Source organism: Chenopodium quinoa, unplaced genomic scaffold, assembly GCF_001683475.1.
Source record: "Chenopodium quinoa cultivar QQ74 unplaced genomic scaffold, ASM168347v1, whole genome shotgun sequence".
Classification (NCBI taxonomy): Eukaryota; Viridiplantae; Streptophyta; class Magnoliopsida; order Caryophyllales; family Amaranthaceae; genus Chenopodium; species Chenopodium quinoa.
The window spans coordinates 4,406,365-4,470,812 of record NW_018743175.1 but is presented as its reverse complement, the minus strand read 5'-3'; the positions used below and the strand labels follow the sequence as shown (position 1 = coordinate 4,470,812).

Below are 64,448 nucleotides of genomic sequence, written 5' to 3'. Positions count from 1 at the left end.
ATGAAACTAAGAGTGTTGCAACTTGTCTACACCTAATTAAAACTAATTATTAGACCGTTTACTTTCTTTTGTTTGTATATTTGCAACGGTTGATTTTCAAGCTTATCAATGCGTATTTTCAAACTTCTAAAAAATTGAAAATTACATGTAGAAAAACAGTATGCATTGAGATTATTCAGATGAATCAAGTAGGATTCTCGTAACTTTGTTTTCTTGAATATAAATGATTAATAATAGTAAACATATATACTTTAAAGTATAGTGTATACCGCATAAATCCAAGTGTTACAACTAAAAAACCAAATGAAGTACTGTTACTTATTGATCTAATAATGTGTTATTTTCACCTAGTTCCCCTTAATTACTGTTAAGTACGGGTCTGGGCCGCACTCGCAAACCAAGAGAGAGAGTCCACTTCACAAGTTCAAATGCATTCCATCCCAAAACCATATGGCAATAAGAGGAGTAGCCCCTTAGCCTTATAAAGTGTTTAACTCTCTCTTACTTTCTCAATGTGGGACACTTACATGTGTTATTTGGTAGGATATACTTCAATAATTACAAAGTACTCCTTTTGTCCCTATATTTTTTTTTTGCCCTGTTTGACTTTTTCACAGTATCTAAGGCACGCTTTATAACGTACATAACTTCATTTTTATATGCGTAAAAATTATAAAAGTTTGATATTAATAAAATATACAATGAGACTAATCTAACAAGACCCCACATGACTATAAAATGGGACAAATCAGAGGGAGTATATTTTATCCGCATATTTGAATGTATGTATTAACACTTAGCTTAATTTAATTGAAAAGACTTATTTTGAACTATATAAACTTGTTATAGTTGTAACCCTATTTTCTTAAATCGTACCGATAATTATAATGCTTGTTATTTACGTAAGATTAATCCTTTACGCCATTGCTCTTTATGTCTCTCTGGATGTAAACCAAAATTAAAATTTGTGAGCAAATTTTATACCAGTATTCATTTGCATGATTACATCAATATATAACTATGAGTATGGATGAAGGGATTAGCCAAAGGAAAGTCATGGGAAGATTGTGAAAAAACACATTATAATCCCCAACTTAAGAACATGATTCAGTCAAAGGTAACGGTCAGTTGACCAAATTTCTTACAATATTGTCAATATAGTGCCGCTGTTTTCTTTTTTGCCAGATAGTACGTTTGTAATTAAGCTGTCATTAGTACTATTATTCTCACCATTAATTAAGATAATGTTACCCAATCAATGTAAAACTTAAGCAACTAAGGTGGTACTGCTACATGCATTTTATTTTTGGAGTCTAATATCACCACTTTCACTAGCTGGACAACGTTAGCTGTCTTGCCCTACTAATTAAGTAACGGAATCTGTTATTAAAAAAAATCCTAAGAACATTTTTTTTATATATATAATTAGTAAATTTTATCTACATTTTACTTTTACTCAAGATGTAACTTTTCCGTTTTCAATACATACAACAATTTGATTTTTGAGTAACATAAATCGCATATGCCATGGTACACGTTTTTTGACACTAGATCTGTGCGGGTGCACACTTATCTATTGGCAATGAGGGTGATGTGGTTCCAAGGCATCAGTATTGTTATTTTAATTATTTTTATGTTAACTTCAATTTTATTATTAGGTGACCGAATTTATTAGGATATTTTTGTTAGTTTAATTCGGTTAGTAGAAGATAAGCTTAACTTTAAAAATCACATTTGCAAAATATTATCTTTACAAGTTAGGGTTAGTTTTCTAGTTAGATTAGAATTTGTTCTACGCGATTTTTAGGCTAATTATTTAGCTTATAAATACGTGACGGTGTTTAACGAAAAGTATGATTGATTGATTTGAAATTTATAAAGTTTTACGTAAGCTTATGCTTGTGTATTTTTGGCCTAGTTTAGGTTTTAAGCTCGTGTTTCTTAGTGTTTCTTAACCGAGACTCAAGATTCCAAACCTAGTGCATGCAGAAAGAAGTTTGTGAGCATGAAGCAACACGATCGAGCGGCCGAGTGGGAGATGAGATTGATGGACACTTTTACCTATTGACGACAAGAGCGAAGTTTGAGGTTGATTGAGGCTTGTGACCACTAAGTAGGTCGAGACGGGCACAAGCGGATTCGATGAAAATTTTTATTTGTTTTGGGATCTCCTTGAATTTTATTTGTTTTGGAATGCTTTAAAACATGTGCTGCAACCGTGCAACAATATTTATAAAGGCTTACAAAAGTTACAACAACACACAAGTAATAAACTGATAAGCAAAAACGGGTTAGAGTTCGATGTGCTAGTGTGCTACTATCGTAAATTCATAACTTAATACTACGTCCTTATGCTATCAATTTAAATGCTCATTGATACTTTGAATCTTGCTTATCACTACATATAGTAAATGCTCATTTTGTATTATAATTTACTAACTTTTCTTATTACTCGTATCTATTATCCATCAATTAAACAAGTGGTGCATTATTATTTCTTCATATAACAATTCAAATCACTCGATAACACACTATTGCTTAGAGAAAATATTAGTTTTAGACAATCACATAGATACAAAGTGCATTTTTAAAAACTTGTACATAATAACTTTAGTTAAACAATTAGGAAAAGAAATCCAGAGCGTTAAACTAGTGATGTTTCACAACTCTCTTCACTTTACTCACATCATTCCACTTTAAGTCTAATTAAAGACAACATAATTACATGTTAAATCACAATGGAAATTATACAAAATTTTCTTGTTAAAGTAAACATATAGATTAAAATTGTTAGAAAATAAGAGGACACTTACAAACCTCATTATGCATGAAAGATAAGTTTTTCTCTTCAATTCTTTGCATCAAAGTAATTTGTACCAAAAAAGAAAAAGAATATAAATCTTTTATCAAAATAAAAAGTACACTTAAAGAATTATATGTTGTCAAAGTCGTAAAATCACACTTGAGAAATAGCACCCGCACGCTTAACATTATGATTGAAAAAGGAAGAAGAAAAAGGGACCCTCATCTTTTTACCCTATTAGAGTTATGTCTAACCAAACTCCGACACTTGGGATTTAAGCCTTAAAGTTTTTAACCAATTTTTTTTGGGTTTATTAAATTACAAAGTACCCTATAATTTATTTAATTGTCAAAAAAAAATGTCAAAAGTCTCGTCTCAATTAAACACTTAGGGTTGCTTCATATCTTGGTGCTTCGTGGGCCTTAGCATTAGCTTCATTGATGTAATAATGAGTTCTACCTCATTTATAATTTTGTTTGTTTTGGTGTATATTTGTTGGATAGGCTTAAACATTATGAAGATACATATATATGACCCATCTTATTTAAGTTTCATCTTTTGAGTTTTGACTTGTCACTTGAGAGGTCATGAACTCATGAATAATTGATATGCAATGTTTTTTGGTTGTATTTTTCTTCTTTTGGAATCTAAACATTGCATCTTCTTTGATTGTTTCTTTACCTATTAGTCATATACTTTATCGATCCTAATAATTATAGTATACAAATGTATTTTTCAACTTATTCTTATTTACCCAAAATATTTACAACTTGCATGTTTGTTGAACTTGTTTTATTTGAATGAGTCGAAAAAGTAAAAGATTTGAAAGAATAAATCATAATAATAATATGAACAAAATTGAATTGAAGCGACCTGACCTAAAAAAGAAATCCAAAAAAGCAAGACCTTAAGGGATCAAGTTGCGTCTTATTCTGTTCCAATATAATATTTTCAAACCTTTTTAAACCCGACCTTGTTATTAATTTGAGCTGTTTATATCTAATCTAAAACATTCTTCAACATTATTTTTCTGAATAAAAAAAAAATGTCACAAGCTCAATTAGGCTAACTCAAAAATTTCTACTTAAATCTAGACATTTTACAAGCCGATCTTATACTACATACAATCATAATTCTTTGCATTATACTTTTAGTTTTGTTTCTTCACTTTTCCCTTTCATATGGTGAATTGTGAAATTTCCATATCCCCAAACCAAAGTGATTGAGTACTCCGTAATTATATGAAGTTTGGAGTATAAAACAATCAACCAACCACATTAAAGGGCTTAAGCATGACTAAAAAGTTAATTCTCTTAACTAAGTTCAAGCTTAGTAAGGTTAAGATTCCAAGAGATATGTTGAATTCAAAAGTGTAAAAGGATTTCATACCTCGTGCATGTTAATATTATAATAATATAATCATCATTTTTGAATTTTTGAAGAAACAAATGTACAATCCCACAGACTACAGGAGGTCGAGGAACACTAAATTAAACATTGTTTTATTCATTTTATATTAGGTGCAAATGTCTTCTTGTTTATGTCTTTGTCTTCAGTAAGATTACTATGTGTCCGTTGTGTCTAGCTCTAGTTTTGGAATCCAACAATGATTAAAATAAACTAAAAAATATATACACAAATTAACATAGGTAGGGGTGTACAAAAATTGGCCCGGACCTGAAACCGGACCTGAACCGACCTGAACCGGACCGGACCTGACCCGGACCTGTTGATTCAGGTCCGGTCCCGATTCTTAAAAATCCAGGTTCCCGGTCCCGGTCCGGACCCGGTCCAAACCCGGGGTTTTCAGGTCCGGACCTGAAACCCGGGAAAATCGTAATTAAAAAAAAAAAAAAAAAAAAAAAAAAGAAAACCAAACTCTGAAAAATTGAAACTGAGTTTTCGTGGACTTATTTGTATTTTCGGTGGACTCATTTGTATTTTTGGTGTTTGAGAATCGGGACTTTATAGACTTTATGTAGTTTTGTAATTGATAATTTTGGTTTGTATGTAATTATTAAATTATGCAACAGGTCTAAAAATCACAAAACAGGTCCATATGCAGGTCCATATGCAGGTCCAACAGATTTTGTATTAAAAAAAAAAAAAAAAAACGAAAAAGACACAAAACAGGTCCATTCAGGTCCAAACCCGGACCGGACCTGATTTTTCAGGTCTGGCCCGGAACCGGACCTATTAATTCAGGTCCGGTCCCCGGTCCTCATAATTACCCAATTCAGGTCCCCGGTCCAAACAGGTCCGGTCCAGGTCCGGTCCGGTTTTGGACCGGTGTACACCCCTAAACATAGGAGTAGATAATTTCTTTGTTTGGCATTTAGGTCAGTTGCTAGCTTTTAGTTAGTCATATTAGTTGATTTGGCTAACTGCTATTCTAAGGAGTATCTCTTTTGTGGTTGTGAAAAAGTGTTTGGTAAATATAAGTAATTGTTACTGTGTAGTTATTTGCTAGTTGCTAAAGAGTACTCTATACTTTACAAGATAAAATCTCAATATGAGATTGTTAGATTTATTTTAATATGAGATATTGACTATAAAAATTAAAAAAAAAAAAAACACTCTATTATGAGACAAAAGTTCTATACGTAGTATAAGAATCCTTAAAATTACTTACAATGAGAAGGTTAAAAATAGAGAGGTATATACATAACTCTAAGAATCTCTATAACGTTTCTTGGATTACTCTTTCAAATTTTTATCGGTGTAATGTATTTATGTATTGGCGTAATGCAGATTGGTAGAGGGGGTTCTCAAATAGCAATTGGACGCAATACCCTAAAAAATTTAAGTTGCATTTGGTAGGCAGCCCACTTTCAAGCAAAGCCCAATTACATTATACTTATGTTTGTAATCCAATAGTTTTTTGGATCATTAAACTATGAAAATGTGGATAACAATCTTACTCCCACCGATTTTAAGCTTCGGCTCTGTTTGGCAAAATTACGATAGTGGATACATTTAATAGCTGTCAATTAGTAGTGGGTAAAGGTAGATTGAATACTAAAATAAAAGGAATCAAACTTTGATAAACGCTACTAGCTACCTTTGAAATCACAAAAAGGGCCATATAATAGAGTTCAGGCTAACTCGAATCACTTTCAAATCTACTACTCCCTCCGTCCCATAATATAGTTTTTGTTTTCCTATTTTGGAGACCCAAAATGTTGTTCACGTTTCTATTTTTGGATAGTATGTAAAGACTATTATACCCTCATTTTTTTTTACTTTATTCATTATACTTCCTACATTACCCTTGAATTTTGCACATGTCTTGTACTTTTTTCCACTTTCTCTCTCTAACTTTTGATTATAATTGTATTTTTCACTTTTATTAATGTACTTCATTCACTTTCTCCACCTATTTCTTAAATTCCGTAAAGAAACACAGACATGAACTATATATTAGGACGTAGGGAGTATATTCGATCATGCTTAAACTAAACTGAGCCAATTTCACTTCAGATCAAACTAAATTTATCAAGTTTCAAGTCGAATCATTTTGATCGGGTCAATTCTGCCTAATCTAGCCACGACCCACCAACACCACCTCCCCCAAGGCCCCTAACCTCATCTAGTCAACAACCAATACAGGTTCCTTTTCCTCCTCTTTTCCGGAAACAATTTTTTTGGCAAACCCATTAAAGAGAAAGTAAAAGAAAGCCCTCTAGAAACTTCATCCTATGTGTCAAAACAGATCTCTTGCAATGTCATTGGCTAGCTGATGTAAACGTCGAAAACACAATAAACAATTATCTTTAATTTCCCCCATTTTTAATTGAATTCAATTCAACTTTTATTACACAGAAAAAAAAAAAAAAAACCCAGGTTCCTCAGCCAAAAACCACCGTGAAATATTTCTCTTCGACGAACTCCAATCTTCTGCTTTTAATAATCAGTACGTTTTCTCTCTTTTCTCTGATTATTATTGTAAATTACCCTTTTTCTCGCTGTTTAAATGATTACCCAGATTCTTTATTTTGCTTAATTTTCTGGATTAGTTGAAGATTAGTTATGTGCCCATTAATCTTGTATGTTAATCTTACATAAAGTTGAATCTTGGTGTATTTTAGGTTTGTAATTTGTTTTTAAAGTCAATTTCTTGATGGGGATTGGCTGAATCGAGGGTTTATAAAATTTAATTTTGATGGGTTTTTATTTTTGTGGAATTGTTTGTTTGGTTAAAGTAGAAATGTAGTGAAATTTGTATGAAAGAACTTTGATTTGATGGAATTGGGAAGAACAAATTAGTGTGGTTAGGACTAGGGAAGCTTGATTGATAATGGGTGTTTATAGAAAACCTTCTATGAGCTCTATCTTTACAAATTAGGTTCAATTTTGAAATATGGTAGATAAGCTAGAGAAATTCTAGTAATTGCGTGTTTTTAATTTTGTGATTGGAAGTCTTTATGTGTAGATCAAGTACTTATTAGCCTGTTCCACGAGATGAATTTTTTTTGTGATTTCGATTGAATGGTTGAGTATATTTTGTATACGAGTTTGATTATGTGTTAATTAGGATTGGTAAGTTGGCTGACATCTGGAATCCTTGCATATGTTTTCCTCTAGATACCGCGCAGGATGAGGGTAGTTAGATTGAGCCTTATTTTGTCCATAGTAGTTGTAATATCAGCTGCGATGGCGTGGGCAAGTGATGGTCGGGTTAACAAGTCAGCTCTGGGGTTGTTTTGGTCAACTGGTAAAGAAGAAGGAGAATTGTTAAGGAATTCGCAACCTGCAGAACCTGAGGCATTGGATGACAATAATGAGCTTGATGGTGGTTTCTCTTCTCTTGATGGGATGTTACAGTGGGCAATAGGTATCACCCTTTTTCGTTCTTTATGTTTTGTTGAGTAGTATCTTTGGGTTGCTTTTCTTTTTATCAAAGTCACTTAATGTCATTATGATTGTCTTTTTTCTTATCTGGATATCAGCCTTGATTTGATTTGTAAAACCTTAATTTCAGTCACTAAGTACTTGTATATATTTCCTATCTACATTGTTGCATTAGACATATAGGTGTCACTGTATATTCTAGCATCATGACACTGCTACACTGCATATCTCTTAACTGTACTATATACTCTATATTAATATTGCTGACCCTGACTTGTCTTGTTTTTATTAGAATGTAAGGCTATACACTAGATGATATGGTGGATCATAAAATTTAGACTGCTATGTATGCAGTAAGTCACATAATGGTGGAGCACCCTGATTGGAATTAAGGATACACAGAGTCAAAATCTGGGTTTGTCACTTGGTGTTAGAGGGAGGGAGGCCTTGATATTTTTGCCAAGGCTTTTTACATTCCGGCATGTGTTCTATATAGTGTAGTTTGTAGTAGCCAGTGGGAGAATCCTAGATGTTGCCAGGTGTATTCAATTTGATTAGTCATTAGCTAGATAACTCTATGAGTAGTGTGCCATGAAGTGGCAGATAAAATTCCGGATATATGATTGTTAAATGCTTAGTGGTTTTGTCTTCAAAGGAGAGAGTAGTAGCTAGAACTCGCCTTCATTGTTCATATTAAGGGAATTCTTATCTATCTTTAATTTTTTTGAATTTTTCGTGTCAGATATCCCGTTGTGGCAGTGTAATCATATTTACTCACCTGTTTGAATCTCCATTGTCAAAGAGTTTATTCATGCATCCGCACTCAAAAAAAGGATATATCTTTTTATATATTCTTTTGGTGCACCTTTAGCTGCCAAGCATAATCCTTTTTCCGCACAGATTTTTAAGGAAATAATTTGACATATATTCCAGCAATCCAAATTACCATATGATTAGTGTTTACACAAGACTTCTCACTGAACGTAATATTCCAGGCATGCTGTGTGCAACATGTTTTTCTTGTGGAGTGACATCTCTATTTCTCCTTTTATTGATGTTACAGGACATTCTGATCCAGCAAAGTTAAAGGAAGGTGCAAAATCTGTGCAGCGCCTGTCTGATGACGACCTAAAGAGGCGCCAAATAGAAATTAAGGTGTTTATCTTTTAGTACTCAAAATGCTATAAACAAAACATAATGGTCTTTTCTATATCATTACTTTTGCCTTCTGGTTTTCTTGGGTGAGGAATTTATTTTTTTATGTAGCTTGCATTAAGCTACTTCTTGTTCAACTGTCTTACCTTGCTACTTCTACAGATCATTTTAAAAAGAACATTGTCTATAATTTAGCTAAAATCTTGTGTTTATGCTTGTTCCCAGCAACATATTTACTTATTTATACTGATAGTGACAAATTAAAGATGCGCTTAACATTAAAAGGTGCGAAGAAGTGTTTTACACATTTCCTTGACGAATTAAGATGTCACTGCTTTCACCACAAGTTTTATAACCTTCCCGCTAGTGCAACATGTTCCTGTTCACTCGAAATATCTTCTTTTAGTAGAATTCCTTCTGCTGTTCTTTCTTGTTATAAATTCCAATATTTGTTTTCTTGTGGCAATACACCTGAATTTTTGGCACTGCTATTAGATCTAACATGTTTATTATCTTGTGTCCAGGAATTAATGGAAAAGTTAAAAATGCCTTCAGATGCAGAGCTGATGAAAGTTGCAATAGATGACTTGAATAATTCTTCTCTCTCTTTGGAAGACCGCCTTCGTGCTCTGGAAGAGCTGTTGACACTTGTTGAGCCTATTGACAACGCCAATGGTATGTCCTATACTGCAATTTTAGGGTTTTAACTCTCTATTAGCCGATATTTATCCTGTTGCAATTTAGACCGTTAGAGTTCTTTGAAGTAATATTTTAGAACCTTGAAGACCAGAACATACTCAGCAATAGTGCTTTATATTCTCTGTATTCGACTGTGGAATTTGTTAAAGCTGCTTTGACATGTTTTTTGATGTTTAAATTCTCTAGCAAACTCTCCTCACCTTCCCACTCCCACCCCAATTTGGGGTCTTCTGGTTTTGTCTCATCTTGTATATCAATCAAGTCTCATACTACTACATCACTAGCTTTAATCTAACATTTTTTTTGATTACTTTATAATGGTGAAGTGGGAAAACCAGGAAGAACTTGGACGTAAGATTAACAAGCAATGGGGTTTGTGTTCTGAATTTACCCCCCCCCCCCCCCAAACAACAACAAAAATCCCATTTTAAGCTCCAACATTAGTCAGCATTGTTTTTATTGTGATAGTGTTATAGATGGTTAATACTTCTTTTGTCATTTTTCAACAGATTTGAACAAACTTGGGGGTCTTGTCGCTGTTATAAGACAGCTTGACAATGCTGAGCCAGATGTAAGGAAACTTGCTGCTTGGGTTCTTGGAAAAGCATGTCAGAACAATCCAGTTGTTCAGAAGCAGGTTAGTTTATCTGTTCTTTACAAGTAGTTCTGCATTTTTGCTGCAGGATACAGCTGTACGTGTTTACTATACATTAACAAAAATGCATTATGAACTGGGAACCCCACTAATGGTTATAAGATGTTTGTTCATGTTATGTGATAAGTTTACTTGTGGATTTCAGGTTTTGGATTTTGGTATACTGGCGAAGCTCTTGGAGATGGTGAAATCTGATGCTGTGGAAGAGGCCAACAAAGCACTATATGCAGTTTCAGCCTTAGTCAGAAACAATTTAAATGGCCAGGAAAATTTTTACGCGGAAGCTGGAGACTTGACACTTAAGGTAAATTAGGATAAATTCTGGTGGTATCTGGCTTATCCAACTTACACCTTATTTATCTGCTCATTCAATTCTAGTCTAGAAACAAAAAAATAAAGAAAAGATACTAAAGAAATGAAGGCCAAATTGATGGAAAAAATGGAACTAAAAGGGAATTGGATTTCCTTGGCCATTAGGGCATTTAATTTCAAGAGGGCTTGAAAGTTGCATTAATGCTCTCTTCTTTGCAGGATATACTTAGCAATTCTACCTTTGACATCAGACTACGCCGAAAATGTGTCTTTCTTATCGGTGATTTGGCAGAGTCCCAATTAGAGAATGCTGATCAGGCAGAGCTTCCCTTTTTCAGAGATCATGTTTTTCTGAAGGCAATAGTTAATTTAACATCATCAGATGACCTTGATCTCCAGGAAAAGGTACCCCTTTTAGTTTTGTTATTTGTGAATCTGAATCTGTAATGTGCTTGTTGAACATTCACACCCCAAATTTCTTTCTGTTTTTCGCTGTTCAGAAATTTCATTTCACCCAAGTACCCTTGTTGGATCCTTGGCATTTGGGCATTTCACTTCGACACCTCATTTTGGATTAAAAACAATAGAAAATCAATCTAAAGTAGGAGTGTCTAGTATCTGTGTCTGATATGAGTATCCGAGTGCATGTAACATAGCTGTTTGTTCTGTCTCCCTATATTGTTGAGTATAACTTGGATGTTGATGGTCCGTGAAAAAGTTATGAACATGTTTGTATTTATGCTGTTGATTGAACATCATGTTGTTTTCTCCTACAGGCACTTGCTGCAATTAAGAGTCTTCTACAACTTAGAACGATTGACGCTTCTGCTTTGAAGGACTTCTGTGCTTTGGACAAGGCATTGGAAAGAATGAGGCTGCAACTGCAGCAGTTAATGGAGGAGGAAGATCAAAGCGATTATGCAAAGGATGTGGAAATTCTTCGTCGAGAGGTGGAACTGATTTTTTACAAGAAGCTCAATAAAGTACGTCTCTTCTCTAACCGCTTGTTAGACAGCTGGTTATATTAAGCACAATACTTCATATTTGTTAAGAAACAAATGCTTAAGTTGGGCACAATATTTCCTTGTGTCTAACGAGTATTTGCTCATGAAGAGTAGACTCTGAAATCAAATCTTTTTTGTGTGATAAACATGACAGGGAATTCAAGTTCCTACATAACACAACTTAGCATGAGCCGTTGCCACACTTTGCAACATGAACTGTTAGTTGTAGATGCTTGCTTGATTGGTGATCCTTGGAAAATGTCGAGGAATCAACAAAAAGCTATTCAAATCTGCAATCTAGGGGTTTTATAGCGATCACAATTGAATGGGTTCTTGACACTATTCAGGTAGGGTTTTGTTTAGCTATTCTAGTACTGTATTAGACATCCAAGTAATGTATTATGTGTAATACACTACTCATACGCGAAGACAAATCAGTTGTGAATTGTATAAGAACAAATATCGTCTCCAATCTCCTTGTTGCTTTGTACTTTTAGTCTCACTCTGGGAGTCCAAAGGATTTCGCAGTTAGATAGCTGTGTTAGTGTGTACTGTATATATCATTTAGTTTCATTAATATACGACCATTTTTTTTGTTTTTACCTTTTTGTTTTCTTCTATGGTGAATAGTATACAAAAACAATATGGAGTATTATCTAATGTTCTTTAAATAGAAAGATCAATCGTTGAATACTTGAATTCTCAAATTCAAGACCTCTCAATCTATATGATATAATGTCTTTCTGAGAAGAAATCTACTTCGTATATGAAATGCTTTAACAACTAATTCGATTTGTGAAGTGGTATCCTTCATCAATAAGCACACTAAAGAAAACAAGTATCGCAGTTCGCAACAATCTTGAGACTACGACTAGTAGCCTTTATGATATCGTCCAACATCATAACTCAAACACCAACATGGGCAACATCAACATCATCATCAATTATTATTCATTACACGACTTATTACCTCCCGAAATCAAAGTTATCATCTACGAAAGTATAGATTAGGTCACATAAGGTGTTTTGCATGAAATTAAATAACAAGAGAATCTAAGAGATGGAGGGATGGTTGATAGGGTTTCGATTTCTCATCCCCCCATTCCTGTGAATCTGTGATAAGGATGAGGGACCCTCCTTCGTATCTTACCATTAAAAAAATAATAAAAAAAAAATACAAGTTCTAGATTAATTAAGCTTTTTTTTTTTTTTTTTTTTTTTTTTTTTTTTTTTTTTTAAAGCCAGCTTAATTAAGCCTTATTACACCCCACATGAGCAAAAGGTCAATCGTTTCGTTTTTCACATGTTATAAGTTTTTCCTTGATAAAAATAGTACACTTGGTTCTATTAAAAAAAATAAAAAAAAATCAATAACTATATACTAAAAGACACACCAACAATGACACGTGTCATTTTCTGATATGTCCCTTAGTTTTTTTTTTCTAAAAAATCTATTTAGGAAGCAAATCTTTATACATAAATAAAATATTACAAATTTTTACATAAATAATACATTTGATATAAACTTCCATATAATATATTGACCAAAAAAAAAAAAAAAAAAAAAATCAAACTTACAACAAATTTTTTATATGGGACTTATAACATTTTTTTAACGGGACTTATAACATGATTTGAGTCATACAGAGTGTTAAGTACTACAATTATTACAACAAGAATTACATTTTTTTTTTTTGAATACTTTTATTATATTATATATTAGAAGCTCCAAGAAAGTAATTAGAAATCTTGAATAATAAAAAAAAAAAATATATATTTGACATGAAAGATATAGAATAATATTTTAAGTTGCTTGATTATTGATTAAAAAAATATTTACGTAAAAGAAAATGAATTAATAGTGTGTATAAAAGAAATCTTTTCACGGGTTAATACATAGTTTGAAAAAATTCACTTGGTTAACAAGATAAAAATGACATCAATTTGTTGGTGAAATATAGAAAAATATAATATTGTTAAATACGTATTTTAAAATACCTATTTTAAAATATCTATCTGGCTAATAGGCTCTTTTATGATATTTTAGATAAATTTATGTTTTATAATAAAATATTGTTTTAATATAAGAATACTTATTAAAAACTATCGTGCATGGCACGGGACCTAACCTAGTATATATATATATAGTAGACCTGGCAAACTTGACCCAGACCCGATGACCCGACCCATGACCCGAAATTGACCCGAATACAGTGACCCGAAATTGACCCGAAACCCAAAGCAACCCGACCCATACCCGACCCGAAGTGGAATTGACCCGACCTTGACCCGAAACCCGAAGTGACCCGACCCGAAGTTGACCCGACCCGAAGTTGACCCGTTACCCGAAGTGACCCGAAACCCGAACTCGACCCGATCTTTAACTTGGATTAATTGACCCAAATAGACTCGAAATCCAAAGTGACTCGAACTAAGATTACCTTATACTTGAAATGACCAGAATCTATTTAAGCTTTTAAGCTAACGATTTAACCTGAGCAAACCGAAATAGAAAATAACCGCAATCAAACTGGCTTCATTTTTTTTATTTGTAATGTGTAACAAACTAACAGTGTAAGTAATTTACATATTTTGAGCATTACTTTTCTCGATTTCTTTGGTCTTCCTCTTTATAAGTTATTAAAAATTCGTAAGTTATTATAATAGGAAGTCTATTATTAATCAATTTCTTGCACGACATGCCTGCATACATGTATCAGTGTATGTCCAGTTAAAATTAATGGAGCACTTAAAAAACATAGATTATATTATAGATTATTATAAGAATAATACAAATAAATATTACAACAGTAAACAGTGACAATGATAATAAGAGTATTAAAACTAAGGACAATAAAAGAGTAAGGTATAACTCGTATAAGCTTATAACTCAATTAGTTAGAGCATCCCTCTTAGTTTCAAGAGATCTTGAAATTGATTCTCAATCTAAACACCAAAAAAAAAAAAAAACAAGGTCAACAAAAGTCTCACAATTACTATATGAGTATATTCCATGAAAAAAGTAGCCTTAAAAAATATAGTGAGTTTCTTGTCAAAAAATAAATAAATATATATACAGAGTTGAATTTAACCCAGTACATCGACTCGAATATGACCTGACCCGAATATGACTCGACCCGAAATTTGCACCCGAAAATCGACCCGACCCGAATTGACCCGACCCGAAAAATGACCCGACCCGAACTCGACCCGAAGTGTTGACCCGATACCCGACCCGACCAGATAATTAGTTAACCCAAAATCAACCCGAAATGACCCGACCTGAACCGAACTTGACCCGATACCTATTTGACCCGACCCAAAATGACCCGACCCAGACCTGACCTGACCCGAATGACCCATTTGCCTGGTCTAATATATAGTACACTTGGTATGTGTAAAAAGATTAGTACACTCGGTATGTGTCAAAAGAAGAAAAAAAAAAAAATAGTACACTTGGTAAGATGTGAAACAATACGCGTGGTTCTAAATTGATGCAATTATAACAACTCATTACGAATGATTATGAAAGCACAAAATGAAGATATTTTTCCTTTTTTTTCACCTTTTCAATTATCACCATATATCTCTTATTATTACTCGTAGTATAGATTTATTAGTGCTTATATTGTGTATGATTTAGAGAGAGTTTTCAAAGAAATGGAGGTGGTACAGAGTAAAGAATGGCACATGGCAGCCTACGCTAGAGACGGTCTACCATCGTCGGATCATCTTAAGCTCAGAACTGTGAGCTTATCCTTAGCCGTCGATTCCATCCCCGAAAATCATGTTGCTATTCAGAGCCTTTGGATCTCAGTTGATCCATATTTGCGCTCAAGAATGACTGGTGTCGAAGAGGATGGTCTTAATGTGTCCCAGTATCCCATTAACCAGGTTTTTTTTAATCATAGATGTCGTATGACTTTTTATTAAATAACGCCATTTGATCTCTTTGTTGCTATAAAATAGACACTATAAAATATACATTTGGTTTTATCAAATGTTATAGTGTCGCTACTTTAAGTTTTTTAGGCCTTGTTCTTTTGAACTTCTCTGCAGAATTTTTCAGTTCAATTTATTAAGCTTAGTATTTATCTTACTCTGATCTTTAGAGTTACGGTTACTTTTTTCTTACTTTCGACAATAATAGTAATTGGGAAAAACGGAATTTAAATGCAGGTTATTGTATCATATGGAGTAGGGAAGATAATTAGATCAAAAGATGCCAAATATAAGGAGGGTGACTTGGTGGTCTGCTCAGAAATGCCAGTTGCTGAGTATAGTGTAATACCCTCTCAAGCTGTGACTACTAAAATTGATCCTGCCTTAGGGGTCAGCCCTTCGGAGTATCTCAATGTGCTTGGTACGATGATTTTATACTACATACTCCCTCTGTCTCTATGTTTTATTTTATTTTTAATTGACCCTGCCCTCGTTCTATTTGTTCAATTCTTCTTAATTAATTGAAAAGGCGGAGGGAGTACAATTTTGATGAGCAAGTCATAAAATCGGAGTGGAAATGCCTAATCATATAAAGTATTTGGGAAAAATGTGCAGGAATACCAGGACTGGCAGCATGGGTAGGAATACAAGTAATAGGGAAGCCAAAGGCAGGGGAGAATGTGTTCATTTCTGCCGCGGCTGGAGGTGTTGGGATGATTGCTGGTCAATTGGCTAAAATCAAAGGTTGTCGCGTCATTGGTAGCACTGGATCTGATGACAAGGTGCGTTTTTATAATTGGGTTTTGTTATACGTAGTCCTTGAAAGTATGTATATCCCGTCTACCCTCCCAGTTTATAATTAGTTCTAATTCCGTACAAGTATGAGTGTATGACTATTATATTTTAATTTAAACGAATTTTTTTTTATAGGTGAGATTATTGAAGGAAGAATTTGGATTTGATGATGCATTCAACTACAAGAAAGAAACAGATCTTGATGCTGCCTTAAGCAAGTAATTAATTTGAGGAGTATTACATATACACAATATCTTTTTATTTTCACTAATGATTTTTAATTATTCTAAATTAATTTTATAGGTACTTCCCTAATGGAATTGATATATACTTCGAGAATGTGGGAGGCAGAACTCTTGAGGCTGTTCTCAATCATGTTAATACATATGCGCGTATTCCACTTTGCGGAATGATTTCCCAATACAATAAGGTATATACGGAGTACTTTCTATAATTTTTATTCTTGATTTGCAAATGAAAGGAGCATTAGGATCTGTTCTTTTAAACTGAACTGAAGTGGAAATAAGTCGAGGGTGATTTGCAACCGTCTTTAATTTGTTAGTTGATAAAATCACCTCGTGTTGTTGTGATTCATAGTGTACAAATTTTGCCTATTTATGCACGGTGTATTACAATTATATGTCGAATTGGTATAGCCTCTACAAAAATTGAAGAGTTCTACATGCATAATTACATGTAAATTATTATTAACTATGTGATTTAAACAGGTTTGGACAGAAAGGGAAGGAGTGAGAAATCTATTGAATATGGTGGGAAAGGAAGTTCACATGCAAGGCTTCATGTTACGGTCATATTTTCATCAATTTGGGGAATTTGCAACAGAAGTGGGTGGATATTTGAAGGAACAAAAACTAAGCTCAAAACTTAAAATTAACAAGGGTATTGAAAGCTTTTTAGATAGCATGGCTTCACTTTTTTACCAGTTCCAATGCTGGTAAGGTTGTCATTCAAGTTTAAGTCATAACAAGTCTAAATGCTCTTTCTATTGTGTGATTTCATGTTACATTAAATTGTGTTTGAGCAAACAATAACTTGGTGCATGGTGCATTGTGCATTCGTGCAAACGTCTGCCTTAGAGCTCTTTTTTTTTTTTTTTTTTTTTTGGCCATGTTTGGTTTGTTGTTGTTTATTGTGTATATTCTCGTAGTCGACCTTAGTAGGCTTACTTTGATTGCGAGTATTTTTTTAGGAACTTATTTTTACTGAATGTGAGTAATTTTTTTTTAAAGTGAAGTGAAAAATGCCTTAGTCTTATTTTATTTAGCATGCTCCTGTTTGACCAATTTTTATGAGAGTATTTTGTTAAAAGTGAAGCAAGTAAAATGAGACAGAGACGACAACATTACCATTCACCAGTGCTAGCATCCAACCAATCTAATGCATGGTCTATGCACCCGGTTAAATAAATAAAAAAAAGCGGAAAGAACATTAGGTGTTTGAAAAAGAACATTTAGGTGTTTGAAAAAGTACATGTTTGTTTTTAACAAAGAACATGCATTACTAAAGAACATAAAGACATTACAAAAAGAACATGATAAAAACTTTATTAAAATTTCATGAAAATTACACATTGACGGAATTTTTTTTTTACCAAAGATATCATAACATGAGTTAAAGAACATACGTTAAAGAACTCATTACCTCAAAGAACATACGAGCCAGTCAAAAAAAAAAAAAAAAAAAAAAAGAGAGCCAAATTTAAAGAACATACGAGCCAAATTCAAAGAACATATTTTGTATTATTGAAATCCAAAAAACATGTTTAATCAACATATGTTAAATAACACAAGTATAGAAGAACTTATTATCAAACATATATAGGTATGTTCTTTGTCAAATATAAGCATGTTCTTTGTCATACACGAATATGTTCTTTGTCAAATAACAATATGTTCTTTCCGCCTTTCGGGTGCACCATGCGCATGGTGCACCCGGGTGTACAATACTATTTTCACAAATAATCTCTTTCACCACCGAGTGCGATCTAGATTATTTTCAAACCGTGTCTCAAGATATACGAAGTATCATTAAGGAGGGCAGTTAAAATATGAAAATTGACAAACCGATATCAGATTTCTATCCTTTTAAATTTTATTTTTTGAAGTCAAATTACAACCTATCCAACTCAATCTTCCAATTTGATATCAACTTATTAATATTTCCTATTTTTATTTTGTTGATCCAAATAAAAAAATTGAACAGTTTAACTTGAACAAGGATTTGCAAACGTGGTGCTAACCTATCTGATTAGGGGTAGGATTAGGATTAGGATTAGGGTTAGGGTTAGAGTTAGATATTTAGGATTAGCTTAGGTTTAGGATTATTATACATCTAAGACTTGGATATCAAGTTTATTTCCATAAATAAAACAAAACGGTTTAGAATTCATGTATTACATATAGAGCCAAAAAACCTCCTCTCTCTCAATCAAAATACAGATTACTACATTGCAACATAATACTACTTTAGCTTCTAAGATGAGACTTTTTGGTGTAGACATTTATAATAATAACGACCGCGACAAGGTTGTTCATATGAATCATATCACTAATGAAGAAACAGTTAGTACGAGTAAAAGTACTAAGGGTACATTCACTACTAATAATAATTCTCTTATAACGCATCAAGAAAGGGTACCAAAGAGAAGTTGTTCTTGGGAAGAAAGCGAAAATACATCAAAGAAACCAAAAAAGCAAAAAAAAATCCAAGGCCAACCAAAGAACAGAAGAAGAAGACAGATTTTAAACAACCGAATCTTCCAAGTGAACTGATAGAGAAAGTAAAGGGTTTGACCGATGAAGTGCCTAAGCTCGTAATGCAAAAATACATAACTGTCACGGATGTAAGTGAACATCACAAACGATTATTGATTTCCAAGACTGACATGCGTAAGGTTAATGGATGTATGTTATTAAACGATCAAGAAAAGAGAGAATTGGATCAAGGCCGCGATATTAAGGTGATTGTTATATGGGAAACCAAAGAAGAGGTGAACCTAAGTCTATCAAAGTGGCCAAAAAAGAATAGTGAATTGGATGAGAGTACTCGTAATTATGTGCTGCAAAGTGATTGGATTGAGGTGACAAACAAAATTGATCCTAAAGAAGATGATGTTGGTCAATTATGGACGTTTAGGTTTGGACAAGATAAAAGAGAGCCTGGGTTTGTTTTCCTCAAAGTTTTTGACGACAACAAATTAAATAATGCTTCATGCAACTCTGTTTCATTGATGGAACTTGCAGAAGACCTGCTTCTGATACTGGCGATTTTCAGAAATGGGTTCGCAATGACTATATGGTGCAATCCTGGTTACTGAATGCGATGGAGAAAATGATATTTGAAGGTTTTATTCTTCAACAGTCTGCATTGTTGTAAAGCTTTCCCAGATTTTCTTTAGAGCTTGTAACTAACTATATATACTGTATATTGTTGTAAAGCTTTCCCAGATTTTCACATAATAAAAATTCCCAAATTAACTTTTTATTTCTCTCCATTTTCCTCTGATTCTAGCTTACCAGAATCAGTTTACAATTACTCAAGTTCATTTCGATATTAAATTCAAGATCCTTCAATCAACATGAAATTAATAATGTTCTTTTTAGAACAAATTCATACGAAACTCTTTAATTAACAACTCATTGTTCTATTTCGTATAGTGGTATCCTTTATCAATAATAAGCACACACACTATATTAGTCTATTACACGGAATCCAGTACTGCAACAATCTTGACACTACTACGACGACGCTGACGGTCTTTATATATGATATCGCCCAACGTTAGTCATATACACCGTCATCGTAAGGTTTTGTTATATCTTATATGTAGGCATGTAGCCCTTGGAAGTTTATATACAAATTGTACTAATACTATCACCCTTCCCTGATTTTAATTAGTTCTTGTTCCATACAAGCTAAGTATGATTATTTTATTCGTCAAAAAAATAAAAAAATGACTATTTTAATTTAAAAGGAACTTATTTTTTAGACCTGTGATTATTAAAGGAGGAATTTTGGATTTAATGATCTCAATCATGTTAACAAAAACTTTTGCGTACTAAGTTCGTTTTACAATGATATTAGGGAGTTTGTACATGGATCAAACAGTTTTAGGGTAACTTTGAGCTAATTTGGGATAACGTTAACTTTTAATATAAATAGCTAGACAATGAGATAAGTTTTACTACTCAGTACGTAAGATTTAATTATTCTTATTCGTTTAAAAAAAAGAATTTAGCTTTATATTAAGGAAATTTGTATATTACCACCCACTAAATACCCCCATTTAAAATTACCACCCAATTTTTTTTTTAAATTACCACTCATTAAATTTAAAAACTAATTAAATCACCACCTTTTTCATATTTTTTATCATTTTTCCGGCAGTGGGCCCCACATAACGACTATTTTGACCCTGTTTCTTTTTTTTCCCCGCGATTTAAACTACTCTTCAAACTCCTCCACAATTTCTTCATCAATTACCTTCAAATTCTCACAAATTTTGCAAGGTTGTATTTGAAGAAATCTCCCACACACACGCTCCTTTCACAATCAGGTAAGCTCAATTCCTTGTTAAATTAGGGTTCTTCGCACAATTAAATTGGGGGCTTTATGTAATTAGGGTTCTTGCTTTAATTGAATTGGGTGGTTTTCAAAATTAGGATTCCTGCTTCAATTGAATTGGGGTTTTTTTTTATGAAATTAAGGTTCTTCGCAGTTATTGTTGTGCAATTGTCTTAAACAATTGATGATTAATGTATTGATATGCATTTTAATAAGAAAAAATACCCACGTTCTGGTCCCTTATCAACTACCAACGACGGTGACTTCTCCTTCCTTGTTCCCCTTTTCCAGAAAAAAAAAGGGTTTACTTTCATTAATGGCGGGGAGGTTATGATTTGACAGTGAATTTATGAGGAAAGAGGAAGAAATTTAATGGAGAAAGAGTAGAGTAGAATACAATAAAATCATAAGAGAGGGAAATCGAGTGAAGAAAAGAAAAGAAAAAAAAAGGAAAATAAAAAAGTGGGGCCTACTGCCGGAAAAATGACCGGAAATATGAAAAAGGTGGTGACTTAATTAGTTTTTAATTTAATGGGTGGTAACTTAAATTTTTTTTTTTTTTGGGTGCTAATTTCGAAATAGGTGTATTTAGTGGGTGGTAAAATACAAAATTTCCTTATATTAATAAAACATAGATAACTTGGATAACTTTTATTATATTGGGGTAATTTTAATTTAACTTGGATAATGTTTGATAATTTTAGCAACTTTACAACATAATTGTACAAAAAAAAAAATTTAGAAGTTTGTGTCATCTATATACTCTTAATGAAGTTAACCGATTTTAATTAGAATTAGGACTAGGACTAGCATTAGCATTAGCATTATCCTAAACTTATTTCCATAAATAATAAAGCGGTTAATAGTATTATATATTGACCCAAGTATTTTAGTTTTCTCCCTTTCAATTTGTTGCAACAATATTTTTCTTTTGTCACCGTTTGATAATTGAGAGTATTTTCAACTAGCTTCTAGCTAAGAATCATCAATCGCAATAATGATGATATCTTTTAGACTTTTTGGAGAAGACATTTTTATAGGAAGAAAAAGTGATGACAATGTCAACAAGGTCATCAACCCTGAAGAAGCATGTAGTAGTAATAGTAATGATACTATCACTACGATTAAACTTTTTGGAAAAGACATTTATGTAGGAAGAAAAAGTCAAGAAGCATGTAGTAGTAATAGTACTAATGCCACTATTATTACTAATAATTCTCTTATTATACATGAAGAAAATCAAGAAAGGGTACGAAAGAGAGGTCGTTCTTCGGAACAAGGCCATAATAAGTCATCAAAGGTACCAAAGAAGCAAAAAAATCATGACAACGTCAATAAGGTTATCATCCCTGAAAAAGCATGTAGTAGTAGTAATGCTACTACTAATAATAATTCTCTTATTATACATGAAGAAAATCAAGAAAAAGAAGCATGTAGTAGTAGTAATGCTACTAATACTAATAATTCTCATATTATACATCAAGAAAATAAAGCATGTAGCAGTAGTAACGCTACTAATACTCTTATTATACGTCAAGAAAATCAAGAAAGGGTACTAAAGAGAGGTCGTTCTTCGGAACAAGGCCATAACAAGTCATCAAGGGTACCAAAGAAGCAAAAAAATCCAGGGCCGAGCAAAGAAGAAAAGAAAAAGGCAAAATTTAAACCCCCGAATCTTCCAAGTGAACTCGTAGAGAAAGCAATGGGCATGGGAGGTGGTCGCGGCGAGGTGCCTAAGCTTGTAATGCAAAAATACATTACTGCTTCGGATGTGAAAAGGCAACAAAATCGATTGTTGCTTACTAAGACTGACATGCGCGAGCATAATGGACTTGTTTTAACCGATGAAGAAAAGAGAGAGTTGAAAGAAGGCGGCGATATTAAGGTGACTTTAATACTGCAAAACAAAGAAGAGATGGAGCTAAATCTATCAATGTGGCCAAAGAATACGGATGAGAAAAAGACTCTGGTGCTGCAAAGTTGTTGGTGGGATGTGACAAACAAAATTAATCTCAAACATGGTGATGTTGCTCAATTATGGTCGTTTAGGTTTGGACAAGAAAGAAAGATTGCCTTTGTTTTCCTCCAAGTTGTTAACGACAATAACCAACTTAATAATGCAGTTACTATAGCCTAAAAAAAAAAAAGAAATTAGTAATATTGATATTCTTCTTAGGGTAGGACTTAAAAATCTATTGCTATTCTTTTATTAGTTACACTAAGTTAGCATTTTTTTTTTTTTTTTTTAAAAGAGGGTGAAATTTAAGGGAGTGATCGATGTAACTCCTCTGAAATTCACTGTAGACTGTCAAGAATTTTCCGGCAACTAGTGCCGCCATTATTTGTTCGTTTTTTATTTTAATTAATAGGTTGTACTCTTTATGATAATAAGCATGTTCTCATTATATTAATTTGCTTTTGTTTCATAGTTTCATATTCTTTCAATAATAAGTAATAATACCTCGTTCAAAAATTTAATTACTCCATATTTATCTAATACTTCGCACTTGTATGAAAGGCATGATTCACAGTAGGTGTTTTTAGGTGTTAATGAAAATTAAAATACATTATCGAACACTTTTTCCCGTGTTAAGTCTAAAACTGCAATACTTTATTAACCAATGGGGAAAAATAAAATATCAAAGGGTTACTGTACAAACAACCTGTATTCAAACTTAAATTTCAAAGGCAAAAACACATTTGAAGGCTGATAGAACTATAGATGTGTCAAAAATTGATACCAAAATTTCAGTAATATAACAATGTAACGTATTTCGCCTAAGAAACAATACAAGATTTGGAAATATACATTTTACGGAAGAACAATGCTGTACAATGACTGAATAGAGCACCTAAGAGGTCATTAACGTTTGAAACCTCTTCCTGTAAAGAAAAAAAATTCTCAGAAAATGGAACCTAGCAAAAATTGGAATGGTAGTGATAGGCTGACAGCTATAATCTCCTCCCCACCTACTATCCCTCGAGGAAAAATAAGTGAGCATGCTGCCTCCACAAGCAATAAAACACTAAAAATTGTCGCTTGAAGGTGCTTAAGAATGATGGACAGCAACAGGGGAAGCTACAAGTTCTCTTAAAAGCTGCAATCACAATTAGTTGGTGTGATTTAGAGGAGAGGGAAACAGATTGCAATACATTGTAGCACTGTAATATAATTCAGATGAGAGGCACATAATAATATCGTATAGGTAGTACACATGGTTGGCATGGTAGTATCATCCTGGTGCATAACAGATTTGTCATTCTTTTAAAGGGCAAAGGGACTAAGGGAGTGAGCAGTGAGCACGATGCCACAAAGTATCTCGAGAAAATACAAAAATTAATAATAATAATAATAATAATAATAATAAAAAAAAAAAAAAAAAAAAAAAAAAACCCTCTTGTAGGGTGAAATGAGGAGAAAGACCATCAATTTGAACAAAAAGGAGAAAGAAAACCTTGGCGCCTCCAAACTACACATAAGAAGTCGCACATAGTTTTGCCAAAGAAGCCATTTTTTCTGAACACCTAATTAGTTTTATTTTATTATTGGGGGGTCAAGCTTATAAGAGGCATTTTATGATTCTCCTGACTGAAAATAAAGCAGGATTACCTAAAAAGAAAGCAAAGGCCACCGATGTCAACTGGTCCAAGGTGGTGACAGAGAAGTAGCCATCGTTGATGCACTTGAGCCTTGTTTTTCATATATAGCAGCTTTGAGGACTTTATATTGTTCTTTCACAGAAGCATATAATGCTTGTGCATAAGCCGCCTTAGCCTGCAGTAAAATCACCAAAAGAATCACAATTTTGGACCTTGCCATGTTATGATCTTATGTGAACCACTTAGTGCAAGAGTTTCTGAACTATACACCAACCTCTTTCTCGTTTTCCCAACCAAAAGAAATATCAGAGTATTTGATCTCTGGTTCAACAGATAACCCAACTCCATGAAAGGATATTACTCTTTTCTCCCCAATTTCTTTTTCAACCTGCAGAGAGAAGGAAAGGTGAGCTTTCAAATTAAAGAAATTCAAAGTCAAGCAGGCTTTTTCAAACAACATAAAGATACCTGTGCTGGAGGAGGCATTATGTCATAGCATAGTAATGCCATTGGATAGATATGCCCTGGTACGCCGGAATGTTCCACAAGCCTTCTCATATTATCCACTGATGTGACATCAAAAGTTGCCTGATGCTCTTCCAATCAGTATCATATAAATGGCATAGTAAAATAGCAGAAAAGAAATGCAAGAAATAAGATTCATGATTCACTTGCACAGTGGAACTAGTCTATACTCTATATATACACAGAAAGGAGATCATATCAAGAATAGCAACTAAGTTACGCACAAATAATGCCTCCTACATGAAAAACAAATAAAACAAAACATCCATTAGGAGCATAAAATCTCCCATTCTATGAGTAATAAGTATACAGCAATCAGCACAAAAAAAAAAAAGTATGAAAAGTGCAAGTGCAGATGTCAGAAGAAAAGGCAAACGGTCTAAATTTTTACTGTCTAACGTAACATTAAAACTTACCGGGTACCATTCACCAGTGACAGCATCTGGACGATCTCTTCCACCACTGGGTGCGATCCAGATTATTTTTGAACCTTCTCTGGATGTAGATATATCATTTAGAAGACCCAGCACGAGAAAAAGATAAGAGAAAATATTCAATATAGAACAACGGGAAAAGACTACATTTCAGACTTCAAGACACCAAAAAAAAGAGAATTAAAAAAAAAAAATAAAAAAAAAAAATATATATATATATATATATATATATATATATATATATATATATATATATATATATATATATATATATATATATATATATAAAAACCCACACATAGAGACCAGCAAAGTGAGCAAACACACTTTCATAAAAAAAAAGTCTGTTGGGCAGCTCTAATATAAGTTTAAATGCTCAATGCCCATCCTGATTTCCTGATTTACAGAGATACCTTTTAGCATCTATAAGCATAATCATATAGCTAAGTCCAAAGACCTTTTCTATTTAATATACACTGTGCTAATAGCCCCATGAACAAACCATATTCATATAGTTGATCATTTATGAATCAAGTTTCTCCCAATTTTTCACTGCTTCCGGTCTTCCAAACATTTCAGAAACCATATGTCAACATGGACGAGAAAGAAATACAAAGAACATGGCCACATGGGATAGAAATTTGCAATCCCTTCACTATTAAGAGCTAATGCGCAATTCGAAGCTTCATCCAGAGATCAACAAAATTACAAATAGAAGTTCTAGTTTCATCATGAACAATGAAGCTGAATCCAAAGTTGTGCTAATTACCTTAAAAGTAAGGCCAACTCTTTCAAACTCCTTGTATTTGCTCTTTTCTTTGCATCAACAAGCTCGGGAACATCATGCATGTGCTTCTTAGAGTAAACACAAAGAAGATTCCTGAACCGAAACAAAAGAGAAATAGATGACAACTAAACATCAAAAAGTAGACAGGGTTCCTTAAACAATGAGATAGAGCATATCAGATCACCTTCCCATGCTAAAGGGTTTGCAAAGAGGATCAGTTACAACTCGATCGCCTGCTATGTAGATCTGCAGCATATAAAAGTTACACCCTTTCCATGTAAGCTTTGAAAAAATAATGCACAATAAAGGGTGCAAATTACATATTTGACAAATAGCATATTGATGTCACCAGATTTTCTGCGATGAGTGAATTTGTCTTCTCCAGAAGCAATGCAATCACGGCGGGATCTGCTTCAGTTTGATGGTTGGACATTAAGATAATGTTATGCCCCTGCACATTACAGCTAGGATATTGAAGCTGCAACATTATGGGAATCTTTACCAGGAATTTATCAAATGCACAAGTTGCTGGTATAGGATGTAGCAAGCACAACGTTATATAGGGCCTCCTTGCTATGAAGAAATATATATATTTAAAAGACATGACACTACACCTACAGGTACATTTCTCCACTATCAAGGCACATACACAATCTTGTTTATAATATCTTAAGAACGTCATTATTACCAAGGGTATCCTACGATTGAATCTGGTATCCTTGGTCAAATTTCTACACATAGGATATTGGCTAATATAAAAATGCACATTACTTCCTCCTCTTAAATCACATCATTAGGCCCCAAATAGTACCTTTCAGTCTGAAAGTTTCAGATTCATCCAAAAAGAATCCCCAACAATTAATGGCCATATGATTGAAGTTTTTAACACTTTCTTCCTATCTACTACTTTAATCACTCAGGTAGAGCAGCCTAAAAAAGACTGAGAAACAAAGAGATTTGAGAATAGATACCTGCTGAAGCTTCTCCTCCATTTCATGAAAAAGGGTGATATTGCCGACGTATGAATTTCTGAAATGAAACAATGACAATAAGGATCAAGAATTGGTTGAGCCAATAACCCCAAAGCTAGACATGCTTGTGCTGATTTTTTTTTAATCAATCCACCCCCCAAAGAATCAAACAGACTAAAACAACACAGTATGCCAAACACTACAGAAGTATATCCTACAAAAGTAGTCCGTGGTTTCTTCTAAAACAATATCCAGAAGACCAGAATGCACCTCCACTTTAAGCACAATGCAATTTGCACTTTTAGACTTTCAGTCATATTTGAAACTAATCAAAGGCATTATGTTTAAATCAATAACTTCCATTGAATCAAACAGCAGCCACATTATGTAATAACCACAACATCATAATTTATAAATTTTTTTAATCAAACAAGCGCAATATCCACTAGGTAATCAGACAAGTATAACATTCTCTTTAAATAAAATCATGTTAAATTATGTTGAAGAGAATATATGAACTATTTTCACGTCATAAGTCAAATACTGTTATAAAATAATGATGCCACGAAGAGAAAGACAGGAGGTTAACTCACCCAAAATCAATCAATGGACGAATGTAATCTTGACCAAAGGAATAATAGTCAATAGGCTCTCGAATAGCTTTGTGATACGGTGGAAATACAAAAGGGTCCTGTAAAATATATTAAAACCACTAACCATATAAGCAGCTGAGTGGTGCATAATTCCCGTCATATAATAAAAATGTTATTTTTATAGATAAATATTTTGGGCGATTATAAACAACGATCTGATGTCTACCAATCACAAGTGGATATATAACATAAGAACATTGACAAATCAATGACCACAATAGATTAGACCATAGAATACCTCCATATCCATTAACACAAAATTCAGCATAGTTTTCATGTTTGACAACACTAGTTCATCAGCATTAGAAATTCCACTTGAAAGGACCTGAAAAGTTAAACCAGTTGACAGATGTCACAACTCAACACCACTAAATAGATACTCAAACTAATCTACAGGCTACAGGATATAAGTATCTAATCTCTCTATCATCATCAGAATTGCAAACAGGAAGTATAGAAAAAACAAAATTTAGTTCATCCAACAGGTTTTCCTGTCTCCCCAATAAGATTTTATTTATTTATTTATTTTGGAAAAAGTAAAAAAATTACTCTAATGCCTCTAAAGAATCTTTCGTCCAGGCAAGGCAAAGGGAGTCAGATGTACGCAGCCATGTCAATGCGATAACAGAGAGACTGCTGACATATTTAGCAACTAGTGTAAGCTATTACAGGAAAGATAAGTACAGGCTTATAGCAGGCTGTTAAATGTGCCAATTTTTCCCCATTTTGACATTTATTGTGCAATATTCAGATTTTCAGAATTAAGGAAATACGGATATGTTTAATGTTTCTTGAGTCTTGTCCATTACAAAACTTAAAAGCAATAAGCACCCCCCTCCCTGATAAGAATATAAAGAAGGTTATATCAAAAATTTCCATGCCCTCACATAATCGCATACTTTTCTCCAAGTGGTAAAATAGCAAAAGGCAGAATTAAATCCAAAAGGAGAATTCAAAGTCTTGACTAGGAAATATGTAAAACAATTTTGCACTTCTACTTCGAAGTTGGGAAACAGGAATCAAATTGGGTTAACTGTGAAATAGCATTAATAAGGAAACTAGAGTCTGCCAGAAATATTCGAGGAGCAGAAGAGAATTTCTAATTTAAGAACTAGTTAAACATTGTAAATACTGCTACGCAATCCCAGGGCTTCAAGGAGACAAGCTTCATGCAACTGTAGAATGTATTTTACTGTCTGATGAAAGATGGACATAGGGTAATGCAACATATGCTCACATCCAATCAGACAAAAGAAATTCATAACAGCAGAAATTTTCCATTTGTTTGAAGAAATATAACCCAATTTCCAAAAATGGCTACAGATAGCATTCCAGGGAATGAATTGATCAATAATATAACTTACTGCGTTGCGGTAGTAGTGAAAAAGTTCCTCCACTGCAGCAGTAACACCTTTAGGCAACCTTCCAGTTTCTGATTCTCTTTTTATTCCAGAAATCAGCTCTGCAGGGATATACAAATCATTAAGGGAAGATATCACAATACCCAATTAAAAATAAAAAAATAAAAAATAAATATAAAAGAAAAAAAGAAGTCTAGACTCCTTGGTCTTACGAATGCCGATTTTAAGGTTTAGACAAACTTTATCAATACATATGTGTCAAAACATAGCACAGTAGCAGACACTTCACAATGGAAAAGTACTTAACAAAATTTCTTCATTGTATGATAATATAACAATAGACCCAAAAAACACTTTGCAAAATATGGGAATCAACTCAATGATTTAAAGGTTATAAGTATTTTCATTGGGAGGGAAGAGGGAGGAACTGTTAAGAAACTCTGAAAAACAGTATTAAACTTGTCACTTGCTCTTTTAGTCCACAACCCTACAACAACAAGGTCAACAACTAGACATTACAGAGATCAAGCATGCTTAACTGCATACAGTTGTCATCTACGAAAGAAAACGAAAGGCTAAGTATAGAGATACACTTAACGAAACAGGCAACAAAAGCGGAGTCATCTTAACCTGAAAAAATCCCTCCCTTAAGAACATCCTACATAGGGAAGTAGGAATCCTTTCTCAAACTGCACAGGAAGTGCCTTGGGTTCCCACTTCCCAGACAGTCCTTAGATGGGTAGTCAAAAACTAAAGAAGCATTTAACAGTAAAAGAGACTTCATTGACGTTCAACAATACAGTCAAGTCATCATTACATCTAAGTTTCATCTTGGACAGAATTTTAATCAGGAGGAGGGAAAAAAAAAATGTGGAGCTTGGAGCTTTAAAGGTTGAGCCCAGTACCATATATCATGCCAAAGAAGCATCCCCTTTCACTTAAGAACATCTTGAAATCTATTGAATATACCATCATGAATCCATCACAAACCTAGGCTTTCTTTTCTAAATTGTGATTCAACTTTAAATCAAAATGGTCATTTGTTGGGTTATTTATTGAAGCACAATTAGATTTTAAAAGAAAGGAAAGGAAAAAATATTGCTCACTACAATTAACCATAAAGCTATTGTACCAGACCAGCTAATAAATGGTAGGCAATCAAAGCATGATATAAGAAGATACATACAGCCGTACAAGTTGCAAATTTTCCCTTCTCTCTCCACTTATAAAGTATTGGTACATGTGAAAGCACAAGAACTCATCAATAATTGAGCTGGCTAAAATGAACTCTAGCTAATCTCCACTATATCATACTTCCTAAGCAATTAGGCAGTGGTCACTCACTTCCAAAGAGAATGTCATTACTTATCCAAGTAAAGTTAGGAATGTTTCTACTTTCTAGTACGACACTCATCCTTTCACATTTCAACAGAAAGCCTAGAGTGATGCTACTTTCAGAAGTTAGAGCACTAGAAACAATTCAGATATTTCAGAGAGGAAAGGAAAACTTGTGAACTGTATTAGGAGGCAGGAATCTACTCTACATCATATGCTTCATGGGAAAAACAGCAAGTCAGCAACAATCTTGAACTATGCGGTTCAAGTAAATAATGAACTAAAGCGCATAGGCATTCAAAATTATTTCATCCTAATAAGTGAACCAACAAAGGACATCTTTCTCTCTCTTTCTTAAATTCCACATTGTTATTTGTTATATGCTTCGAATTCTCTAATCACTACAGTACACCAGTAAACAACAAACAGAGCAGGAAAAGAAATGTTCAATTATCAATCAATTAGTATATAAACCAGTTATAGACAAAAAAATAACAAGAAATTGTTTGTGCCAATAAACTTATATAGAAATAGCATATGAATCCTGCAATACAAAGGATAAAGAACTTGTCTCCGATTTCTTCATCAACAAAAAAACACAAAAAATAATTAATCCGTCTCAAAAAAAAATCTAATCGGATAAAGAGAAAGAAAAAAAAATAAATAAATAAACGCTCATATACTAATCCAACAGCAATCTACATTTTAGCATATTAAATGATTCAAGAAACTGCTTATAACTGTAAATTAATCAAGAAACTGCATATCAATCCAGCAGAAAATTGTCTCCAATTTATTTCATTAGCAAAGAACACACTAAATTGGACACTAATTAATTGTTCTGTCTCAAAATTTTCCGATCAAATAAACGGAAAATAACGCTTAGATGTTAATCAACAAACTCTACATTGCAACATATTAATCAAATTATAGAAAACAAAAATATCAACAAAAGAAAACTGCATATTAATTCAACAGAAACTTGTCGCCGATTTTTTCATAAGCAAATCAACATTGAATTGGACACCAAAAATGATCAAATATCAATTCAGCAGTCATCTACATTTCAGGCATTCAGTTATAACAATAAACTAATCAACATAACACGCAAATAACTTGTGGAAGTTCTTCATTGCTAGCAATAAAATGAAGTAACACGAAAAATTTTTAGAAAGATAATACACCTTCAGCAGAACGAACATCAAGGTAAGTGCGAGAACGAAGAGATTGATTCTCATTATCATTCTTGAGTGGAATCTTGCAATTATCCTCTTCAGAAGCAGAATAAGAATCAGAATCAGAAGCAGAAACAGAAGAAGACGACGGAACAGCAGCATCCGCCATTAATTTGAGCTTGGAAGAGCAGCAACATAGTAACGAAGAGTTACTCCGAGTGAAAAAACTCCGACGAAGAACCACCTCAGAAAACGCCGAAGAAGACGCCGCCGATGAAGAAGAAACACTATCTTTGAGGAGCTCGAGAACGGGAGGAGTAGAGGAAGATAGCACTAACATTGTTAATGGTTTCTGGAAATTGAAGAGAGAGAAAATGCGAGAAAGAGGAGAGAGAAAGTGGAGAATGAAGAAGATGATTGGTGAATTTGAGTTGCAGAAAAAAAAAAAGAGGTGAAAGGAGGAGAGAGAAAGGATATATATGGTGTGGGTGTCTGAGGAAGTTGCAGGATTAGGCGATGACGGCTTTTGGGGTTACTGGATATGACGTTTCTTTCTGGTATTGTCGTTTTTCCATTTTCTTGAGCTCGTGGTGTGGGAGGACTAGGAAATGGATAGATTCGTTTTTCTTTGATTAAAACATGAAGTCCAAGGGTTGATGATTAATCAACCATATATTGGGGTATGGCCGTATGGGGGGTCAAGTGGGGTGGGTAGGTTCGGGTCACGTCAGGTCAAACTGTATCAAGTATTTAAGTTTGTGGTTTTCATGTTTTAGTTAGGAGGGTACGGAGTATGAACTAAATAATGGAGGCTGAGTTGAATGGGTAAGGTCATGTAAGTTCATGTTTTAGGGAAGCGGGTCTTGTATTCGAGTGAGTTGTGTCTATAATGAACTAAAAATGTCGTGTTAGTCCCTTTGTGGCCTTCTAAACGCACATAGCTCAAACCACGTGCTATGCTAAATCAAGCAAGGTGATGCACAGATGGACCAGTTAGGCTTGTGCTAAATTTTAACAATGGTTTCGTTGCATGAATTTGGACTATCGATGTGCATCGTGTCGGGTTTAGATGGGCTCGTGGTAGTTGCACTCAATTGGTATTACTCTGTATTTTTTATTTTACGAAGAATGTATTATTTCCTATTGTTGAAAGTATTTCTGACAAAGTCTCATTTGATTGATTTTGAGGATAAGATAAATTAGATAAAATTATTAAAGTGTGATTCATGTATTATTAAATATTACAAGGATAAGCACCCATGCTACAAAGTAGAGGTGATCAACATTGGCTCGGCCCACTAGTCCGGCCCGATCCGACCCAAAAATAGGGTGGGTTTGGACAAGCCTAAAAACACATTTTTAGTTAAAAATCCGAACTCAGCCCGATCCAATCCGAAAATAGAGCGGATTTGGGCAAGCCTAAAAACACATTTTTAGTTAAAAATCTGAACCCGACCCGAAAAAAGCCCAAAAAACCTACTACATTGTTATGGGTTTGGGCACGAGATTTGATGTTAAGGCCCAACCTGATTTTTTTATCACCTCTACTACAAAGAAAGTAATGTGAAGACAACTTACTCGAGTAGGCCATAAATTTCCTAGTAACATATCATTATGTCATTGCATGTAAATCCCTTATAGTAAGTTGAATGAGTTTGGTCTAAATGATTCTAGGGCGCATAATGAAAATTATCTTAGAGAATAATAGGATCAGAGAGAAAATGAAATGAATCTTTATTTGGATTGATCCTCATCTATATCTGATAAAAATAATGAGATTATTTTTCACAGTGTATAAAAGTTTAGAGGGAAAAAGGAAAAAAAGGCAAAAGAATCGAGGGTGGAAAATAAAAGGTTTATAGCTACACTATAATTCAAAACTACTAACCTTTTTAAAATACTTCATATCAGTTATCCATAGAGTAGTGCTAAAAAAAAATATGGGAAGCAACTAAATAATGGAGACTAAATCCTTCTTTTCAATCCAAATGTAAGAACACATGACAATAACTTTGAAGTGGGAATGAAATTGGTTGAAAAATTAATCTAGGGAGCCAATCGATAACTATAAGGTTTTTTTTTTTTTTTTTTTTTTTTAAACGAAAACTATAAGGTTTTCAAAGGCTATTATATAAGAACATACAAGAACACAAGACAATAACTTTGAAGTGTGAATGAAATTGGTTGAAAAATTAATCTAGGGAGGCAATTGATAACCTTATTTTTTATTTTTATTTTTTTTAATTTTAGCGAAAACTATAAGGTTTTCAAAAAGTATTATATAAGAACATAATAGGCAATACAAAGCAAGTGTGGATGAGCTCCTTGTTTTGATTGGAGATTGTAGGTGTAGAGTTTTAGAGGTCTACCATCAATGAGCATGATCTAATTAAATTGGTAAATGATAATAAAATTAGACAAGAAATTATAGTTTTTCTCTACTTTAAAAGAGATGGAGAACCAATCTATCTCTTAAGGTGAGGATTTTCTCTAGAGGACTTCTCTATTATACAGAAATGCTCTAGCAAACTCACTTCAAGCTTGCCTTCACTTCTTTGCCTAATGCAGTTTATATAGGGGAAAACTTACATAGAGTACCGACACTTCTTATGGCTTACAACAAGACGTGGCTATAGTAAAAGTAGATTGCATGATTGCTGGTGACTGGTATGGGCTCAGGAATCCATTATCTCATCCATCATTATGTCTTGTAGACCACCCTCGCTCTCTTTATTGTCTTCAACACTGAAAATGTTTTAAAGTGATATATAGAACCTCAATCTTAACCACTAGGCCAAGATCTCATTGTCTTATCGATATATAAATTAAAAGTAATTATCAAAAATGGATTGAAAAAGTAGTTTTAAAAATCTAGATTATACTTGTATTTATTAAGGAGGAAATTGAAAAATTAAAAATGAAAAAAAAAAAAATTAATATGCAAAATTGCAATTTCTCAAGCTTGGCCAATAAATAAATTAGAGGTCTATTTTCAACAAAAACCCTGTGTCACCCACACTTGCCACTTAAATTTTGTGGGAAATTCGATTCTCAAAAAACCCAATTTCTCCATAAATTTAAGAGGATTGAAAGTTAGTTTTCTGAAATTCAGCACAAAATAATCTTGATTACTTAACAAAGAAGACGAGGATGTCAATGTTCTCGGTTGTATCTTCACCTACCATTTCTCTTACCCCTTCTTCATCTTTCAGTGGCAGACTCCTCTTTCTCTCTCATCCTCCCTCTAAATCTTTCTTGCTTCTTCAGAATCGGTACTTTCTCTCTCTTCCCCACATATTTATAATTAATACCCTTTTGTTTTTATACATTTGCATGATTTTCTCTTTAATGTACTGAATGTCTGTTGATTGAAACTGTCTTTTTGTTACTCGTATTTATTTTCATAATTGAATTTGTTGAGTATGTTTTTCTTATGATAAATGTACATGTGGGTGATGGTTTTTTTTTTTTTTTTTTTGGTATTTTGATTGAATGGAAAAGGGGGATTTCAGATATATTATGTGTTTGTATGATTTTTAGGTGGATTATTTTGTGTGCATTAAAGGGTTTGTAGTTAATTATATGAATATGAAATCATTGGAGATTAAATGTAGCAAATTAGCAATATAAGCTCTAGTTTACTGGAGAGAAGATGCGATGGGAAGTGTTTCTGGGTGATTTATGTTAGGCTACATTATGAAATGTCGGCGAAAATGCGAGTTATACACATCCATGTTAGCTGGGTGCCAGGGTTTTCTTAGGGAATAGTTTGACAGCTTATCGTCGTTTTTGAGTATGTAGAGTAATGTTGTTGAGGAAGATCAGGGTTATTAGGTCTTGGGTGTCAGTTTGTCAGGTTTATGTTTTATTGATGGGGGCTGGAAATTGGGGAAATAAAGCAACCCGAACTTATATGGAAAAGGGACCTTATAGATCAAATCAAAATTCACGAAGTTATCTTTACTCAGCTGAAATATGCTAGAACGAGTATTGTGTGTGCTGACTGCTGAGGGATCTTTTGATGTGTTAGTAAAGGGATATGATTTGGTTATTGGCAACTGCATATCATATTGGCAACGTAAATATTCAGTGAAGTTTATGTTATTTTATACTGTATCTGTTTTCAACTTTTCACTGAATATTTATTCCTGTTGGTAATCTTAAAAAGGCTTCTTCTCCAAGTCTGCAATACTTTCCCGCCAACATTTAGGATGGAAAAGAAAATTGAATGTGGTCATTTCTTGCTGCTTCTATGAAGTATAAATCTCCAAATCTGCATTGATGGTACATTTTTAAGCTTCTAAAATCACGTAGATATGAGTCTCGTTTACCTTGTGCTATTGTGCTTCAATCTTCTACTCTATCCTATTTGCATGTTACTTTTGGTGAATCCTTTGACGCCTTTCCTTGAAATTATGTCATTGTAAAGTTTGATACATAATTTTCTTAATTAGTATCCTTAATTTTCTCTATGATTAAGAATTCATTATATTTCACTCCGTAATATAAAGAGGAGCTACATTGAAACTAAACAAGAAAGTCTGTAGCTCCAAGAACCCAGTAGGCTTTTTCTCAATGCACCATAACTTAAGGACTTGGTTTAGTTATTTACTGACTGATGTATTTACATCTTTCGTTGATTGGTCGTTTCCTGATCCTAAATATGACAAATTTTCTAGTCATGTGTAAAGGAGATTTTAGGATTAATGGTTGAGGTTTATAGAAGTAGCCGTAGGGCAATTATTCAGAATGTTTTTTTTTTTGTTTTTTTTTTTTTTTTTCATGTTACCTCATCACAGGTTCAAGAGATGTCATGTCAAGTGTAGTTATTCGGGAACAAACATAGACTACTCCAATTCTGCTACAATAGATGTTACAGCTGATGTTAAATCTGAAAAGGTATGAATTTGAATGGGTTAGATCAATCTTCTGTCTCCACATTAGCTGATAGTTGCTTTATATAACTTTATTGCTCTCTATATCTGCTTTTCTCGATAGTTAGTTGTTGTGGGAGGCAGTGGTTTTGTTGGATCTGCAATATGCAAGGCTGCAGTTTCAAAAGGCATAGAGGTTGTAAGTTTAAGCAGGTGCGACTTTTTCATCGTCTTAGTTGGTAATTTCCTCCTTGCTTGCCTTGCACAATCTCGTTAGCTGATATCTAATGCAAATTAGTCTGACCTGTAGTACTCCATTACTTATATATGAAGCTACTACTTGCCTGTACAGAACCTGAAGCTTCAATGAACTTTTTGCAGGTCAGGGCGGCCTCGTATTTCAGAATCTTGGGTAGATCAGGTTTCTTGGATCCCAGGCATGTGTCACTTTCATGCTATCTTACCACATTGATCTTACTGTTAACTTTTCAAAGTTCTTGATCAATGGAAATTCTGCTGGATCTTGTGTCTACTTGGTATCTAACTATCTATACTGTCCTTCCATCAATGCCTAATGAATGAGAAATTCCATTTAACTGTAGTAGCATTTCTCTGAAATTCCTTAAGCTGCAAGATCAAGAAGAAAGCTTTGATAAATTTACTAATTAACATATATTTTTTTTTTAAGTTGCTGTCTGTCAAAATCTGAATGAATATTTCCAGTTCCTCAACAAAGTTGCTTTGTTTGAGAGTTATTTGTACTTTAAAATGGAAGATCTTGCTGAATGTAGTCATTTTGTATGATAAATTGATAACATGAATTTGTCCTAAATTTACTATACACAACATAAGGAGGAGCAGAATACACTCAGAATCTAGCAACCAACTAGGAGGCATATGAATAAAAGATATGTATGAACTGACTCTTTAACTAAATTTAAAGGATTAGCTGAGCCCTGGTTATTCTTTACAGATTAGTGCAGGTGAGCTCCTGTAGAAAAGTTGACCAAATCTTCAAAGCCAAAAATTAAAAATTCCATAAAGGAAGAAATAAAAAATTATTGTGCAACTCTGGTGAAGTTTGTTGTGGAATGTGGATTATACATTATATTTTTTTTGACCAGATAAGTCAGACAATGTTTACGAGAACTTTAGAATGACTATTGCTTTCCTTCTAATCTGATACTTGTGGATTTGTTGTTAGTTGCACGTCTGCAGAAGCATGGGAAATAGTGGTCTCTTGGGTTCTCTATGGCCAGAAGATTATCTTGATAGTTACCTGGCACGTGGGATAGCAACCTTTCTTGTAATGCTATCTTGTGTTGATGTGCTCCATGGATGGTTTACCACCTCTTATGCTTGTATAATAGTTCCTAATCAATTAGATTACAATTAAGAGATTGCAGTCTGAAAGCAATGCACATACAGTGGTTTGTTGAGACATATGTTTTGTCCTAGGTTCTATAGTAACTGTGAAGATCTGTGGTCTTTCATGGAAACATGTATCTAAAATCTTCCATCTCACAGGGGATGTTTTTTATGCTAATTGGGATGAAATCCTTGTTGGAGCCACTGCTGTTGCTTCAACCTTGGGAGGTTTTGGAAATGAGGAGCAGCTGAAAAGGATTAATGGCGAGGCTAATATTGCAGCAGTAACTGCTGCAAAAGATTATGGTAAATGTCTATGTGACTTTATATTATGCTTTCAGTGAGGAAAGTAATCCCTGATCTGATCATTTACACTCATGCATCGTTAATATTGCTAATCTTATATATATCGTTCGTGTTCCAAATTTTATCAAAGTAAGAGAAACCATTTTCTGGTAAAACAGATAACTATATATAATTGTATCTATACTTCAACGTGTATGACACCAATGTAGTTCCTGGATGTAATCAGGGATTGTGTCAGTTCAGTGAGAGTTTTTAATGGTGTAAGGTGTCTTGTTTAGAATATGGTCTTTTGTAAAGTTTGCTAATCATTCTGATAGTAACAATACATTGTTTTAATTGTCACGTTTTCTTCAAATCTCACAGTGAACATATATGTGCCATTGAATTATATAGCGTTCCCTTAGAATGCCACACTATTTTTTCACAGATGACACTATTGTATTATGAACATTGCCACTAGGTCATAGGGCTAAAGGTAGAACAAAAGTTTGGACATCAGTAACAAGTCAATCATATCCTATGTATGCTGGATATGCAGAATGTAGGAATGCAGATAGATAGATGCCATTTCTTTTAAACAACCATAGTGACAACTAGTGTTGATCCTGTTGTTTATGGATATATGCAGCCATTTAATTCATTACTCTTTACTTTTATTTGCAGGAGTCCCTAAATTTATCTTGATCTCAATTCATGATTACAATTTGCCACCCTTCTTGCGTGAATCCACTTACTTCACTGCCAAGAGGAAAGCTGAATCAGAGATTCTTTCTAGATACCCTAATTCAGGTAATAACTATCGCATGATAATTTTCTTTTCATGTTGTCGATGCTCTTTGCTTCATAGGCATGTTGAAGTATCTTGATATGGAAACTTAAAAAGGTTAGAAACAATAAACTTGTATGGTTGTGATCATCTTCTGATTCACTCTTTTCACTCTGGAAGTTCCTTTATAAAAAAGAAATGGGTTCATACTTGTTTTGTTGACCATAAAGTTTTCCAAATATAACTTTTATGGGTGGCACACCATGCAATATGCCCCTACTTATACATAATCTTTTTCTCTAAACTAGGGAAGTTTCTGGCTCTCATCACAATTTCCCACCTTCATATTCTTTTGCTCTTGTACACACAAGCTGCATGGCCTTTCCATCTAATGCTATGTGGATATCTCCATTTCTGTTAATCAAGGAGGCTATGCTTATATGTTTTTTGAATCTAAATTTCCTCAGGGGTTATACTAAGGCCAGGTTTCATATATGGTAAGAGAAGGGTGGATGGCTTTGAGGTCCCTCTTGACTTGGTTATGGAGCCATGGGAGAAAATCCTGAGTGCTACGGAGAACTTTGTTAGACCTTTAAACTTTCTTCCTGCTTCAGACTTACTTTTGGCACCACCTGTCAATGTTGATGATGTTGCACTGGCAGTAGTTAACGCTGTCAGAGATGATGGCATGTTCGGCATTTTTACAATTGATCAAATTAAGCAAGCTGCAAAGAATGTGAAGGTGTGACCAAGTGAATTGATGCTGTCTCTGCATCACTGGATTTAGATACTGAGTTTATAGTCTGAAACTGCAGGCTTGTAATACCATGAACGATACTCTTAGGCCTCATAGTAATGTACTAATGTGTATATCATACTGTAAAACTTAAGGATTTTTTGTCATTCCTTGGCTGCTATATTTATGCCAGAAATGACTCCTTGGTTTTTTACTGTAAATTTTTATGCCTCCTTTTCTTACATGTCATTCCTGTATTTCAATTGTATCCTAACCTTAATTTCTCACCTTAACAAAAAAAAAAATCTTCATTTCTTAACGAATTGATGCAGTAATCTTACTTAAATACAGGGGCAATTCAATCTAAAGTTGGGGTTTAACCTAGGCAACTGTTTGGAAGAACTGTGAGCTCATCAAGACCTCACCTCCTCAGTACACTGTTGTGTAACAATGAAGATAACATAATTTGTTAGCTTTACCCGTGCAACCTTTTGGTCTTTTATACGAAGTATGTTTTATTGTTTTATGGTGCAAATCCTGCATTCCATAAGAAGTACAGAGTATCATTGAAGGTCTAACGACCAAATCATTCTCATGTGTATTTTCAAGAGATTGATAATAATGAAATATATTAAATAAAGCAATGATGCAATGTAAACAGTTAAACGTGAGTGGAAAAAGTTATATTCAAGTGCTTGGAATTTTATTATGCTTTCTGATTTGTATATCAAACATGAAGACCGCCCCTGCCCTTCAAATTCTGTTCATAGAGTGAATACACATCCAAAAACCCTAATAAGCTTGGAAATTGCCAGTCAATTACTCAATTTCACTCAACCAAGTAAGAAGCTTACAGACCACTAGTTCATAGGAAATCAGATTATGGAAGACAACACAGCTAGCCACAAAAACATTAAAGCTCAGACAAGCTCCATGGCACATTCATCATTGAGAAATCGGAAGTAAACGAAAAAATTCCACTGTCGGCTGCCTACTTGAATGGTTCCCTAAAGATGAGTTGTTTTCATGTTTATATCATACTGGACGACACAGCTGCAAAAGAATCTAATCATGTTGCTTCTTAGCTAGAGATTGTTCTGTTAAATACCTGCGATAAATTGAAGTTTTTCATTAGTAAGAAGTAACATACTGCAAATAACAGAGCCGCTAACAGGCAAATGATGTTGAGGGTAAACACCTATCACTGTAAAAAAAACACCATTGCATTGGTGTACAATCAATATTAATCATACACGTTATTCCAATAACTCTCAGTCTGATGTCTCGAAGTTATCTTCGTATTGCCTACTTTGCTAACCCCTGATCCCCCCCCCCCCTCCTCTCCCCCTCCCTCTCTCTCCCCCTCTATTTTCTTTCACAGTTCCAACACTCTTGCTAAATTTTCACTCACAATAAAAACTTGAGTAACAATGGAGATATTCATATACTTACTTTCCGGTGTAAAATCCTGCAGAATACCACGCATTCAGGACTGTGCTTAGATCAGTTCCAGAGGTAGCACTTTGTTCTGCTCCATTGTTGCTTTTGTTTTCAATTGAATCTGCATCCCATATATAAGGTGTAAGCAAACTAAGCAGTATGCAGTAAGCACCTTAGCCTCTCTATTATCTCCATCAATATGAGAATGCACACATTAAAAAGAAAAGACAAAACCTAGCTAGACATCACTTAGACCAAGAATGGACTTTTGCAGAGAAATACTTCCTCTGCTTCTTTAAATTTGCAACACTTGAAATTTAGTAAGTTATACTAACCAGAATGCCAGAAATGCCTGTCAATCTGTCATAATGTGGGTGGGAGTGGGATAGACAAGGATAGATGGGCAATATAATAAGTAGGTGAAACTCTCTCCCTCATCTTTTCTTAATAAGAGTGCCATTTTTAAGTGTTTCAAACTTCATGATGTCTAAGAAAAGCAATTTTAAGTTTGCACAATACAGGGAAATTATCTCTGGTTCAAATAAGAAAAAATGACACTAGCCTAGAGCCCTAGATGAAGATAAGAGTAACTATAACTGACTAGTATCGATGAAGGTGAAAGTAACAATAATGGACACTAGCCTAGATGAAGATGACGGAAAAACATTGCAAAACCACTATAAAAGTTTTTGTTAAACCGAAATACCAGAAGTTCCATTCTTCAATGTGGACATTGCTCTTTCAGCAGCTCCCATTGCCGTCTTAACAATATCAGCATCTTCAACTGTTGAATGCTTTCCCTTATCTTCTATTGCCGGAGAATTGACACAAAGAGTACTAGTGGAAACACCAGCTAAAGGGCAAGGAATTGAAGAGCAAGAAGCCATGGTGCATTGACCAGCATATGGGCAGCAAGAAACAACCATTGTCCCACAAGGCACTTGACTTGCAGAGGATTGATATTCTTGGGTAACAGAATTGGCGCCCCACTCCAAGCCAGAAACAGGCACTTCACTAGGATGAGAATAATAATTGCTGAAGTTCTGCAGCTTCTGTAGAATATTTTGCCTTTGCTCCTCAACTTCATAATACTGTTTATAAAGTTGATTGTATTCATCCATGTCTAGGGAGGTAGAATGATTTTGAGACTGATCCTGCAGGGGCAAACTACTGGACCCAAGTGCATGTTCTCCGGGAACTTCTGAATCTGCATTTTCATTTCCTTTAGCTGTTTCCAGACTTTTGGTCTCTTCCACTTCTGGTGTAGCAAGCTGGCCATTAACATTCCCCTCATCAAGTTTTTCTGGATTACTTTACACGAAAAATAAAAGTGGTAGCAAATTTAGAGCGAGTAACAGAGATCAAATACAAAAAAAATGAACCAACCACTTAAAATTACTATCAAGCAATATTATATATAAAAAAATCCTAATCATTCTAATACCGCTTAGATATCAGCAATTCACCATGGCATCAATATAATCCTCAGAGTAGTTATGTTGCTTGCAGGTAATGAAGCATGATAACGGTCAAGTTACACGAAATGGTAGTCTTCCAGCACTTCCTACAAGTATGCACAATGAAAAGCTTCAAGAGACTATCTTTTTTGTTTAAAAAAAATGATATTAATACTTCAGATTAAGTATTAGTATTATGTTACATTAATGTTGTCTCTACTTTCACCAATATTGTATTAAAAAGCATCAGCCTGTGCATAATTCTTACTTTCAGAAATTATGGAAGTGGGTTGTAAATCTTTTTTTTTTTTTTTTGAAGAAAAAGTGGGTTGTTAATCTTAATCATAGACAAGATGAATGCAACATGAGCTTGGGAATCAAAGACGAAACTGAAAGTAGATACATTCCCGTAAACTTTTATAAGCATAATCAATATACAATCATTCTTCCATGAGCTTGTGCATCAAATTTAGAAATCCATTACTTCAAAAGAGTGGCAACTTGAAACCTCCAAAACATAACAAATTTGCGTAAAAGTTCCCTGATGATAGACAATATATACCCTTCCGACACTGTTATAGGAGTCAAGCCTGTCAGCTATGCTACATAGAGTTTCCATCTGACCTCAAACATGGAACGCCTATGTCAGATACTCAAAATTATAACTTGGGAGTGCACATAAATTGGGATTGGATCCGTTGGGAACATGAGAATTCTTCAGAAAAGAACACACATGTGTTCAATGCACATAGCGGAGATGACGAGATACCTGATCACTAGTACAGGATAGGGCAATAAGCATTGCTCTTTCTAGTCCATTATAAAACTACTTCACTTCACTCTACCTCCATCAAGAAATGATTGTCATAAAATTCCAAACCCTCGTAATAAAAAATACAACATAATTCTTTCTATGAAACCCTAATCACAGGATTGTTCCCACACTCCCCAAATCACCCATATGGGCATCTATGAAACAACAAACGATGATTATTCTACGAAAGGTGACAACTTTTTCCGAACATCCCAAAATGTCACTCCATATATGCAGCTACAAATTATCACTCCTTAAAAACAATTAACCTAGCCTACTAAACAAATCATCCCAGTTGCTACTTTCATAAAAATAATCCTCACCCAACAAATTATAAATCATGGGTAACCTTAATTCATACTAATAAAGTAATATATAAACATAAAACCCTAAAAAAATCAATTAAGCAGTGTAGCCAAACCTGTTATGTTCTTGAATAGCATCAATTCCAGAGGGAGCATCAGAATTGCTGCATTTGATATCTGCAGAAGAAGTATTCGGATTTTCTTTGTACCATTTTTTGTGCATTTTCTGCTTCACAAAAAATGAAGGATTAAAAATTAAGAATTGCAAATTATATGAGCAAAAATTGTAGAGAAAAGAAGTACCTTGTACTTGGAAATGGCTTCATCGAAAGCATTGATTAGAGCAGAATCATCCCATAATTCACTCTCTTTCCCCATACCCTTTTTCCTTCTTTACGATTTAGCAAAGCGGCGAGTTTGCAGAGAGAAAGTTAGAAATTTGTATTTTTCCGCAGAGGTGGGATCGGTTTTGGGAAATTTTTGGCTTACAAATTTACATGTTCAAAGATTACCTTTTCCCTTCTCCCTTCTCCCGTCCACCCCTAAATGGCCTAACCTGCTAATTTAAGTCAAGAAGGTTGACGAGTTACAAACCTTACAATTATGAATATCAAACTACGAGTATTTTAGTCGGTTAAAATTTTGAAAAATGATATCCAAAATAACACATTTGAGTAAGGAACAAAATGTCTTGTTCAACTAGACTAGTGTGTGTGTCATTAACAAAGTAGCATGTGTTTGTACAACTATACAACGTGTTTTTATTGAAACAATATCAAGAACATCTTGTATTCTGAGAAAGTTTAAATTTACAAACCACATTAAGAAAGTGACATGACATATCTCAAAATATACCAACATATAATGCGCCATGAAATTTTGTGTTAAAGATAATTAAGCAAATAATGAAAAATAAATATGGAGATGCGGGGTATCGATCCCCGTACCTCTCGCATGCTAAGCGAGCGCTCTACCATCTGAGCTACATCCCCTAAGATTATTATTTGTTATCATTGAAGATAATTATACTTAAATTCCATACACTCCACGTCATGACTCAGCTGTTTAACTTTATCTAGTGCGTTCGATTCCATGTTTCATGTTTGTCATGAATCATGCGTTATTTGTTTGTTCAGTTGTTACGCTTTATCCACACGAATTACCATCTACTTGTTTCTTTCATGCGGTTCTTCTTAAAGGTCACCAAATTATAGGATTATTAAAATTTCCAAATAAAGAAAACCAAAAAAATCACTTGTTAATTAATCATAAACAGACTCATATGCGGCTAGTGAGAAAAAAAAAAAAAAAAAAAAAAAAAAGGATTCATACGATGACAAAAAGAAAAGGAACAAATGTTGGCTTTATGATATGGAGGATTAACGTATTTTTGTATGATGAGTAATGAGTTTAGCCTTATCCAATTGTACCTTGTTTTCCCAAATTTGATTATGAATATAATTTGGAACAATGCCAAAGTTGTAAATTCCTATGCGTTTAACATTAATAAGAAAATTGAGAAAAAATCCTCTCTAAAATTTAAACTAGTAATTGTACTTCTTAGAGCCCTAGCAAATAGCAAGAGAGCTTTGCAATTACCTATTTTTAAATTTGTATGTATTTCCACAATGAGAGATTTTTGGTGATTTTGATAGTTTGGTAAAATAAAAACAAAGTATGGGTAGTCTCATGAGCAACCTTGCGCTTGGCTTGAATAGGCAAACTATACTATATGGCTAGTCTCATCTCTCACCAGCTACCATGGTCAACAAGCTTCAAGGCAAATCTAACAATGGCGGTTCACTATAAAAAAAAAAAAGAGAGAGGCAAAGAAGGCCTAGCTAGACAAAAGTAAGACAACACTCTTTTTAAGATATACACAAGGATAATTAATACTATGACTTACACATACACTTCCCATTGTAAGTAGTGACAGGGTCAAGATTTTAAAGACAATATTTACGTCTAATCCAATATGGCATTGAAAACAATATTTCGGTTGTCAAAAAAAAAAAAAAAAAAAAAAAGAAGAAAAAGAAGAAAATGTTATGAAATATTTGTGGATATCCATTATCCTTCTTGTATCATTCCGGAATATTCTAGATCTAGGCTTTATTGTTATCTAAGCAAACCCTAGTTATATTATATTATTTATATATATATATATATATATATATATATATATATATATATATATATATCCGTACTCTATGGAATAATAAGCTGATGAATTCTCTCTCCATCTCTCATATTTTCTCCTTATTTCACAACACGTTATCAGCACCATACCTCTAAATAATTAATAATAACTCTTTTGATTCCTATACATGTACATAATTGCTAACTTCCCTCGATCTGCAACTCTCTCTAAAATCAACTCTCTTCACAAAAACATTGAAGAAGAAGAAGCAGCAACGGCTGGAAGATTAGGAAGACGAGTAGTACACTTCGCCAACCTCCCAATCAATCCAAGCTCCTTATGCCTTCTTCTTACGAATTTGGTGTGATCATAGTATATTGATCATAGTATAATAATTAGGTTAACAACCATTTTTTTTTACGAATTTGGAGAAGGAAATATCCCACATGATCGATCTGAAGCAAAGTTATGTGATGTGAGATTTGCTAATTGCAAAGTCCCTGTTCGAAGAATCTTCGTACCCAATTATATGAATTCTTATCATGAGGGAAAACCAGTTCAAGTTGATAACAAGAACACATCCAATAATTTGTTATTAATCAGGTAAAACTCCCTAATCCCCTATATAATTCATTATAATTTAATTAGTATTACAGATTGGATACGTGTGAAAAAAAAAAAATGGTTGCCGGAAATATCAAATTGTCTGTTGGGTTACTAGAATTGTCTACGAGTAGAGTTTGTTATTCTATATACTTCGTATCTCTATTATTTTGGTGATATAAATTAATGGTCTAAACTTATGAATTGAGTTTTAGATGGAGTTTAAGTTGCTTGCTTGCAATTGGTACTCTGGCTAAGATAATTTAAGGGTTAAAGAAAATTAATGTGGTTCCATTTGCTTTGTCTGGTGATAAATCAATTATTTGATTATTGATGATATGTCGACATGCCGTTATTAATATATGGTTTAATACTTCGTATATGATTGAAGGCATTATTTATGTTGATAGCTATGACCAAATAGGTTTTTTTTGCTTAACAAAATATATGAACCTATTTCATAGCTAAAGCAACCCCGTATGGCACTTTAATTCACTTTTACGGAATTGTTCTCTGTTATTAATCTATTTGATTTTTTTTTTAAGGTAAAACATTTTTTTTTTTTTTCATTTTTGAAATGATATAGTTTCTCTAAGGTGTTTATACATAATGTGAAACTATGTGATTTATATGTTAAATCATGTGCTACATAAGAATTAAATAATGGTATTTGAGAATATTGAGACTTAATTATAAGTTAAGTTTATATCTTATACTATGTACTATAGATGACATGTTTTTGATATATTGGTATATTAAGTGTTAGTTTTGATTTGCTATGTAGTATACATATTGGGTTATAAGTCTAGCTCTACTCAAGTAACCTACTAACTTTGATTAAATTATTAAGTAATCTGATTATGATGAACTTGGATTAAATTTAATGGACTAATTTTTTTTTATGAGAATGCATTGAAGTCTTTAATGATGATCGTAATATTGTTTGTACTTTATGAGTAGTGACATTACTTACACTCGAATGACCACATGATTTCACTGACCATATGAATAATTGTTTAAAGATAGTTGATGTCATAATCAAGAACTAATATTATGAGTATGATTTGGTTTTTTTTTGTATGATATATAGCATTGCTTTTAATAACCCTTATGAGTGAGATTGCTAATATATGCATGATGTTGTATATCAAATTGACTATATTGATATTTTCTAGTTGACCTTAAATTATGTTGATCACAATCCATCTTATTTTTCACATGCAAGGTTGATTATTAGTTTAAAAATGAATGTGGGAAATATTTCTTTATTTTGTTAATTAGATGGAAAAGAATTGATTGTTGAATTATAGTTTGTAACGATAATAATGACTATTACATGAGATACATATGGTTTCCTATAAAACACGGAAAACAAGTAGTATATAGCTAGTAACTTGCAAGTAATACTCTATAATTACATACTCTTTTCCACTTTTGGGCTAGAAGTTATAGATTTTATTAGTTAACTTTATATTTTTATGATTGAAGTATATTATGTTGATTGATGTGTGATCAAATTCAATTATAGTATTATGTACTTACTTGAAGTTGTATTATTGGAATAAAAGTAAATTGACCTAAAATTTCTTAGATTTATAAAGAGTACCCACACACACAGACTTAAAGTTCCTTGCACTTATAAAGGGCCCAAAACCCTTCATGAAAAATAGTACAAAAGCTTAGAAAAGTTGACATAATGTCTTTTAATTTGGTGGTTATTATAGATACCACACTTTGGGTGAATATTAATGATTCATATATTACTAGATTCTTATTCCCAAAATAAATGAGAAATAATTGTATGATTTTCCCAAAATGAATGAGAAATAATTGTATGATTGAGATGATACATGCATGTTTCCATGATGAATATAATTCATGCAAAAGTTATACGATCTACAAATTAAACATGATTGCACAATATCTATGTGAGCAATAGATAGATGGCATTGTGGGAAACTTACTTATAAAAATATATTTATAATGCCCATATTTATAAGAAATTAATATAATTGGGCATGAGTAATGAGTTTATAAGAATCATTTTACTTTGCTTGATACGTGCATTGATAAAAGAATTTATGGCTTGAAAGGTGCAAGAGATTTAAAGTAGTTGGATTAATTTAATGCTCCCACATGCAAGGATTAGGGGGAGATAGTATTTATTTCATTATTTTATGTAATCCTTGCACATAAATAATAAAAATATATTGATGGTCAGTTTGGTACATACATTAACTTAAATATTAACGTTTTATTTAATAAAAGTGGCTATTTCAAAATGATACCATCCTGAAGATGGATATGAATAGATGTCATTATTTATCTATATACCAAATGTAAATGCTCCAATTAAAACTAATGTCCTAGAAAGACAACAAACATGAATTCCTAATGAGCCTAAAGCATGCCTGAAGCGTGGTATTTTAATAGGTTCCAAAACAAAATATAAGAATCTTGAATCAGGAAAAGAGCAATTATAGATAATAGCAAATTTGAGGAAGCGATACATTTTGATAGATCTTTATAAGAGATTATATTTAATAATATAAATATGTACCATGATTATATAGAGTACTCTAGAAGAGTATAGAATTATCCAACAAGCGTAGCATGTATCAAGATTATAGTCAAAACTTCAGCAGAGTATAAAATCTTGGATCAAGTATTAGTTGATTGTCTTGCCAATTATATAAAGAAACACATGTTGGTGTTCTAATATCACATCATATTATGTCTCATAAAGTGATCACCAGTGTTGAAAAACTAACCATAATATAAATTTAGATAAATGATTGGATGTGATAATTAAATTAGGCCATCCGGGTTCAATAAATACCCGTTATGGAAACCTGAAGTTTCATTTGATATATGAAGTTAATTGAATGGCAAGACATAACATTGAGATTGAACTATATTTGGATTGTGATTTTTAAAGATTTGTGTTGAAGAAAATTTCAAGAGATAATATATTCGTTTTGAATAAATTTTCATATGAATGAGTAATAGGTGACTAGAAGTTCACCAGAATAACTTATATATTGTTACATGTTGGTGACCAGAAGCTCACCAAATACAAGTTGTATGAGGAAATTCTGAATATTTAATTAGTATCATACTGTCAAGGTTTCTAGTGATCTAGAAGATCATCACCTAGTAGAATTACATTCAAGTTTATATTTGTATAACAATTCTATTGATTGGGGCTATTGTATGTCAGCACATAAGAAATAGGAAAAGAAAGAAATTCAACTGCACAACATACGTCTTCCCATTGATATTGAATTATTGATCTCTTGAAGAGACCAAATTATGAAAAAAAAAATAAAATAAATACATATGCGTTATGCAATGTATAGCTAATGAAGAAATGATTTTTCTTTAAGATTTCTCTCTAGAAGAGATAAAAGCTTGTTTAATATAATTCTCCTGAGAGATAAATTTTCTTGATTATGATCCTCCCATGAAATGAATTTTAATGCAAATTTGTATACTAAGTTGGTATATATAGAATTAGACGCCCCCTATAAATGAGATATTTTACCAACTTAGGGGAAGAAGAATTAGCAAAAGTTGGAAAAATCGGAAAATATATAATTGATGATCCCTATAAAGGTAGTTTGAAAAGTTATATATGCCAACTTTTGTCTATATATTATCAAGATATGTTGCACATTTATGATTTGATTTGTATTCATTTATGACTCATGTTGCATAGCGTTAAAGATACATTTTGGTCATATTAAATTATGTGTATACATTGAGATAAAATCTTGCCAATTATACTTGAATCACTACACCTGAAGTGTAGGTTGGATGACTGGTTCCAAAATAAAGATATGATATGTGGAAAGATAGTGCAGTTAATACTTTTAATAGTGTAATAGTATATAAATACCATAATGTATGAAATACCTCAAATAAAAGTGGTATATATATAGATATCTGAATTATTACAATAGATGGCCTATGATGTAAGAAAAATTTATGATGGTACCAATGAAAAATGTATTCAGATATCATTGTCGAAATAGCATGCAAATTAAAATTTTACCCTGAGGAATTATATGATGATACCGGTATATGATGGAACCGACAAATAATGCATATGCATGATAGAATGGACTAGTGAATAAGGAATTTGGAATATATGTCCATTTTGATGTCGACATATAATGATCAAAAGTTTATTATGGACCAGAAGTCCAATGAAATATGGATTTTTAAATCCACACTGTATAGTGTCTTGCATTATTTTGAGTCATATATATGTTTATATGCATGTATAAGTCATAGGTTAACGGATTGTTCATTGCATATGTCAGTAGTTGTTAAATGCATTACCTATTGTATATTTTGCTTTATGTTATTATGTTTATATATCTCATATTGCATGCATTAGTTTCTATACAATATTTGTCGTGTATGTGCATGTTTATTCAAAGTATAGTAAGACATATTTACAACCTTTGATGGAAAATTAGAAAGACATATTTATATTCCAACGGACTTATAATTATGATGAAAGTATATATGACGTTGATTTAATATTATTTATGAATCATGTAAGAGAAGTTCCCGAAGAACTTATATGCAACGTATTTATAGCCCTACAAATTATATATCTTGAATATTGCAATGATTATCAAACTCTTGAAAGTCTATGTGACTACATCATTGACTTCTCAACCTGAAGTTTGAGCATATGAAAGTTAGTGAGATTTGCTTTTGTATTTGCAAGAGAGCCATCGTGTTAATTATGAAACGTCTAAGGAATATCAATGGAATACTTATGCGTGAGAATGTTTTCTTATGGTCCAGAAGAACCATGATTAGCGTATCTAATTACATGTGTTATATTATAATTCAGATGAGATTGAAGACGACATTAATAATATCAAGTTTTGTCATCAAATTATTATTAATGAATGTTTGATCAAATAATGATCATCGATTTCTATTATTCACGACCTCCAGAAGAAGGCCTAACCGCATAAGTTTAACTTTTAAAGTAACTTTATTCAAACAGAGGTTTGGAATGATGTAGAGATAAATACATGTATGGTGAAATGAAGACATTTCACATGTTCACTTGAAGACTTGGAGATGCACTTTCAGTTTAGGAGGATCGAAGACCAAGAATGATATTTGACTACATATTAGAAGATATCCAATCATATTGGATCCATTGTTGCGGCACTAGAAGATCTCAAGTTATGTATTCATCAGGAGTAGAAAATACGCGCTGCACTCTTTTTCCCTTGACCATGGTTTTGTCCCACATTGGGTTTTCCTGGTAAGGTTTTTAATGAGGCGGCATCTCGAGCGTATTACGAAGAATGTTGTACTCTTTTTCCTTCATTAGGTTTTTTTTATCCCACAGGATTTTTCCTAATAAGGTTTTAACGAGGCACACTCTTCGATAATGGACATCCAAGGGGGAGTGTTATGAAATATTTGTGGATATCCATTATCCTCGTATCATTCCGGAATATTCTAGATCTAGGCTTTATTGTTATCTAAGCAAACCCTAGTTATATTGTATATATATATCCGTACTCTATGGAATAATAAGCTGGTGAATTCTCTCTCCATTTCTCATATTTTCTCCTTATTTCACAACAGAAAACTATATTTCGAAAATAAAGAAACATTTAGAGTAGTTTTAATTTTTTTTAACGGGTGTCAATTCGACAACTATTACACCTTAGTGACTTCTGATCTCCACTGATTTTAAAAAGCAAAACACTACTTGCTACTCGTACATGCCTACATCCTAAAATTAGAAATATTAGTGCTTGAAGTTGAGAGTGACCAACTAAGTATGCCAATAACAATAATAATAAGAAGGTTTACTAATTATGCCAATCGTCCCATAGTCCCATGTATGTATCATTATAACGTCCCATCACAAATCTAAGTCAAAAAACCACCTCCTCAAAGTCTCAAACAGTTAAAAAAATACTTGGAAGAAACGCAAATTAATGTTGTTAATCCTATCTTCTATCTTATATGTCTTCAATTCAATACGTCTTGGTCTTGCCATCAACAAGGTGGCGTTGAATCCGGAATAATCGTTAATTATATGATTAAAATGTTGTTAGAAGTACTTTCGAAGAAGGTGTGTTAATTTATATAATTGGCTGTCTGTTTTGGTTCATTAATTTTAGGATTAAGTTGTAGAAAAGAGGCTAGAATTCGTATCACACCCACTGTTTTGCTTGCTATATAATTTTATAAGTCCAACAAAATTCCTTCCTTAGGGCAGTTAGTCAAAAACGAGGTTTCTCGTGACTCTAATTCAACTATAAGTCTACAACCTAGCTCAGACAAGTACAGACAATATATACTATTGAGTGTAAGAGACAATGACTTACAGAGTATTTTGAGCGAGAGCGTTAGCTCAATTGGTTAGAACTTCCCTCTCATTTGCAGGAGACCCTAAGAGCAATTCTCATCATCCGTTCTTATGGCTATACATAAAAAAACACACACACCCAAAAAAAATTAAAACTTCAATAAATACTAAAATAATTAGTAAGTAAACTAAAATAGTGAATGTTTGCAAGAAAATAATTCCTTCAATTTCATTAATTTTAAATTTTTAAAGAAAAATTGTCAAGCTTGTATATGTACTATGTCTTATGTACGTATATAGGTCATACATTTGTCTGGTCTTACGTACGTGCGGCATGGACTTGGCACTAAGAAACCACTTCTCGAAAATGGCATGCACTAGGCAACCTTACAACTTTTTTGATAGTAACCTACAATTAATCTATTGATGTTATTGGAGTATACTAAACCAAATAGAATGCCCAATTGCTATATTTTGACAATATCTTCTTTTACTATACTCTTTAAAATAATTATGTGAAGTTTAATTGGATTTAATGGTCATATTATTTGTTTTATTTAACAAAGACTTAGTTAGCTATGATTACGTAAAAATGAATTAGAATGTAAATTCTACATGATTATATTAGCAGTGTCGTATATGTCGGTCATTTCTCTACACTACACCTCGGAGGAAATAAACAAATTTTATCGATCATATATTGCACATGTACAATGTCCCTTTCTACAACACAAACACACACATGTATGAAAAACACATTATTGTACTGTAAACATATCAAATCACTTTCTTTGTGGAAATATAAAACAAACTAACAAACTACTTTACACTCCATTCTGGAGTCATTTCAACGTGGAAATATAAAAAGGAAAAAATTACAGTGTAAAAAAAATAAAATTACAGTCTCTAAATTTGTAATAAGTTGTGTACATTAAAGATTAGAACCTATATGTAAATGAAAGGAAAAAAAAAAGGATAGAATGAAATAAAAGGGATTTTAGTAAATCAAATTGAAATCAACGCAATATATAGGGAAAGTAATTAAATTAATGTAGAAACTATTTTCATATTTAGCAACAAATCAGGCAAAATGTACGATTGAAAATTTACTCTAAAGTTTCCTTATATTTATTATTTCATTTCCTTTCCAACAACCAAACATTATAAAAATATCAAGTCAATAAAAAGAATTATTTTTTCCAAAAAGAATAACAAAAAAAGCATGTTGTGGTAAAAGAATAGACATAAAATAGAAGAGTTGAATTTCCTATAAAAAGGCAAATTAGTTGAGAGACAACATTATAAACGAGTAAACCGAAAGAGCAAAAAAAAGAGAGAAAACCAAAGAAAAAAGGGAGAAAAAAAAAATAGAAATGGAAAACGGTGGAACAAACGTTAATGGTGTGAACAAAACATGGAGATTCAAAGGAAAAGAAGATGGTCACAACAATGGGGGGTGCACAGTAATAGCAAAAGCCGAAAATACGAATACAAATGGTACGAAAAATACGAGTAGAGGTGTTACGGTTAGAGAAGCTAGGACTATGATTATGGAAAATTTAAACCCTCATGATGAAAGGCCAATGCTTGCTCTTGCTCATGGTGATCCTTCTATTTTTCCCTGTTTTCGGACTTGTCGAAATGCCGAGGCCGCCGTTGTTGACGCTCTTAGCTCCGGTCAGTTTAATTCCTATGGCACCGCCGTTGGCCTCCTTCCTGCTAGAAAGTATGTTTCCTCATCTCTTAAATTTTTTGTTAGTGATAATTAAATAAATAAATTATTATTCATATTGAGTTATTGAAATTAGTAATTTTAGAATAACATAAGTGTACGTACAATATTTTGTTAAGGCATGAAATGAGGTTTATGAATGTCATTCAAGTAATTTATGGGGTTATTGACTTATTTCTATACATCTTTTTTATTCTATGATTTATATTAATAATAATAAATAGGGGAAAATATAGACAGAATTACATGAAAAATTGATTAAGAGTAAACTCATTAGATAATAGTAAATTAATAACCACTTCCTTTCCCTATTCTTTTTTCTGTTTTGTTTTTGATAGTGGTAAGATTTTGTCAAAAAAACAGCTTTTGAATAGGTTTAATTGTAGAAAATCAATATAATTATGCTTTGAAAATTTCCCAAATTCTTACTTGACGTAGTCTAGTGATTGTCCTGTCAACACGTTGAGTAATTATTAATTAGTTGTACGAGATCGAATTGAATATCAAGGAACCCCGCTCCCCCAATTTTAAAATTAAGAAGATTTGGACTTGGTTGACTAGAGTATTGTCTTGGAATTAAGGGTATATCAACATGTACGGAAAATTAATAGAGTAGAGAAATTATAACGAGGAATAACTACAACTTTGAAAATGAGATTATTCAATCGCGCTCCTGCACGATAATCATAAAATTGAGTTTAAGAGATTGATTCACATAATTAATTGCTCAATATATGATTTGCAGCGTGTATCTTGTTAGTGTATGAATTTATCTGATAAGATAAGAGAAATACATTGTAACATAAAAAGGAATGTTACAATGCTTATTAAGATGCCAATTAATGTGATGTTACACGAATTTGTAACCTTCATCGAAAATGAGTATCAAAAGATCATTATAAAGCTCGTATGGAGAAATTGATTCAAGGCTTTTAAACCTGTTATTTACAACAATTACAAGAATTTGCGATACAGGTTTTATTGCATTTTGCTAACATTGAGTAACAAATTGACCATTTTAATGATTAGTCTTACATATTATGTGAATGAAAGAATACGTACTTAAATGTGACTTGCTATATAATTTTTTTTTTAAAGTAATTTTCCAATTGAGGAAGTCTCTTTGTTTAAATTGTCATATTTTCTCAATCTCTCATAATGATTTAAAAATTTGATGGATTATTTTGCAAGAAGATCCTCTAGGGCATTTGCCTAGTTGAAGCACTCTCACGCTATTCTAATCCTAACATCCAAATCGATATCATACCAATATTCAAAATTCGAATCCAACTATATAAACCATTACAATTTTTAGTCTAAACTAGAGATTTCTAAATTGTCTGTATTACGAAGTTTTATGTCAGATTACTCATATTACAAAATATTTTTCAACTCGATAGCATACACGACTAGTATTTGTGGACGAAAGTGCAGAAAATGCCACATGTTTTGTAAGGGGGGGTAGATGGAGTAGTTTACACGATTAAATATGTGAAAGAATGTCGTCAGTAATCCTTATGCTTAAATTAGGGACCATATTTCATACTTTAATTTTGGTCCCTCCTAATATTATGTTGCCTACTCTTTAACTAATCCAACCATACGTAAATATTGCACATTTAAAGGTTGCATTTATTTTCTCTGATATTACCTTGATGTGTTACTCAAATTTGCTGGTTGTTCTTGAACAGGGCTGTGGCAGAGTACCTTTCTCGTGAACTTCCCTATGATCTTTCCGCAAATGATGTAGTCCTTACACTAGGTTGTACTCAAGCAATTGATATTGCACTTACTTCACTTGCTTCTCCTGGTGCTAATGTATTGCTACCTAGACCCGGCTACCCGTACTACGAAGTTTTTTCAGCTCATATCGGACTTGAAACACGTCACTTTGATCTTGTCCCGAAGAATGGTTGGGAAGTTGATCTTGATGCTATTGAAGCTCTAGCCGATGCCAATACCGTGGCTATGGTTATTGTAAACCCCGGAAACCCTTGTGGTAACGTTTTCACGTATAACCATTTACAAAAGGTATAATACGGAAATAATGTGCTAGACATTAAGAGTACAATACATTCATTTTAAATTGACCGTCGAAATAATCTCTAATATACAAGTATAAGTGAACAAATGTTTAAGCGATTAAGAATTACTAATCCATTGTGTTGACAGGTGGCAGAGGTTGCGAAAAAACTTGGGATTTTGGTGATTAGTGATGAAGTTTATGGTCACCTTACCTTTGGAAGCAACCCATTTGTACCAATGGGTGTGTTTGGAAACATTGTTCCAGTCATTACTGTTGGGTCGTTATCCAAGCGATGGATTGTTCCTGGTTGGCGCCTTGGTTGGCTTGTCACAAATGATACTCATGGCATCTTGCAAAAATATGGGGTACGTGTACCAATTACTTTCTTTTCGGTTATATACTCTGTACTTTGTATGTTACATATAAATACAAAGGATATAGTTCATTCCTCTGTTAGAATGTAGATATAAAAGTGGTTGTGAGATTGAATCTCATTAAGTTCGCCTTGGACCCCTCAAGTGAACTCCTTAGCGTTTATATACGTTTTGCCCCATGATACATACCATGTTGCATAGATGTATTACTTGTAGATAAGTTTATATTGTAATGAAATTATACTATTCAAATTAAGTACAACTATACAGTGTGTAACTCATGGTTGTCTTTGGTTTTGGTTGTAATAGGTCATGGAGAGCATTAAGCGTATTGCAAGCATATCTGCTGACCCTGCTTCCTTCATTCAGGTTACAAATTTGACCATTATCTCATTTAGATCCTATTTTCACACATTGTTTTAAAATTCATAAATTTGTCTCTAATATTTTTTACTATGATATGAATGATGGATAACAAATCCCACAATTTTCAGGGGGCAGTTCCTCAAATTCTTGAAAATACAAGCAAGGAATTCTTTTCAAGAGTCATCAACATTCTAAAGAATGATGCAGATATCTGCTATGAGAAAGTTCAAGAGATTCCATGCCTCATTTGCCCATATAAACCAGAAGGATCCATGTTTGTGATGGTAAGGAACAAATTTAATCATAAAACGTGTTCCCACGCCTCAAATATATATATTGAGATCACATCTAAATACATTCGGTAACCTTAACTTTCATTCAATAACTTTTTTTTACAATTATATATACAGTAATAGAAATGTTGTTGTCACATTGGTAGTATAAATACACTAATATAACCGTTCACCGTTGTCGACTAAAGAGAGCCATCATTTGACGTTATTTTCAATTTTTAACAGTATAACTTGATACTAGTCAAATACAAATCTAAAATAATTAATGATATTACAGTATAACTTGATACTAGGGGCAAATACAAATCTAAAATAATTAATGTTTTAACAGTATAACTTGATACTAGTCAATTATAGTACTAGTATGACTTATGACTGCCATGACATGCATGTTGCAGGTCAAACTAGATTTGTCTCAATTAGATGGAATTATTGACGACATTGATTTTTGCATTAAGCTTGCCAAAGAGGAGAAGATGATCATCCTACCAGGTAAGAAATTTCAAATTTTACATTTCTACTTTTATCCGAAATTAATTGTCACGCTATTAAAGTTATTTCAAACGGAAGTAACATCAAATCACCCGTGTATAGGAAATATATGAATGTATAACACATTTTAGCGTGTACCCAACATTTATTTTTTGGACCAAGTAATTAATATCTTTGGTTATTTAATTTATTACGTTGAATAGGTGTGACAATGGGAGCAAAGAATTGGTTGCGCATAACTTTTGCGTTGGAGCCAACAGCTCTTGAAGATGGACTTGAGAGATTGAAAGCATTTTGTCAAAGACATGCTACAACAAACAAATAACTTTGGTTTTCCTAAATTTTCCTTTTTAGGAAGAGTGACAAAACAATTAATTGTTAGGTATGGATGAGATGTTTCCTTTGCGCCTAGGTTAATCATTATCTTTCCTACTTTCTTACGTACCATTCTTAAAAAGTGGTTGTTTGGCATTTAAATTAGTTTGAATATGGGTGTTTAGACTCTTGGAAGATTTTCTTGATCTTCATTTTGTATGTAATCGATAATTTTAATTTAGATGTTCCCTGTTATCTTCCTTTTGATTTATGTTGAGGATAATGTGTTATGGAAATATAAAGCAACTTATCTTCATTTTGAATTTGATTTATGTAGAGGATAATATGTTGAAATGGAGTACTATTTAAAGAGAGGTAAGGTATTAATCCTACAAAATCTCTTTTTTCTAGCTAACGAGCCTAAACTTGATTTTATTGGCAGAATTTGTGTAAAGAATGTCAAATATACAACTTTTCACTGCAATTCTTCAAAATACTCTATCCTGAAAATCAAAGAAAAGGTTTGCCAAAAAAAAAGTATCATACATGTATTTATTCATTTTTACACCGAGTTTCACAATTATGTTGTGAAGTAGTATATATATATATATATATAATAGGCATCTTTGGAGAGCATTCGGAGCGCCACGTAAGAAATATACTTATTTCGACCAATGATAAAAGAGATTTATATTTTATTTTTGAATTAAAAAATTATATCGCCACCTAGGTAAACGTAACGAATTAGATTTGATATATTTAAAATTTTTGTGCCACGTAGATTAAAAACCAAGAATAAAATTATTTTATAAATTAATGGTAAAAAAATGTAGGAAAAGAGATATTTATTAAATCATTACTACGAGTATAACAAATCCAAAAAAAAAATGTAAAAAGATAAAGCTCAAAAAAAATATTTATTAAATAATTAAAATCATATAAGAAATAATATTAGATTTAAATGATAAATGACTACAATAAAGTTTGATACCTATCATTATAAGATAAATTTAAATAGTGTTTATGATAATAAAGTAAAATTTATTCCTTAATTATAATGAAACTAAAATTTGTGATACGTACCATTATAAATTGACGCATCATATGACACCAACAAAACTTCGTGTCAAAATTCAAAACCAAATGTTAGCTTAATTTTGTGTTAGTAATTTTGTGTCAGTTTTAGATCATCAATGGCTGGGTAATTCTTAGCTTAATTTTTAAAATCCATGTTTAAATTTATATTTGTAACTATTGCTTACATTGTGTTTATTTGGGATAGTTAACGATTATATATTTATGTTTTGTTTACTGAATTTTGTTTATGAAGATCTAATTTAATTAGAGAATTAAATTCGAGTAAAAATGATTGAAAAATCAAAATACGAGTTTCTCGCTCGCCTGTTTGACATACTTACCTTTCGCAAACAAGATAGCTTAATAAGTTTGGATATGGTTCTATTGAACGATGAGGTATTATATCTTATAAATTGTTTACATTTATTAAATTTACCTTTTTTAGTTTTTATTAATTAATTTTATTAAAACAAAAATTTTTGTGATTGAGGTAGCTTAATCAAGTCATTCAATTAACTTAATTTTTTAATTTTTAATTACAGGGTGATTACTATACTTTCATGCCCCGATTATAGCCAACTCTGTTCAACACTTTCGTCCAAAATTTATTGAACGAAAAGTTTTCTCCTTAAAAAAACTTTCAATGCATAGATTTAATTTTGTAAAATTACAATTTTTAGATCAATTTTGCAACAATTTTTCACTTCTGGGTAAATATATTGATTTATTTTGTAAAATTAAAAAGATTAATTTTATATCAATTTATTTTTGCTAATATTTCTGTGTGCAATTTATCCACTTTTATTAGATGGGGTAGATATGGTTGTGAATGAAATTGGTGATTCAATTGAAATAGAAGATAAATAATGGAATACATGTTTTTATTATTTTTTAATAATGATTCTTATCTATATTTATGTGTATCTAATATTTTTTGTTATTTTTTTAATGTTCTTATCAAAATATTTATTATGGGGAATAAATTACATTAATTAATAAAAAAAAAGATTATCCTTAACAAACAATAGCAAATTAATCAAAATGTTATGAGTATGATCTAATTACAAAAATTATTTTTTTTGTGTGATTTAATATTTTATGTATAAAAAACCGTGCATCGCACGGGCTTTCATCTAGTGTAAAATAAAAGAAGAAAACAATGATGCTTGTAAGCAACATACCTTGTGCATTAGCACGGATATACTCTACTTACGTGCATAGTAATTTCTTGGTTGAAACTTAGATGTACAAGGAAGCAAAATTATGGGGCCACGTTAATTTACATACCTTAGACAGCTTCTTTGCATTTAAAGCCCAATTGTGTGATCGAATTGAGCTCAAGCAGCCCAGCACATTATGTTCTGCAAAAATGAGAAAAACACATATGGGCCCAACCCAAATCATCACTACAACACAAGAATTAGAAAGCCCATCTAGCCCAACCCATGATCTAGCCCAGAAATAAAAATGTCTGTCTTAGCCTGTACCCATTATATTCTTGCATGCTTCATACTCTCCATAACTTCTTTAATTACACAACTAAACATAGTTTTTATTACATAAAGTGTACTTCATAATTCATATCTGATGGCTATTAATCCCGTGATTCGGCTAATCATCTTGTTAAGAATACAATTTTACAAACCAAAATCAAATTCTCGGTATGATCTTAATCAATTGTAAATTATTAAGTCTAACCATTTTGATCCTTGTCAATGCCGGTTATTAATTGAAATGTAATTGTTTGATAACTAATAAATCCTCTATCATGATATTTTTATATTCTATAAAAGTACTCTTAAACATTAATTTTGCACTGCTTAGTCAAATTTAAAGAATTAATACTATATTTATGTATCATGTAGGACTAATAGGCAAATAGAGCACATTGCAGATCTCAAGTTCAGTCCAACTACCTTTTCATACGATCTCTAACTTTAAGAGTCAAAACATAAACAAAAAATCCAAAGTTATTGGCTAGCCAATTAAAAGCTTAAAAGAAATTAAACCATTTAATGTCCAAATTTACGGCCATTATCAATGTATTTAATTTTCATAATTAATTAAATAATTAAGCTACCTAGAAGAAATAATTGATTTATTCAATCAGTTGCAGCATAGTCTTGCATGCAGGAGGTAGTTGTGTTTTTTTTCTCAGAGTTAATGACATTCATTCTATAAGATCTGTGATAATAAAAGCAATATTCTTTAAATACAGATGTCTTATCATTAATCATTTACATTGAAAATTATCTTTCAAGCACATTTCATTTAAGCAAAATATTAATTCTAATCAATTTTAACTTTTTAGGTGGTGCGTACTTATCAGTCAATATGTCATACGTATTGGCACATATACAACGAATCATTAACACTTTCGTTCTTGCCTCGCATCAACAAATCATAATACTACCTCCGTTAATTATTATGTCGCACAAAATAATACCCCATTGTCTCACAAATAATACCCCCTTTGTCGCACATAATAATTAACGAAGGTAATATAAAGATTATTTAATAATTAGTATTTTTTTTTTTTGAAATGTAATAATTAGTATTTCCTCTTACCCATTATTACCAATATTCAAGTATTATTGTTATTTTTGCTAGCTATCCAAACAAAACTAAGCTAGTAAGGTATATCATAGCACCATAAAAGCCAAAATGTCTATGCTAAACTAAAAATAAACTTGTGTTATTAATCAAGTTAATAAATTGAAGAATAAAATAATTGTTGTATAATTCTCCTTTTATTTAACTAGAAAACTCATCAAATTAAACTTCACTCAACATCATCAACTCATGATTTCATTGTCAGAAAACAACTAATGATTGACAACAACTTCTATATACTTCCACAGAGGTTTCCTCAATCATCAAAACTCTGTTATATCTTTTCCAAAGGTAGAACTAATTATCACTCACTTTCATAGCCAAAGTATATCAACTAATAAATATTCCTTCTTTTTCTTTGAATTTTAGTAGGGCTTATCATCAACAACTAATTAATCAGACCTTAATTAGTATTATCATTTTGAGAAACTTTTGTTTAAGAACGTTGATTAACATTACAACCAACTAGCCATATCAAATTTCTTTAGCCCAAATCGGGAACTTTTATAGTGACTTTTCACATACGCCAATTAATCAATTATATATAAGTCACTCAATAAGAATATAGACACATCAATTTCAATCTCTAAAAACTTTGGCTCCATATACATATTCAGTAAACTCTCAAGTCTCAATCACATTGGATTTTGATTTGTTTCCTCTTATCTCTTTACTATTATCTTGCATATGATATAAAAACTCTTAGCTAACTGCTCATTATAAGTTGGTATTAATAAGAGGGGTAAATAACACTATTCTTGGAAGGTCTGAAAACACTGCATATAACTTATGGTACATATATGTATAAATGTGGGGCCCTTTTCAAATAATCAAAAACTATAGGGTCCATGTAGCAAGCTTACATACTCTGATGGATGGCCAAGAAGGCAAGAACAAGTCACTTTGTAGGAGTAAGTTAGGGCCCACCAATTCCCGTTTTTATTAGTACTAATTTATACAGAGTATCCTTGTAGCTCATTTGGACAAATATATACTCTGTATGTATACTTTAAGAAAGTATGAAGTATGTATTTTATAAATTAAAAAAAAAAAAAATGTTTCCTTGATTTTCAACTTTCATAGAAGAGGAGGGTAAAATGAGTAGGGCAAAATTTCATTGTAGTCCTAACATACCACTACAGAGAAAATGCTATACAGATTTGTCACATCACTGCCTTCCACCAAAGCCATTAAAAGCAGGTAATAATGAATGAATGATTCAAATTTCAGACCATCCTCAACTTTTCTTTGATAAAAGTTATACTATACCCAACAATTTTTAATATTTAAAATGAAAAATTAAAATAAAAAGAGCCTAAAAAGAGACATATGGTTGAAAAAATTTTGTGTCAGAAAAGTTTACAGCAGTTTTTCTGAATTCATGTTGGACTTATCTTTTTTTTTTAAAACAAATAAAACTATTTTTGTCTCTATTTTTTTCTTCCTATAATTAAAGAACAATCCAAAGGTTTGAGAAATTAACCTTGAGTTGCATCTTTGGCAAAATTACACTTGTGCATGTTTCAGAAATTTTTTACCATATTTTGCAGTGAGACTTTTATCACTTTGATGTTTGATCTTCTTTCTTTATTAAGGTTGTCTAAAGGAAGTTTATGGCTTCTTGTTATTTAATCCGATCAAGGCTATTATTATAATAATATTGTACTCCATATAATATAGATTACTGAGTCGTCAATGTATTTTATTATACTGTATGAAAAAATAAGTTAAATAAATTATTGATTCATTTATTCGTCTGGTCTACATATATTTATGAAGCGAAATGATTTGGTGGGTGGTCTAAGCTTGCTAGCTAAGGAGTATCATTATCAAAGCAACCTTTTTGGCTAAAAAACTTTCACCAAGTATACATACACAATGGGTAGAGTACCCTTTGAGAATAGGACTTATTCTAACAAACTAGAAAAAGACTTATTCTTTTTTTTCTTCTTTTATAAATATCATCATCTAAGAAAAAAAGGATGTATATATTTCCAATTGGTCAAGGATATCAACTATTAGTCAATATGCAAGTCTATTTTACTTGGTCTAACATAATTTGATTAGCATCATATTCTTTAGGATTGATTTTTTCTTATTCAACTTGAAAATTAAAGATTTGGTAGATTAAGGAATTAAATACATATTTTTGAAAAATAGATTTAAAGTCTAAAATTTAGTATAGTCAAGGACACTCGTCTGAAATACTTTACAAAGTTGATAAAAAGTCAAAAGTGAAGAAATGTAGTGCATTATGAAGTTTTGACATAGTGACACTGATCTGATCATTTGAAGTAGTGATTTCTTAATGCAAAATTATGGGATTTTAGAGGTCATGATTTGGCGAGGCCC

At 32.5% G+C, this 64,448-nt stretch overlaps 6 protein-coding genes and 1 non-coding gene across 7 annotated transcripts; 4 read left to right on the top strand and 3 right to left on the bottom strand.

Annotated features, from left to right (window-relative positions):
- The first annotated feature begins 6,450 nt into the window (after positions 1 to 6,450).
- Positions 6,451 to 12,081, top strand: LOC110732614 (nucleotide exchange factor SIL1-like). The gene is made up of 9 exons (XM_021912576.1): positions 6,451 to 6,716; positions 7,388 to 7,637; positions 8,718 to 8,809; positions 9,334 to 9,484; positions 10,018 to 10,145; positions 10,309 to 10,467; positions 10,695 to 10,880; positions 11,252 to 11,458; positions 11,634 to 12,081. The coding sequence occupies exons 2-9, from the start codon at positions 7,400 to 7,402 to the stop codon at positions 11,652 to 11,654; spliced, it is 1,182 nt and encodes a 393-aa protein (XP_021768268.1). The 5' UTR covers positions 6,451 to 6,716; positions 7,388 to 7,399; the 3' UTR covers positions 11,655 to 12,081.
- A 2,920-nt stretch (positions 12,082 to 15,001) lies between these two features.
- On the top strand, positions 15,002 to 17,478 carry LOC110732613 (2-alkenal reductase (NADP(+)-dependent)-like). The gene is made up of 6 exons (XM_021912575.1): positions 15,002 to 15,373; positions 15,659 to 15,842; positions 16,037 to 16,203; positions 16,352 to 16,434; positions 16,520 to 16,646; positions 16,945 to 17,478. The coding sequence occupies exons 1-6, from the start codon at positions 15,140 to 15,142 to the stop codon at positions 17,173 to 17,175; spliced, it is 1,026 nt and encodes a 341-aa protein (XP_021768267.1). The 5' UTR covers positions 15,002 to 15,139; the 3' UTR covers positions 17,176 to 17,478.
- Positions 17,479 to 23,508: 6,030 nt separating this feature from the next.
- On the bottom strand, positions 23,509 to 32,465 carry LOC110732611 (glycerol-3-phosphate acyltransferase, chloroplastic-like). The gene is made up of 13 exons (XM_021912573.1): positions 31,651 to 32,465; positions 29,135 to 29,232; positions 28,009 to 28,095; positions 27,711 to 27,808; positions 27,118 to 27,175; positions 26,496 to 26,597; positions 26,331 to 26,392; positions 26,129 to 26,239; positions 25,342 to 25,420; positions 24,869 to 24,988; positions 24,675 to 24,788; positions 24,411 to 24,575; positions 23,509 to 23,898 (listed from the first exon to the last, which is right to left on the bottom strand). Exons 1-12 carry the CDS (start codon positions 31,979 to 31,981, stop codon positions 24,438 to 24,440), a joined length of 1,398 nt encoding a protein of 465 aa, XP_021768265.1. The 5' UTR covers positions 31,982 to 32,465; the 3' UTR covers positions 23,509 to 23,898; positions 24,411 to 24,437.
- A 2,023-nt stretch (positions 32,466 to 34,488) lies between these two features.
- Positions 34,489 to 39,940, top strand: LOC110732612 (uncharacterized protein At1g32220, chloroplastic-like). The gene is made up of 7 exons (XM_021912574.1): positions 34,489 to 34,913; positions 36,441 to 36,540; positions 36,640 to 36,728; positions 36,897 to 36,952; positions 38,043 to 38,189; positions 38,853 to 38,978; positions 39,423 to 39,940. The coding sequence occupies exons 1-7, from the start codon at positions 34,792 to 34,794 to the stop codon at positions 39,701 to 39,703; spliced, it is 921 nt and encodes a 306-aa protein (XP_021768266.1). The 5' UTR covers positions 34,489 to 34,791; the 3' UTR covers positions 39,704 to 39,940.
- A 435-nt stretch (positions 39,941 to 40,375) lies between these two features.
- LOC110732610 lies at positions 40,376 to 44,282 on the bottom strand. The gene is made up of 5 exons (XM_021912572.1): positions 44,011 to 44,282; positions 43,824 to 43,933; positions 41,838 to 42,442; positions 41,144 to 41,252; positions 40,376 to 40,799 (listed from the first exon to the last, which is right to left on the bottom strand). The coding sequence occupies exons 1-5, from the start codon at positions 44,083 to 44,085 to the stop codon at positions 40,757 to 40,759; spliced, it is 942 nt and encodes a 313-aa protein (XP_021768264.1). The 5' UTR covers positions 44,086 to 44,282; the 3' UTR covers positions 40,376 to 40,756.
- Positions 44,283 to 44,626: 344 nt separating this feature from the next.
- TRNAA-AGC lies at positions 44,627 to 44,699 on the bottom strand. Its single transcript has one exon. It is a non-coding gene; the product is annotated as a tRNA-Ala (tRNA).
- Positions 44,700 to 53,840: 9,141 nt separating this feature from the next.
- LOC110732609 (probable aminotransferase TAT2) lies at positions 53,841 to 58,728 on the top strand. Its single transcript, XM_021912571.1, has 7 exons — positions 53,841 to 54,534; positions 56,232 to 56,571; positions 56,713 to 56,931; positions 57,250 to 57,309; positions 57,435 to 57,590; positions 57,998 to 58,091; positions 58,295 to 58,728. The coding sequence occupies exons 1-7, from the start codon at positions 54,182 to 54,184 to the stop codon at positions 58,414 to 58,416; spliced, it is 1,344 nt and encodes a 447-aa protein (XP_021768263.1). The 5' UTR covers positions 53,841 to 54,181; the 3' UTR covers positions 58,417 to 58,728.
- The last annotated feature ends 5,720 nt before the right edge of the window (positions 58,729 to 64,448 follow it).

Excerpts from the sequence above, each read along its gene's own strand:
- LOC110732614 (XM_021912576.1), top strand. The coding sequence starts at position 7,400 with ATGAGGGTAGTTAGATTGAGCCTTATTTTGTCCATAGTAGTTGTAATA. Across the intron at positions 9,485-10,017 it reads GCCTATTGACAACGCCAATG|ATTTGAACAAACTTGGGGGT; the intron begins GTATGTCCTATA and ends ATTTTTCAACAG. Across the intron at positions 11,459-11,633 it reads TTTACAAGAAGCTCAATAAA|GGAATTCAAGTTCCTACATA; the intron begins GTACGTCTCTTC and ends TAAACATGACAG.
- LOC110732613 (XM_021912575.1), top strand. The coding sequence starts at position 15,140 with ATGGAGGTGGTACAGAGTAAAGAATGGCACATGGCAGCCTACGCTAGA. Across the intron at positions 16,435-16,519 it reads CTTGATGCTGCCTTAAGCAA|GTACTTCCCTAATGGAATTG; the intron begins GTAATTAATTTG and ends TTAATTTTATAG. Across the intron at positions 16,647-16,944 it reads TGATTTCCCAATACAATAAG|GTTTGGACAGAAAGGGAAGG; the intron begins GTATATACGGAG and ends TGATTTAAACAG.
- LOC110732611 (XM_021912573.1), bottom strand. The coding sequence starts at position 31,981 with ATGTTAGTGCTATCTTCCTCTACTCCTCCCGTTCTCGAGCTCCTCAAA. Across the intron at positions 27,176-27,710 it reads CGTCCATTGATTGATTTTGG|AAATTCATACGTCGGCAATA; the intron begins GTGAGTTAACCT and ends GTTTCATTTCAG. Across the intron at positions 26,393-26,495 it reads CACTCATCGCAGAAAATCTG|ATCTACATAGCAGGCGATCG; the intron begins GTGACATCAATA and ends TATATGCTGCAG.
- LOC110732612 (XM_021912574.1), top strand. The coding sequence starts at position 34,792 with ATGTCAATGTTCTCGGTTGTATCTTCACCTACCATTTCTCTTACCCCT. Across the intron at positions 34,914-36,440 it reads TTCTTGCTTCTTCAGAATCG|GTTCAAGAGATGTCATGTCA; the intron begins GTACTTTCTCTC and ends ACCTCATCACAG. Across the intron at positions 38,979-39,422 it reads TTCTAGATACCCTAATTCAG|GGGTTATACTAAGGCCAGGT; the intron begins GTAATAACTATC and ends AAATTTCCTCAG.
- LOC110732610 (XM_021912572.1), bottom strand. The coding sequence starts at position 44,085 with ATGGGGAAAGAGAGTGAATTATGGGATGATTCTGCTCTAATCAATGCT. Across the intron at positions 41,253-41,837 it reads ATTGAAGAATGGAACTTCTG|ATTCAATTGAAAACAAAAGC; the intron begins GTATTTCGGTTT and ends TATGGGATGCAG. Across the intron at positions 40,800-41,143 it reads GCAGGATTTTACACCGGAAA|GTATTTAACAGAACAATCTC; the intron begins GTAAGTATATGA and ends AATTTATCGCAG.
- LOC110732609 (XM_021912571.1), top strand. The coding sequence starts at position 54,182 with ATGGAAAACGGTGGAACAAACGTTAATGGTGTGAACAAAACATGGAGA. Across the intron at positions 57,310-57,434 it reads ACCCTGCTTCCTTCATTCAG|GGGGCAGTTCCTCAAATTCT; the intron begins GTTACAAATTTG and ends CACAATTTTCAG. Across the intron at positions 57,591-57,997 it reads AAGGATCCATGTTTGTGATG|GTCAAACTAGATTTGTCTCA; the intron begins GTAAGGAACAAA and ends TGCATGTTGCAG.